Below are 53,241 nucleotides of genomic sequence, written 5' to 3' on the forward strand. Positions count from 1 at the left end.
TTTCCAATTTATATTGAAAAGTAAATGTTATATTAATAAAAAGTAGCATTACTCACCATTCACAAGTAATAAAGCCCCCCAAAAGAAAGTATTTGTCCTCATATTGATCCCCCTTCTGACTGAGTCTAAACTACTACAGCACTGATCAGGGCCGCATTAACGCATGGACTTTAAAGGGCTGAAGCCCAGGGGCCTACACTTGGGAGGGGCCTACTGGCTTCTGGGAAATTATATTTTTTCCAATAATTATTTGTGTATATGGGAGTTGCAGCAGTGACAACATCATTCTGTAAACAAACTTAGACTCTTGTTTTCAGCGGTGCCCTGCTTGTAGAATTTGTAGTGAATGGTTAAGTTTAGGTTTCCCCCACACAGTTTGTATAGTTGGTATGTTCCACCGATATACTGTGATCGGAATGCACAATGCGTAAGTAAAGAAGCCTAGAATGAGCACTAATTCTGTGTCAGTGACTCTACCACACAGTGAAAAAGCACAGAGCCGAGCTGAGTCATACCACGCAGTGGAAACGCGCCATATGTTAACATGCTAGGGTCCTGCATTCCAGCCCGGACCTGACAGGCACCGACTTTTTTACGCCCTTGGGCCGTGCTTTGGGCAAATTTTTACTTTATATTTCAGACGCGGGATGGGCTTTTTTTAAGTTTAAGGCTTCTCATTATTTTTTATATTTTAGACAACCATCAATTAGTGATGAAAAATTGCTCCGCTCGCGAAAAAAAAACACAAGACTATACTGTCGCGACTGTCAAGAGCAGCTTGACGGTGTTTAGTGTCCCGCCAGCAGCAGCATATATGGTCCGTATCGTCATCACAGCTGAAGAGTTCTGCGTTCAGATCCGCACAATTTGCTTAAGCTTGCCGCAAAGCATCAGCAAATGTAATTACTAAATGTGACAGGGGGTAAACAGTATGGAAATATTTGAATTATTTACTAATAAATAGTGTTTTCTGAGTCAGTGTGTAAGGATGAAGTTGCTGATTCTGACTTGCCATTACATCATTAGATGCACCTTTGGAGTGTCTGTGAGGCATGTATTCACTGAGTTTCGGTTAATTTTTGTAAATTGCACTTGTTCAAGATGAGACGGAAGAAAACGCACCATGTTTGTTTTCTTTATTTTTTTTTATAAAAGCATAACGTTTTGTAGATATTGTGAGTACACACAAATAAAAGTAGACCCTTTACATTTGCAAATGATACATTATTCTTACCTTTACGGGCAAAAGTTATGGCGTATCCACTGAAAAAAAAATGCAAGTGATCGCGCTGATGCCTCCATGTCCCGCAAAGAATGCTTTAGCTTGCACTCTATGAATAAACTATTGGATATAGCAAGCCTTTATCTAGGTTTAATGTTTAAACATTGTTATATGGTTGAACTGTTTAATATCTATAGATTTTATTTTAGGAACGATGTGATGATTTTAGGCAGTTAAATTGATCAAATATAGGTTATGATCAGCTCACTGTCTGCTGCTTGCTGCTTGATCATTGTTTAAAAGACAAAAACTTTTATTTAACGAACAAAAATTGCTCCAAACGTTTTTCTAAATTAACCTTATAAAAAAATTAATCACTTTGCAATTACATATAAAATTGAAATATTTTAGTAGCTGAAACAGTAGAAAGAGCTGTTTTTTGGGGGGTTAAGGTTTGGAATGGGCTTGGGTCAGTAATTCTGATGTAGGACACGGGCCAGGCTCTATAACATGCAGCTTAACAAGTAACACATCACTGAAAACTTTCTAGTTTCAAGTTGCAAATAATGGAGACATCTGTAATTTTCATCACAGGTAAAGTACACCTCAGCTGTGACATAATCTAAAAAAAAATCCAGAAAATCACATTGTATGATTTGTAAATAATTAATGTACATTTTATTGCATTGATTTTTTTTCAATTTTATTTGATAAAATAGAAAAATAGAATTTAATATTTGGTACAGAAACCTTTGTTTTCTATTACAGAGGTCTTTAAATGATGTGACATAGAGCCAAGTATGGTGACCCATGCTCAAACCCATGCTCAGTTTGAAAACCACAGCTCTAACCATTAGGTCACGACTTGACCAGGTTTGCACATACTGCAGCAGGGATTTTGAGGTCATTGTCATGTTGGAAGACCCAGCCATGACCCATCTTCAATGCTTTTACTGAAGGAACAGGAGCAATTAATACAGGTAATGAGTGAAGGATAGGGGGGTTTCTAAGGGTGCTTTCACACTAGCACTCTTGGTGCATACCCAGATTTGATTGAGTTCCTCATAAAAATGGTGGTCTGGGGTATGGTTCATGTGGGTCAATAATTCCCTCTGACTATTCTCGATAACCACACTCATGTCTGGTAGATGGCGGTAAATGCACCTTAAGTTGGTCTGCCAACCGCCAGTTAAACTCTAAAAGAAGAAGAAGAAGATGGTTCATGTGGACTCTGGTATGGTTCACTGCTGATGTGAATGCAATCATACCAAATCACAGAAGTGAGCTGCTATTAATGACGTATTATTTGATAAAAATGTGTGTTTGTGTGTGTGTGTGTTTCACTCATTTTCCTGACAATCGTGAATGATGCAATGCAAGCAGAGAGCTTCAGTATTCTTTAAAGCATTTGCTGTACATTCGTAAGACAAACGCAAGTGCCGTTATGTACCAAAGATTTGTAAATAAAACAAGTGATTCAAAAACATTAATAGATAAAAGTTGAGAGAGTAATGTTATGTGCATTTGCACTTCTCCTGTGTTGTCGTTGTCCTCCTGAGTTCCCCGATCTGCCATGGACCCCTCCACGGACATCCCTGTACCCCACTTTGGACCTAGGGGGACGTTCATACTTGAGCTTAGAGTGTATTATAGGCTTACTCATACTACTCCCTGCTGTTGCCTCTGCTTGCTTTTAGATGGAAAAGCTTCCCAAAACCTCTGTTGTCTTCGTAATACTAGCATAACGAAATAGATTTAGTGGATCTTCTTTGGAATGCGTCAAATTATTTTACAATGGATTTTCACAGAGGTGAGCAATGTAGCCAATCACAGACATGTTTGTCAATTTCTAAAATGCAATTGCCAATTAGAGGTGTTTAGGTTGGATTCCACAGACTTATTGTCAGTAACTCTCCATCACAGCCATCCCGATCATCACCCGCACCTGACTCCCATTAAGCACGATCCAAATCACCGGATTACTGATCACCGGCACCTGCACCCAGTAATCACTCACCAGGATAAAAACACCTCCAACTCAGTACTCCGGTGTCCGGTCAACCATTCACTACCATGAACTGGTGCCCGACCGCTCTGTCCTAACTTGTGTTTCATATGTCCTCAGATATCCCCGCAAAGATCTCCTGTGATCGTTGTGGGGAAACTAACTACCTAAGCTGACTCTCCTTGTGTTTATCTCCGGAGCTCTGGAAGTTTTCTCTCAAGTCAAGTCAAGTCACCTTTATTTGTATAGCGCTTTAAACAAAATACATTGCGTCAAAGCAACTGAACAACATTCATTCGAAAAACAGTGTGTCAATAATGCAAAATGATAGTTAAAGGCAGTTCATCATTGAATTCAGTGATGTCATCTCTGTTCAGTTAAATAGTGTCTGTGCATTTATTTGCAATCAAGTCAACGATATCGCTGTAGATGAAGTGACCCCAACTAAGCAAGCCAGAGGCGACAGTGGCAAGGAACAGAAACTCCATCCGTGACGGAATGAAGAAAAAAAACCTTGGGAGAAACCAGGCTCAGTTGGGGGGCCAGTTCTGACCAGACGAAACCAGTAGTTCAATTCCAGGCTGCAGCAATGCCAGATTGTGCAAAAGAATCATCGGTTTCCTGTGGTCTTGTCCTAGTGGTCCTCTGACACAAGGTCTTTACAGGGGATCTGTATCTGGGGCTCTAGTTGTCCTGGTCTCTGCTGTCTTTTAGGGATGTAGAGGTCCTTTCTAGGTGCTGATCCACCATCTGGTCTGGATACGTACTGGATCTGGGTGACTGCAGTGACCCTCTGATCTGGATACAGACTGGATCTGGTGGCTGCGGTGACCTCGGAATAAGAGAGAAACAGACAAATATTAGCATGGATGCCATTCTTCGTATGATGTAGCAAGTACAAAGGGTGTTATGTGAAGCGCTCCCAGTTCCGGTTTACCTAATTAATGCAGCCTAAAAATCCTTTAACGGATTTGGATATTAAAAACATATTAGTATGTTATGTGTAAGCCAGGTTAAAGAGATGGGTCTTTAATCTAGATTTAAACTGCAAGAGTGTGTCTGCCTTCCGAACAATGTTAGGTTGGTTATTCCAGAGTTTAGGCACCAAATAGGAAAAGGATCTGTAATCCCGAGAACACTGATTGCCTTGTTCAGGTGTGTTTAATTAGAGTTGGAGCTAGGAACTCTGCAGGATATTGGCCCTCCAGGACCGGAGTTGTCTATCCCCTGTGCTAAACCAATCAGGACTTTATAAGTAATAAGCAAAGCAATATTTTAAAATCTATACGATGTTTGATAGGGAGCCAGTGCAGTGTTGACAGGACCAGGCTAATATGGTCATACTTCCTGGTTCTAGTAAACTCTTCATGATGTAGTTTGTTTACTAAGCATGCAGAACAACCACCCAATAAAGCATTATAATAATCTAACCTCGAGTTCATAAATGCATGGATTAACATTTCTGCATTTGACATTGAAAGCATAGGCCGTAATTTAGATATATTTTTGAGATGGAAAATTGCAGTTTTACATATGCTAGAAATGTAGCTTTCTAAGGAAAGATTGCGATCAAATAGCACACCTAGGTTCATAACTGATGATGAAGAATTGACAGAGCAACCATCAAGTCTTAGACAGTGTTCTAGGTTATTACAAGCAGAATTTTTAGGTTATATAATTAACACCTCTGTTTTTCAGAATTTAGCACTAAGAAATTACTCGTCATCCAGTTTTTTTATATCGACTATGCATTCCATTCGTTTTTCAAATTGGTGTGTTTCACCGGGCCGCGAAGAAATATAGAGCTGAGTATCATCAGCATAACAGTGAAAGCTAACACTATGTTTCCTGATGATATCTCCCAAGTACGAATTAAACCATGCTAATGCATTTCCATTAATGCCAAAGTGTTCAAGTCTATGCAATAGAATGTTGTGGTCAATTGTGTCAAACGCAGCACTAAGATCCAATAAAACTAATAGAGAGATACACCAACGATCAGATGATAATAGCAGATCATTTGTAACTCTAAGGAGAGCAGTCTCAGTACTATGATACGGTCTAAATCCTGACTGGAAATCCTCACATATACCATTTTTTCTCTAAGAAGGAATATAATTGTGAGGATACCACCTTTTCTAGTATCTTGGAGAGAAAAGGGAGATTCGAGATTGGTCTATAATTAACTATTTCTTTGGGGTCAAGTTGTGTTTTTGTTTTGACGAGAGGCTTAATAACAGCCAATTTGAAGGTTTTGGGGACATATCCTAATGACAATGAGGAATTTATAATAGTCAGAAGAGGATCTCTGACTTCTGGAAGCACCTCTTTAGGGTCTAACATACATGTTGTTGGTTTATATGATTTAACAAGTTTATACAACTATTCCTCTCCTATAGTAGAGAATGAGTGTAATTGTTCCTCAGTGGGTCTATAGTGCACTGTCTGATGCAATACTGTAGCTGACGGCTGAATGGTTACAATTTTATCGCTAATAGTATCGATTTTAGAAGTAGTTCATAAAGTCATTACTGCTGTGATGTTGGGAAATGTCAACACTGTTGAGGCTTTATTTTTCGTTAATTTAGCCACTGTATTGAATAAATACCTGGGGTTATGTTTGTTTTCTTCTAAAAGAGAAGAAAAGTAATCGGATCTAGCTAGTTTTTAATGCTTTTCTGTATGATAGGTTACTTTCCCACCAAGCAATACGAAATACCTCTAGTTTTGTTTTCCTCTGGCTGCGCTCGATATTTCAGGCTGTTCTCTTTAGGGTGCGAGTATGCTCATTATACCATGGTGTCAGACTGGTTTCCTTAACCTTCCTTAAGCATAAAGGAGCAACTGTATTTAAGATTCTATAAAAGAGAGTCCAGAGTTTTAGTTACATCATCGAGTTGTTCTGAGGTTTTGGATATTCTAAGGAATTCGGATACATCGGGAAGATAACTTGCAAAGCAGTCTTTTATGGTAGAAGTGATGGTTCTACCATACTTGTAACAAGAAGTAGAATTTACAATTTTGGCTATATGAAGTTTGCACAAAACTAAATAATGATCTGAGATATCATCACTTGACTGCATAATTTCAACACTATCAATATAAATTCCATGTGACAGTATTAAAACTTTAACTGCAGCCAGAACTAACTCGGATGTAAAAATGACCAAACTCTTTAATAAAGTCTGTATGGTGCCCTGGTGGCCTGTATACAGTAGCCACCTCCTGTCTCAGATCTCCTGTGATCGTTGTGGGGAAAAGAACTACCTAAGCTGACTCTCCTTGTGTTTATCTCCAGAGCTCTGGAAGTTTCCTCTCAACAACTTAATAACACCTTGTCACATTACGACTTGTAAATAAACTGCCTGTGTCATATCTGCGTAAAACCATCACATCCTTCGGTGAGTACTATCCTTCAGAACCCTGTAATTTATAAACTTACCACTACGCCAGTCCAACTAGTCAACCCAGAATGCAATGTTTCTGTTTTGGCACTGGTGTACTCGGGCTCCTCAGGCTACTTCATCTCACAAAGCCTCCTAAGCCATCTCCAGTTGCTGCTCTGATAGCATGCCCAGGAGCTCTGAGTCGAAACAATACAAAGAAAGCCGTTAGGATGTGGGCAGATTAAGTTTAAGGCACCCCTGTTAATTCTCAAGATTGGCCTCTTCCATGAAGAGGAAATGCACTTCTTGGTACTGGAGGGACCCACGGTTGATATCATCCTGGGATGCTCATGCATTATTTTACAAACAAATCAAAATGGACATATATTAATATAATAACGAGCACAGCTATAATGTTATTTAAATATTATCCTCCGATCACAGGGCAGTCTCAGACTGAAATGCATGTTCAAACTGTCTTAACTGAAAATATCTTGTACTGACACATCTTAAAATATATTGTTCACAAAAAAAAATAATGTCATGTTAGTTTGTTAAACTATTTTTTTCATGTTTAAGGGGAAATGTTTTCAGATAAAAAAAAAAATTGTTGTCTTTTTAAATTAACATTACAAATTCAATAAGAAAGTAGAAAATAGAAAATTGCATAAATGTTCCTTTATTGCTCTTGGAAATTACCATGTAAAAAATGCATTCATCCAATTAAAAATAAATCAGGGTAATAATTCACATACATTACATACATTTAAACTATTAATTATTTATTTTATGCCAAAAAATTTACTGTCTTAAGTGCACTCATTTATCCTATAGCCTAAATTAAAATAATAATAAAAATAACTATTATGATTATTGTTATTATATTACTATACAGGTTATGCATAAGAAGCTTTTATCCAAAACGACTTACAAAAGAGGAACACATTACTCCAGAGCCACCCCAAACAAGTGCATTACACTCAATTTGAGCATAGTTGCATTCTGCCTTGCTCAGAGTTTGTCACCTGGCCTAAATACTCAACAACAGGGCAAAAAATTGTACTTTCTGACTTTTAGTCCAAAACTCTGCAGTCTCTGCAAGGTGACTTCCAGATTACTCAAATGATCTTGCTTATACTTTCCAGTGATCAGCAAATCATCAAGGTAACACTACCACCTCAGATAGCCCACTGAGGATATGGTCCATTGTTCTTAGGAACAGTGCTGGCGCAGAAGTAATGCCAAATGGAAGTCTCTGATATTGATACATTCCTTTATGTGTCACGATGGTAGGGAGATCTTGAGAGCTTTGGTCCACATGCATCTGCAAGTATGCCTGGCACAAATCTATTTTACTAAACTGTTGACCCCCAGCAAGACCGGAAAAGAGATCCTCTATAAGTGGCAGTGGATACTGCTCTGGGGTCAGAATCAGATTGACCTTCACATCTCCACATAACCAAAGGGACCCATCCTTATCTATGACTGGCACGATTTGTATGATCATTCGAGTTTACTGGTTACAGAACTCCAGCCTTTACCAGTCTCTCAAGTTCAGCTTCAACCTTGGGTTTAAGTGCGTACGTAATGGGTCTGGCTTTCAAAAACTTTTGTTGACTTCACCGTCAACTTCCCTACATTGTCTTTCATACTTCCGGGTCCATCACTGCACAAATCCGGGTACTTGTCTAGTATTCCTTGGAGTTTTGCGTTTTCGCTGACCAGATGGACTTCTTGCCAATTCAGTGTAATATTTTCTAGCCATGTCCTTCCAAGCAAGGTTGGATGACTGCCCTTACTTACGTACAGTAGTAATTTCATTTTTTTAATATTGAGTTTAACTGTCACTTCGATTACCCCTTTAACAGGAACCATCTCACCAGTCTAGGTCTTCAGCATGATGTTGGATGGTTGAGGTGGTGATATGGCAGCATTTCTTTGAACTTCGTCTCTGACACCAATGAAACCACATCTCCTGTGTTCACCTGCATACATACTGGTTTCCCGTCCAAAAGAGGAGTCACCCAGTAACCTCATTCATCTCCTGAAACAGATAAAACACATAAAGGATTGTTGTCCTCGCTTTCTGAATAAATCTGCGTTTGTTGGTAATTTCCATTTGATTCACATGCTTTTTTTTAGAATTTCTGATGATGTTTTTTTTAGGTCCTGTGTTTATACTATACCACAGTTTCTGCATTTCATGTCTTTGCACCAACAATCTCCAGGATGTTGCCTAACTTCTCCGCATCGGTAACATTCCTTTTCTGAGTTTGACTTGTTCCTAGTGTCTGCATAAACCTTGTGCACCTGGGTTGATGCACTTAGTTGTTGTGCGTCTTTTACAGCCATTTCCATAGACCTGTTTATCTCTATGGCCTTCTGTAATGTTAAGTTACTTTCACTTAGGAGTCACTTTTGCGTAGCCTCACTTCAAAGACCACAGACAAGCCTGTCATGTATAGTGTCACTCAGTGACTGGCCAAACTCAAAGTGTTTGGATAATTGTTTCAACACCACCACAAATTGAGAAATAGATTCACATCTTGCTGATTTCTTTTGTCGAAGTTGAATCTCTCAGCAATAATAAGTGGTTTAGGTGAATAGTTTACTTTGAGCAAACTCACTATTTCCTGATAGGATTTGTAACCTGGTTTTTCTGGCTCTGTTGAACTTCACAGCAGACATCTTCACACCTATGACACTCGAAAAAGTTGGCACTAAAGCTTCAAATTTGATTTTGTTTGTGTTATATATGTTATATATGTTATATGATATATGTGTTCCCAGATCAAACCCATGCCCACTTGGCCCATAAATATGGCATGCAGGACCCATATATGTCTTCTCAGCTCGAACCCATGCCCAATTGGCCCATGCCTGTCCCTTATGGGGACCATGTAATCAGCTCATATAGCCTTCCAAAAAATAATTATGGATTAAGCCAGAGCAGAAGATCCTTTATTAAATCAAATGTGAAAATAACCAAGACTGATTAAATAATCAACATTCAAATTAAATAAACTAATTTAAACATAAAAACCACAACTTTAAACGTTCAAATTTAAAGATATTCAGCATTGCGCTAGTTAATTCAGGCCACGTTAGTCACGCTTGCATCAGCCAATAGTCAGTCGTCCCTGACGTGTACCTATCCAGTGTTGACACCTATCAACCTAGCGGTCTATTTAAATTCCCTTTATTCAGTGTCTCTCCATCGCATTGCTGCTTGCAATTAACTCCCTCCTCCAACCCCAACTCCACCAACTGAACCTGTAATCCGATCTGACCTTGTTCTTTCTTTTCAGTCTCTCCATTGGAATCAGTTTCTATCACATTTCTTTTACAACTCATATAATTATGAATTGTAATTATGTATGCATATAATGGTTCGGTTCTGTACCCCAGGGGGGGTTGTCTTGCTGCTCTCCCCGCTCTGTCCAAGCATGGCTTCATGGACAGGCGTGTGGAGTGTTGCCCAGAACATAACCATACCGCCAACACTAACTGTATGCAATATAATTGTCATAAATACACTTGACGGAAGTGGTCCTGATTGAAATCATATTTTGTCTCTGATCACTTCCAATTGTAATGTTTTGAGACCCATTTCAAAAGATTCTGTAAACTGTTTAGCAAAAAATAGTAAAACTTTCACCTTTGAGTTTGTGGCATCTGTTTGGCAAGTTAATAACTGTTCACATTATTTCAGTTTGCAAATTGTAAGCTATTATTCAAATACCTATTTGATTGTATTTGATTAATGTCTACACCAACCCAAAACCAAAACCCACCCCTAACAATAATCTACATATAATAATTATTGTGTTTTGTAGTGAGACAAAAATGACACAATATTGATGTGCAAATGCCAAGTGGCCGTAGCTGTATTCCCTTCTTAACTGTACACAGAAAAAAACACTGCAAAACACAGTCGATAGTCGCGATCTTATGGAGAAATTACATACACTGCAGAAATAATATCATCCCCTTGGAATTATAAGGTTCATTTGTCAAAATTGAGTTATTCCCATATTGTTGTTCTGTGACAACTTATTTACATTGTGATAGATTTTTTTTTTTTTTTATGTTGTATACATTATGGGATTTTTATTTAAAAACCATAATGTTCTATCTAGACAGTGAGTGGGATCCAAAAACTTTGAAGCTCATTATCTCAAAACTACTCGGAATGCAGACAGAACCTTATAATTCAAAGGGGACGATATTATAAATAACAATATTATTATATATAATAATAATAATAATAATAATAATAAACTTGCAAACCAGCATCCAATCTGACATCTGAAGATAAAGAGAGATAGTCACTAGTCTGTTTGTAAATCTCACATAATCTTCTTTATATAAAAGTGTCACTTTCTCTCTGACAGAATTTTCTCCATCCTATCAAAACTAAAATCATCAGAAAAACAAACAGGAACAGTTAAGGAAAATATTGGATTATGCACACACAAGGAATGTTTCTAGTAATAGAGCTTCCAGTGCATATATAAATAATACTGTATAAAGACACAGGTTGCGTCAAAAAGCTGTCACTGAGGTGGTAGCCTTTCAAAAGGTACATCTGTGTACCTTATTTACCCCTAAATTTGAATATTTGTACCTAAATGATACATATTTGTACCTTTTGTAACCTACAGTGACAGCTTTTGTACAGTTTATCTCAGAGTGCACAGTATTATTAATAATATGAATAATCAGGACTGAATTTACAAATATAATGCTCTAAAACTGAGGGTATTGCACTAAAAGAGACCTTAAGGCTGTTAAGAGAGAGATGGCCTGTGGGAACAAGTTGTTCCTCTGCCTAAATGTTCTAGTTCAAACAGGTTAAGGGTGACTGGACTCTGTGATGATTCTCAAAAAAATACCAGGAGAATATTCCCCCGAAAAATAAGCTTTGTTATAAAAAAGTAATAATATTTTGCGTTTTATCAGTGGAGTGCAATTCTATTAATTGTGCGTTTCAAGCTTTCAATACCACTGATCACAACATGAAGTGATTTGCACTTTGGCACCGCGTTCTTCCTTCAGAGGGCACATGGAGGCTCAGAAATTATTTTGGGCCACATTCAAATATGAAGACTAGAGTGGGTAAAACCTTTATTTTTTATTTTTTTTACAGAAATCTGAATGACTGTTAAAAAAGTGAATGAAAAGTAGCATAGCTGCTTCCTTTATAGGCCTCCGGAGTAATGGCTGCATTCATGCTTGCATCTGCTTTCAGAGAGTGAATGTGCACTTTCATTCAGTTCGTCTCCTTTTACTTGTTCCACCATGTGCTTCTCAGAAGAGTTTGTCGCCGTGCCAAAAGCGAGCGTGCTAGTGCATGCCAGGGCCAGTAGCGTTTCAACTGTCACTTCCGAGGTTTTTTTTTTTTTTTTTTTAGTCCAGCGAATACCTTGGGCCAAAGCACAGGGGCGTAAATTTTGTCCAACAATATGGAGCAGAATCAACATAAAATTTCTCAAGAGCAATTTTTGAAAGGGACACAAATAAAACAGCTAAAATTGTACTTGTGAGGAAAAGTTTACACAAAAGAAAGCCTTACTACTATTAGTGTAAAAGGGAAACCAAAATAGACAACTTCAAGCTGTTTTGGTCAAGCCGTGACAGCGCTCATGTCCATGGTACATTACTATCTGTCAAGCAGGTAAAGTTATTATTGCTAACATAGCGGACTCATTGAAAATACATCGGCATCATCTGTATTAAAGAGAAAATAATCAATTCATCCGATGTTTAAGTGAGTAAAATAACCTTGACAGCTTCTGATTTCCACAACTGTTGACTTTGTTCTTGCTCACTTGTGTGTATGTGCGTGTAGGTAATGCAGGGTTGCAAGGTTTTCGCAACAGAAAGCCGCCCAGTCACTACTCAAAGCTAGCCCAATCGCTTTTCGGGGGGGTTCCTTGGTAAAAAAAAAAAAAAAAAAATCAGTTCCAGGAGGTAAATTTCCATGTTTTTCGGCGGGATTCCTCTGGTAAAATTTGCATGCATCATTGAGGTTGCCTCATTCCATGTGGACATGAAAACAACTGAGTCAACAGTGTTAAAGTAGCCTGATTCCACAGGAAAACCACAGACTTGGCAACAATGAGGTGACGTAAAAGAGGAAGGCAGGCATTTGGAACAAAGCACTGTGAGGCAAGGGAAGAGGAGATTCTAAATGTTTCTAAACTTAAAACCCATTTTTGCCCCTTTTGCGTTTGTGTTGTTTTACTAATTACAAAGTTATTTAAAACAACCCTCAGATAGGGAGGGTCTGGTTCCCCCTGACAAACATTTATTAAAGGTAAGTAAAAGAGCAAATGAGCCATGTTAAGACATGTTATCACCTTGTCTGATCTTTCTTTATGCCTTGGGCGATTTCATTGACTTACAATCCATCCACACTATTCACTTTGGCACCATGAAATAGTCTCAGTTTTATCAAGGTTGATTGGCTTTATTGTGTTTTTGTACATAGATCTGTATAAGCACCAGATGAACATAAACTTTCATATGAACGGCATCCCAAAAACACTAAAACACCAATTTCAAGCAGCCAAACCCTGCTGGTTAACAAGTGAAATATTTTGGCACATGTTGATTTATTTTATATTTTTAACTGGAAAAAGTCATGAATGGTTTTGTGATTTGAAAATTTCAGGCTATGGTGTTTACAGTTTCCCCTTTTGTTCTGGTAGGCAAGCATGAGACCAAAAAATCAAGATTTATGTCAAAATATATCCATAAAACAAACAACATGTCAGGCAAAGCCCAAGTTTATCTTTTTACAGTGATTATGAACTGTTGTTTCTCTTCATTTTTCCATGCTGATCCTGAGAGCGATTCACTTTATTTTCACTGAAACCTGTTATATAATCAAAGAAAGTATCACAGTAAAAACAATATACAGTAAGAAAATAAATAAATAAATAATAGTTTTAATAATAATAATAATGTTCACCTGCACTAATGTTATTCTTCATTACACTTACAATAGGAACATCAATCATCTGTTATGCTTTCAACAGTAATTATACTTAAATTAAAAACAGAAACTTTCTCAGCTACAGTGTGACTTTCTTAACTCTTACTGTATGAGTTGAATGTAATACTTACACCTTTGATTTTGTTGTCCACAAATCTTTCAGCAAAAAACACAGTTAAAGCCCAAACTACCAGACCAACACCAGCACCATATATCCCTGAAGGAGCACCTGACTGAGGTGAAGCTGTAATGATAAAAAGAGACAGTCATTAATGAGAATGTGTCCGATCTATAACAAACACTAGAAACATCAGCACTATAAAAATATAACAAAAATGCATAGCTTTCGCAGAGTTCAAAGTTAACCAAGCCATTTATTTTTTCATTACAACTTGTTCATAATCAAATATCATATTTTTCAAAAAATCTTAATTTTCTGCAAAAATAAATGTTTGATCTACTCACTCTTGACAAAAACTTTGATGGTCCTCTCTAAGGTATATGCACTGTTGCTCATGTGTAGATGATAATCTCCAGAGTCTGAGGTTCTGGAGTCACAAATAGTGAGATCTCCAGTTTCTTGTTTAAGATGTAGTCTGCCACTAGGATTGGTACTTTTATTGACTTCAGCCACAATATTACCTCCAGTCTTCCACTGTATCAGATCATATCCCTGTATCTCAAGAACACCAGTAATTAGATTGACAGGATCTCTCTCCATCACTGATACTGTCTTCACACCACCTGTCACAGAAACACATTTGGAGAACATGTAATTAAAAATATGAATAGTTTTTTTTTAAATAATTTTATCATTTGACCAAATTACATAAAAAAAAAAAAAAAAAAAAAAATATATATATATATATATATATATATATATATATATATATATATATATATATATATATATATATATATATATATATATTATGAATGGTTTATATTTGATTATTGCTATTGGCTGTAATATAATCTAAACCTCAGGCTGCATGCCCATGGATTAACCATCAAATGCACATTAAACACAATTTTCTTGATTGGATATGATTGGCTGGTTTTAGTTGACTGGAAACAAAGTTGTGTTTACAAGGCAACATGTGATGTTGAGAAGAAAATTATCACAGAATATGAAAGTTTAATGTCATTGTGATGAGTGGGTGGGGACCGGTTCCAGCCTCCTTCTTCCCGACTTTTTACAGTCATCACATATTCTAAATAGTTTCGTTTAAAATGGCTTTTCAATCAAATCCACTTATGTGTGGTAATACATCCTGATTACGTTCTCTGGAAGTATGATGCAATATCAAACAGATCTACCCTGTTAAGACATGTTCACAACACAAATGTTCTCTGACAATCTCAAGGTTTTTTAAACAGGACATCTTTATCATCTGCTATCTCTAAGACATTAGACCTCATCCTGTCAGATGATATATAGACATTTAAAACATATATTTATCTATATATATAAACAATGTGCAAATAATTAAACCAAAAAGTACACGATTTATAAAGTTATTGGCTTCTAAAGTAAGGAGTCGACTCTGAATCGCTGAAACGAGTCGTTATAGATTTCAAATCGTTTGCCCATCTCTATGTACGTCACTAGGAACACTTTGCATAATAATCTCCGCCTACCATGTTGGGAGAAATGAACTCTGACCTTTATTTTACTGTTTGCTTCGCGATGAGAGGAATAAGACATAATTCACCCCAAACAGATGCTAACGCATAGTTTACCGTGGAGGTGTGTGCGGAACAACCAATCCAAACTGGTTGTGTTAGTTGACCAATCAGAACACAGTATGCTACCGAAAGGTGGGGTTTAAGGAAACTGAATCTTTTGAACAGCTTCGCGCTAACCGTTTGGGGATCTCTGAGAATTGAGGTAATTTTAAAATGATATTTTGACAAAATGACAATGTTTTTTAACCTTGGATGGATTTAAACCTAATGTACAGGACTTATAAACAGTGATAGGAAGCTTATAATTTTCATCTTACTGGCTCTTTAAAACTTCAAAGTATGATAGAATTTAGAGAATCTAGTCACCATCAGAAATATAGTATTTTCTGTGCAAGACCTTGTTGATGGTGTTGATCTCCACTTTATAAACCCCAGTGTGATCGTTCAGATGAATGTTTCTCCATATTGCATCATCAAGGCCATTTAATCCGTTAACTTGCTGGAGACCATGGCCGGTTCCGATGTTTGTTAGTTTATTTTACTACATGATTTTACCATCAAAATTGTAATTCATGTTAACAAATAATACATCAATTTAAAGGTTAAAGATTTGTGTAATTATTTATAATTGTAATATCATAGACACATCATTTTAATTCATAGCAATAGTTCTCAGCAGTGCATGTGACATCGAAACAAGGAGTTCTGAGCAGTTTCTGTCCAGTAAAGATGACAGATAATTTAAATTAAACAAACATCCGCACAGTTTTAACCATAATAATGCAGAGAATAAAATTAATTTGGTGATTTAAGAGGAACATCAAATAATTATGTTTAGTTTACATAAGACCCCTTAAGACAGAATTATGATCTTTGTAAATTTTCTAGTAAATTTTGCACTTTAACCCTTTCGCAGTTTAAAATATTCTAGCTGAGACCCCGGCGTGAGTAGTCAACAGCCAGAACATCCAGAGCATTTGCCAGAGCATTTTTAACAAAGTGTTTAATGTTCTTCTCACTTCAGCCACAAACATTCCCCATGGAGGAATCAAGAGTGACATTCGTGTAGACACTGCTGTCAGGGAGGGCCGCTCTGTGGAAAACACAACATAGCTAGGAGATTAGTTGATATCAGGCAAGGAGACAGAACTGTTTCAGACTATTCTATCGAGTTTTGGACTCTGGCAGCGGAGTCTAATTGGAACGAGGAGGCACAGTGGGATATGTTCCTACATGGGCTGGCTGATCGCATTCAAAAATAAATATTTGTGTTGGAGTTACCAGGAAAGTTGGACAGCCTGGATTCACGCCTGCAACAAAGAGACCAGCGTAATCAGAGTCCGCTGTGTTAGAGTTTTCCTGGTTGTTCTCCAACAGAACCTGGGGTTGCGATTAGCCATGGGGAGAGCTAAGATTCCCTGGGAAGAGAAAGAGTGTCAGAGAAGTCAAGGGCTTTGTCTGTACTGTGAGGCTGTGGGACATCTCTTAGCGAATGCCCAGTAAAAAACCAAGCATTAAAACAGGTTTGAGGCTACTGTCGGGTGGAGCCTCACATAAGAAACCCTAATCCAGTACTCTCCTCCTGGTAAAACTGCAATGGGCAACTGGAAACCACGAGTGCAGAGCTTTATTTGATTCAGGATCGGAAGGTAATTTTTTGTACTTTGCACTCGCTAGACACCTTCTCATTCGGATGGTTCCCTTAGTAAGATGATTTTTGTCAAGGTGTTCAATACACAGTTGTTGCCTGGTGTTTCTCACTCCACTCCCACACTGACGCTTTTCACTTCTGGCAATAAATCAGAGCGTATCAAGTTTTTTCTCACTGACTCTCCACTGGTGCCTGTCGTGTTGGGCCACCCGTGGCTTACTCCACATAACCCTACTGTGGATTGGAATCAGAGTTCCATATCAGCATGGAGTAAAGACTGCTATGCACCAAGTCTTGTGTCTGCATGTTCCGCTGCCTCTTGTGTTTCACTGCAGGATGAGATGGTGAACCTGTCAAACGTGCCCAGGGAGTACCACAACCTGAAGGAGGTGTTCAGTAAGTCCAGGGCTGCTTCTCTTCCTCTACACCTTCCCTATGACTGTGCCATAGATCTAGTGCCAGGTACTTCTCCGCCTTAGGGCAAGGTATACTCACTTTCAGTTCCTGAGAGGGAGGCCATGTAGAAATATTTTTCTGTTTCTCTGGCATCCAGGCTAATTAATCCTTCTTTTTCTAAAGCAGGGGCAGGGTTTTTTTTTTTTTTTTTGTGGCAAAGAAAGATGGTTCCCTGCGACCTTGCATTGATTACATTGATTAGTTTAGGCTCCCTTTCTTATGGCCCCTGATTTCACATGTCAGTTAGTGGTGGAGGTCAACACCTCAGAGGTGGGGTTAGGTGCACTTCTTTCTCTGTGTACTTTGGACATTAAGATCCATCTATGCACATTTTTTTCTTATCGATTGTCTCCAGCTGACCGCAATTACGACATTGGTAACAGACAGTTGCTGGCTGTCAAATTAGCATTGGAGGAGTGGCATCATTGGTTAGAGGGTTTGGGGGTCCCCTTCATAGTATGGGTCATTCACAAGAACATTGGGTATATCAGGTCTGCCAAATGCCTTAACTCCAGACAGGCTCGCTGGACATTGTTTTTCAGTCGTTTTGATTTGTCCCTCGACCGGGCTCCAAGAATATCAAGCCTGCCATCTCCCAAGTGCATTGGTCTCTGTGCTCACTTGGGAGATTGAGTTGAAGGTTCGCACAGCCTTAGAAGGGGTAGAGTCTCCACCTACCCCTATTCCATTTGTAATAAGCTGGCTCCCAAATTCATTGGCCTGTTTCCTGTCACTAAAATTATCAGTTCAGTGGCAGTCCACCTCAAACTTCCTCCTGCATACACGAGAATTCACCCCATGTTGCATGTCTTAAAAATTAAGCCATTTTCCATTCTCCCCTTAATCCGCATTCTCCGGTGCCTCCACCGCCACGTCTCGTGGATGGGGAACCCACTTATTTGGTAAACTACATTCTGGAATTGAGGCAGGAGATGCATATTCCAACACTTGGTGGACTGGGAAGGTTACAGTCCAGAGGAGAGGAGTTGGGTCCCTGCCAGAGACATATTGGATCACTTATTGGATCACTTTATTGATGATTACAGTCACTGGGTAATGTTGGCAGGGGTAGACGGGGTACTGTCACAGTTGTTGGGTTCACTTACTCATCCGTGCATATTATTTGTGCGTTAGTGGGTGTGTCTCTGTGCGGCTGTGGTGAGCTGGTCAGTTTTAACTTCAGGTCGTTATCAGGCTCTTTTAAAGCGAGCTTACCCTGTTTTGTTTTTAAGTTCCTAAGTGTCAGTTGTCCTGTCTGGCTGATGCTTCTCATGGTTCCTGATCTCTCATCTCCGGATTGGAATTCCTACTCACTGAATTCCTATTCAGTGAGGCTGCCCATTGTGTCCCTGCGCTACCTTGCCACCGTGCCTGGCATGATCATCCATGCCCTACTATTTGTCTGTTGATCCTCTCAATAAAGCATTGATTGTACCGCAATTGAATCCTATCTCTTTTGTGTCTTGACAACATTAATAATCAAATGAACCTTTATAACTCTGACCAAATTGTGTTTGAGCAATCAGCTCTTTATCTAATTTTCACTTTTCAACCTTCTCTTTCAGTGGTATTTTAATAAAAACAATCTCATCTAAAAACAGCAGTTTTCTTATTCTATTTTAGTAAAGCAAGTTCTTCATTGCAGAAAAACAGCAGGCAGTTTTTTTCTTGGCAAAATGTATTAGGCAGCTACCTTTATTATCTAAGCATGCTTCAATAAAACACAATTTTTGTTTTATTCATATACATGACATGCATATGGTAAAATAAAATGATTCAGAATAATCTCGTAATGGCTTTTCCAACCAACATAAAAAATTTCATTTTATTTTATTTTAGTGATATATTTGCACATTGCATCAACAAGTTCCAGTGCTATAGTTAAATGCTGATACTGTAGCTCATGAATCAAAATTAAATAATGAATGTATATCTTAGTTCCTTTAATCTATTATTATTTCAACACTCTGCAAGTATTCTTGCATATCTTGGCACACTTTATTTTCTAAAACAACATTCAAACAAGTCCCTTTATTGCTTAGGGCTCACACACTCATCCTTTGTCCTTTTTTAGATAGGGCTCATACACCCATTCACTTTTCTCCAGTGTAACACCAGCCACAAACGTCTTCGGGACCTAATCACGCCTAAGTGATGGTCCAGGAGGGGTGAGTACGTCCTGCTCCACCAGATATAGAGTTAATTTTCTCATACAACCACAGTCATTAACACAGACACACAAACTTACATTAAAAATAAATATAAACAGACTACAATACACTCCTCCTGGGTGACCTTTCCGTTCTGCCCTTTCACTGATACACTTCCTCCATACAGTAAAAAAGCAATACCCTGCTGGAATTTCTGCCTTTCCAATCAGACTCCTTACATCTTCTACAGAGCGGTATCCAAAGGACTTTGTGCGCTTTCTTATACTTTATCTGCTTACGTCTACTAATTTCCATCAGGGCACACTAATCAGTAAACTGTCACGGCGTGGTAGGACACGCAGAGGAAGAAACAGGGTCTGGGTCCAAATGCAGGGAAATTAATTGTTTAATTATAAACAAGAACAAAAAGGCCAAAAACAAAACAGAAACAAATCACGGGAACTGAGCAGACGCAGCCAAAATGCAAGACACGAAGCATACGTAATGACACTAAACATTAGACATATAATACATCCAGACAGAGTGGTGTGTGAGACGAGAATATATAGTCCATGACAATGAGAAACAGCTGTGTGTGTGATTGAGAGACAGGTGTGCAGTGTGAAGGTAAATGAGTCCGGGAGCAAGGGAGAAACACAGGTGTAGCAACTAAAACAATGATGAGGTAACAAGATAGGCGGGGTAAGAAAAAGACAGGAGAGAGCACATGGCACCAAACAAACACAACACTCACAGAAGAAAGTGACAGAAAGACAGAAAACTGTGACATAAACACAGATCCTTGCATGCACAACCTGCCCTCATTTACTATTACAGTAAAACGTGCAATTATTTCTTCTGGAATCAAAACTTTTCTTTTTGTTCTTTATAATTAGAGGAGCATTTTCGAGTGCACATATCACCACTGGCCAACTCTGGCAAACATTATATAAGCAAAAAACTGGCTAACTTATTGTTTAGTGGCCACTTATTAATGTTGTTCGTCAAGCCAGCCCGAAATGGTCCTCCACCCTCCGCTCCTTTCCAGTCCCTTTATAGACGCCTAATGTGATGGTTTCTACAATGTCTATGAAGAATCACTTTCGAAGTCTTGGGGTTTTGATGCCAGAAAAATAGACTTTTATTCTCAGAGAGATAGAGATAAACTGTTAAATGGTGTATAGATGACCTGCAGATGATCTGTCGAATCTTTGTCTGTACTCTCTCTCATACAGTGTTTGCTGAAGGAAAGCCCATGTTCAATACATTTCATACATATGGTTCTTGTTTATCAGCTCTTTTACCACTTTTGCCTGTGTCTCCAGCCAGCCACCCAGAAGCAGACAGGAAACCTTAATTTTATGTTTCGTGAAAGCAAGGGTCCCATCATATATTTTGTCTTATGCCAAAACAGGACATGCAGCCCCACCGTATGTCTGCACATTCCATTCTCACGAAGGCCTCTACACACAGGCAAATACATGATTATAATATTAGAATAACCTGATTCACCTGATGTTTATTATCAGAATTTTTATTTATTACATTTTTTATTATTATAATTTAATGTTTTGGCGTTGAGAAAGTTGAAACAGAGTCAGCGAAAAACACATTTATTTTTTAAAGTTCGTAAAAGAGCAAATGAGACATGTTAAAACATATGAACACTTGTCTGATCTTTCTTTATGCCATGGGCAATTTCAGAAACTTGCATTCCATCCACACTGTTCACGCTGGCACCATAAAACACAGTCTCAGTTTTATCAAGTTTAATTGGTTTTATTGTATTTTTGTCTGTATAAGCACCAGATGAACATAAACTTTTATATGAATGGCATCCCCAAAACAATATAGTCAAGCATGACAAAAAGCAAGATTTATGTAAAAATATATCCATAAAACAAGCAAATTAAAACTGAATAACATGTCAGGCAAAGCCCACGTTTATCTTGTTACAGTGATTATGAACTGTTGTTTCTCTTCATTTTTCCATGCTGATCCTGAGAGTGATTCACTTTATTTTCACTGAAACCTGTTATATAATCAAAGAAAGTATCACAGTAAAAACAATAAACGATGAGTAAATTTCAATAAATAAATAAATAATAGTTGATAATAATAAGTTCCCTTGCACTAATGTTAATCTTCATTACATTTACAATAGGAAAAGCAATCATCTGTTATCTTTTCAACAGTAGTTATACTTAAATTAAAAACAGAAACTTTCTCATCTACAGTGTGTAGAAACAAACAAATGAAGAAAAAAACTGAACTTTACTTTTTCATTTCTTTTAAATACTGAATAACATTATTAGCTTGTACTTTATGAGTTGACTGTAATACTTACACCTTTGATTTCGTTGTCTACAAATCTTTCAGCAAAAAACACAATTACAGCCCAAACTACCAGACCAACACCAGCACCATATATCCCTGTAGGAGCACCTGACTGAGGTGGAGCTGTGATGGTAAAGAGAGACAGTCATTAATGAGAATGTGTCTGATCTATAACCAACACTAGAAACATCAGCACTATATATATATATATATATATATATATATATATATATATATATATATATATATATATACATACAGGTGCTGGTAATATAATAAGAATATCATCAAAAAGTTGATTTATTTCAACTTTCAATTTCTTGTATAATATATTTATTCATTACACACAGACTGATATATTTCAGCTCATCTGCATTCTTGGGTATGACATATCGCATCTTCCTCTTCACAATACCCCATAGATTTTTTATGGAGTTAAGGTCAGGTGAGTTTGCTGGCCGATTAAGAATATAGATAACATGGTCCTTAAACCAGGTACTGGTAGCTTTGGCACTGTGTGCAGGTGTCAAGTCCTTTTCGAAAATGAAATCTGCATCTCCATAAAGTTGGTCAGCAGCAGGAAGCATGAAGTGCTCTAAAACTTCCTGGTATACGGCTGTGTTGACCTTGGACCTCAGAAAACACAGTGGACCAACACCAGCAGATGACATGGCACCGCAAACAATCACTGACTGTGGAAGCTTTACACTGGACCTCAAGCAACATGGATTGTGTGCCTCTCCTCTATTCCTCCAGACTCTGGGACCCTGATTTCCACAGGAAATGCAAAATTTACTTTCATCAGAGAACATATCTTTGGATCAATCAGCAGCAGTCCAGTCCTTTTTAAAGCGAGATGCTTCTGACGGTGTCTGTTATTCAAGAGTGGTTTGACACAAGGAATGCGACAGCTGAAACCCATGTCTTGCATACGTCTGTGCATAGTGGTTCTTGAAGTGCAGTTATTCCTATTGCTTGTACACTTTTTTCTACCACATCTTTTCCTTCCCTTCACCTCTCTATTAATGTGCTTGGACACAGAGCTCTTTTAACAGCCAGCCTCTTTTACAGTGACCTTTTGTGTCTTGCCCTCCTTGTGTCAATGGTTGTCTTTTGGACAACTGTCAAGTCAGCAGTCTTCCCCATTATTGTGCCTTTAAAGGTGTTTTGAGTTAATTAGATGATCAGAGTGTGGCACCGGGGTGTCTTAAATATTGAACCTTTTCAGAATATTCAAATTTTCTGAAATACTGAATTTGGGATTTTCCCTAGTAGTCAATTATAAACATCAAAATTAAAAGAAATAAACATTTGAAATATATCAGTCTGTGTGTAATGAATGAATATAATCTACAAGTTTCACTTTTCGAATGGAATTGGTGAAATAAATCAACTCTTTGATGATATTCTAATTACATGACCAGCACCTGTATGTATGTATGTATGTATGTATATTGTGGCGGGGGGGGGGGGGGGGGTAGGGTTTAGTGAAGTCGGCAGCGGGAGAGAGAATCAGGAGACGAACGGTAAGTGAGTGGTTTGGGCGGAAGCGATCAACACCTGTTTCTTGTTTCAGTAATTGCCGTGGAGAGAGTATAAAACGCCAGGGGAGACAGAAGCAGGAGAGAGAGAGATGGACTGCTGACTGGAACTGGAAGGAGTTACCCGGAAGCGTTTGCCGATAGTGTGTGCGCTAGTGTCATAATAAAAGTCACCATTTGTGTTTGTAAAGATTACTTTTTGTTTTATTATTAAAAACTTGTCAGCAGTCCATCCAACCCCTTGTACTCTTCCTTTCCTCCTACAAACTTACTACACTGGTGCCGAAACCCGGGAAAGGAAGAAGGAGTGCCACTGCCATGCAGAGCCCGTCCTCCACGACCTGAAGAGGGCCATCATTCAGCGGGTCAGCCGGACCCCAGAGCAACATCACCAGCGGTTCCATTCACTGGACCTGTGGGAATCCAGTCGGCCCTTCGTGATGGCCCAGCAGCTCCGGGACTCCTGCCGCAAGTGGCTACTGGCCGAATGAAGTGATGTGGAACACATCATCGACCTTGCGGTGCTGGAGCAGTTCATCGCTTGGCTTCCGAAGAGAACAGCCGAGTGGGTCCAGTGTCACCGTCCCACGTCGCTGGACTCGGCCATCCATCTAGCGGAGGACCACATGGTGGTGTGCCCAGGGGTCGGCGAACCCACAAACTCAGTCTCTCTCTCCCCCTCTCTCCCCTCTCCTTCTCTCTCTCGACCTGTCCCTCTCCCTAGGTCCCGTCCACCCGGCCCTCCTCGTGTCCTCGTTCGACCAAGGGCATCACGTGAGTCCAAGGGCCCCGCCCACGGCAGCTTCTGTTCCTCCGCTCTCTCCGCGCCAACTCTCCAATCCACTCCCTGCCATTGGGCGGCGGGAAGGTCTGGGCTGGCCTGTTGGCATTGCGGGGAACGATGATCCGGGTCCCGGATGTCCCAAAGGCCACCCCCGGTCAAGCAGGAGAGTACCAAATACCCGTGTGGATTCAGGATGTAACCAAACCTCACTCCATCAAAGCCTGATTCAACCGGGGGCATTGGATTCAAGCAGCGTGGTTAAGGTGCGGTGCGTACACTGGGATGTGGTGGAGTATCCGGTTGTCCTCATTATTATTCAGTTCAGGGGTCAAAAGCATAGTGTGGAGGTAGCGGTTAGTCCCCACCTCCGGCATCCGATAATTTTGGGAACAAATTGGCCCGTGTTTACTGTTTTATTGGGGTCTTTATGTGTGGATGTCTCTTGGGGAAATACAGCACGGAAGGGGGCCGCGCGGGTGCAGGTGGGGGAAACTGAGCCAGGACCGCTGGGTTCTGCTTCAGGGGAACCGAGCGAAATCGGGAGACTTATTCTCTCGGAGTGTGATGACTTTCCTCTGGAGCAGTCTCAGGACGAGACATTAAAACATGCTTTTCAGCAGTTCTGCTCCATCAATGGCCAGCCTCTCCAACCTGCCCACCCGCTCACCTATCCGTATTTTGCCATTTTAAGAGATCGCTTGTATCGAGTGACCCAAGACGCTCGGACAAAAGTAAATAAAACCCAGTTGTTGATTCCGAAGAGCCGCGGGGAAATGCATTCCCATGCAGCTCATTCTAATCCCATGGCCGGCTGTTTGGGACAGGCAGCAACACTGAATCACCTCATGTCCCATTTCTTTTGGCCAGGCATTCACAACAACATCAACAGCACGTCTTGTCTGGGAATGTCAGTTGGTGAATTCACCGGCCGCCCCAAAAGCACCTTTGCACCCCCTTCCCTTTATGCAGGTCCCCTTTGAGAGAATTGGTTTGGACCTCATCGGGCCATTAGAGCGATCCGCACAGGGACATCGCTTTGCATTAGTCATAGTTGACTACGCAACACGATATCCTGAAGCAGTGGCCCTCCTCAACGTTTTCGCTAAAAGTGTTGCGGACGCCTTGTTTCGTCTAATCTCACGGGTGGGGGTTCCAAAAGAGATCCTCACCGATCAGGGCACGGCGTTTATGTCACGTACGCTACGGGAACTGTATGGATTATTGGGCATTAAATCGATTCGAACTAGCGTCTAGCACCCACAGACTGACGGCCTGGTCGAAAGATTTAATCGCACGCTTAAATCTATGATCTGAAAATTCGTTCAAGAAGATGCCAAGGATTGGGATAAGTGGCTAGAGCCCTTGTTATTCGCTGTGCGAGAGGTCCCACAAGCCTCCACGGGGTTTTTTTCCCCCTTTGAGCTTCTTTACGGACGCCAGCCTCGAGGGGTGCTGGATGTACTGAGAGAAACTTGGGAGGAGGGGCCATCTCAGGGCAAAAATGAAATTCAGTATGTGCTGGACTTGATCGGCTAGGCATGGCTCGTTTTTATTCGACATTGGACTTAATGAAGGGTTATTGGCAGATCCCCTTGTCTCCATTATCCAAAGAAACGACCGCTTTCATGACGCCGTTCGGATTACACCAGTTTGTTACCCTCCCATTTGGGTTGTTCGGGGCACCAGCTACCTTTCAGCGCCTCATGGATAAGATTCTGCCCCATGCTGCATATGCGGCTGCCTACATAGATGATATCATTATATTTAGTAATGATTAGCAGCGGAATATGCAGCATCTGAGGGCTGTCCTGTGATCGCTGAGGGGGATCGCTGGACTCACGGCCAACCCAAAGAAGTGTGCGACTGGGCGTATGGAAGTAAGGTATCTGGGCTTCCACTTGGGGCATGGACAGGTGCGTCCCCAAATTGACAAGACAGCCGCTATTGTGACCTGTCCACGTCCCAAGACCAAAAAGGAGGTAAGGCAGTTCTTGGGGCTGGCGGGATATTATAGACAGTTTATTCCTAATTATTCGGACCTCACCAGCCCTTTGACTGACCTTACTAAAAAGGAGGTGCCAGATACGGTCCAGTGGATGGAGCCGTGTCAGCAGGCCTTTACCCAGGTAAAGGGCTGCCCTGTGTGGCGGGCCGTTGTTACACTCTCCTGATTTTTCTCTCCCTTTTCTGTTGCAGACGAACGCATCAGACAGGGGGCTGGGGGGTATGTGGCAGGGGGGGCGTGGTTTAGCGAAGTCCGCAGCGGGAGAGAGAATCAGGAGACGAACGGTAAGTGAGTGGTTTGGGCCGAAACGATCAACACCTGTTTCTTGTTTCAGTAATTGGCGTGGAGAGAGTATAAAATGCCAGGAGAGACAGAAGCAGTCGAAAGAGAGACGGACTGCTGACTGGAACCGGAAGGAGTTACCCCGGAAGCGTTTGGCGATAGTGTGTGGCTAGTGTCATAATAAAAGTCACCATTGGTGTTTGTAAAGATTACTTTTTGTTTTATTATTAAAAATTTGTCAGCAGTCCATCCGACCCCTTGTCCTCTTCCTTTCCTCCTACGAATTTACTACATATATATATGTATAGGGCCAGCACCAGATGACCTGGCCTCCACAGTTACCGGACCTGAACCCAGTCGAGATGGTTTAGGGGTGAGCTGGACCGCGGACAGAAGGCAAAAGGCCCTAAGCATCTCTCGGGGAACTCCTTCAAGACTGTTGGAAGACCATTCCAGGTTACTAACTCTTGAAGCTCATCAAGAGAATGCCAAGAGTGTGCAAAGCAGTAATCAAAGCAAAAGGTGGCTACTTTGAAGAATCTATAATATGACATATTTTAAGTTGTTTCACACTTTTTAGTTATGTATATAATTCTATATATAATTCCACATGTGTTAATTCATAGATTTGATGCCTTCAGTGTGAATCTACAATTTTCATAATCATGATAATAAAGAAAACTCTTTGAATGAGAAGATGTGTCCAAACTTTTGGTCTGTACTGTATATATAAATCTTTGATCTACTTACTCTTGACAATAACGCTGATGGTCCTCTGTAAGGTATGTGTGCTGTTGCTCATGTGTAGATGATAATCTCCAGAGTCTTCGGTTTTGGAGTCACTGATATTGAGATCTCCAGTCTCACGAGAAAGATGTAGTCTGCCACCGAATCTCATATCATCTACATCTCGAGGTCCAAATATATTCGCATCTTTATTGATTTCAGCCACAGTATTACCTCCAGTCTTCCACAGTATCAGATCATATCCCTGAATTTCATTAACACCAGTAATTAGATTGACAGGATCTCTCTCCATCACTGATACTGTCTTCACACCACCTGTCACAGAAACAAATATGGAGAACATATAATTACAAATATAAACAGTTATTTTTTTAGAGATAAGAAAAACATCTCTCTGGGAAGAAATAACCTTGAAACTCTTTTTTCAGACTCTAAGAATTGATGTGTGGTTGAGGTTAAATGAATTTTGTTATGGGTGATGGCACACAATTTTATAATTAGACCAAATTACATAAATAATAATTATAATAATAATAATAATAAAATTACTATTTGAAATGAATACACTCTTTTAAATTTTATTATTGCCATCAGCTGTAATATAGTCTCAACCTCTTGCTGCACGTCCATGGATTAACCATTTGATGCACATTACACACAATTTTGAAAGCACTTTCTTGATTGAGAAAGCTCTTATATGATTGGCTGGTTTTATTTGCCTGGAAACAAAGTTTTGTTTACAATGCAACGCGTGCTGATGAGAAAGAATAATCACAGGATTTGGACACCTGTAACATCTGCTATCTCTATGACATCAGAGTTTATCCTGTCAGATGATATATAGATTTTTTTTTTAAAAATATCTCTAAGTTGTTTGTGATTTCAAAATATGATAGGATTTAGAGAATCTACTCACCACCAACAGCAATTTGGTATTTTCTGTGCAAGACCTTGTTGATGGTGTTGATCTCCACTTTATAAACTCCAGTCTGATCCCTTCGGATGCTGCTGATGACGAGGTCTGGGGTCTGATCCTTCAGATGAATGTTTCTCCATTTTGCATTATCTGGGCCGTTTAATCCGTTAACTTGCTTGGGACCATAGCCGGTTCCAATGTTTGATAGTTTACATTTACTACATGATTTTACCATCAAAATTTTAAATAATATTCACAAATAATACATAAATTTAAAGCTTAAAGTCTTGAGCACCATTCTTTATAATTGTAATGTCATATACATGACATCGTTTTAATTCATAGCAAGAGTTCTCAGCAGATCATGTGACATCGAAACAAGGAGTTCTGAACAGTTTCTGTCCAGTAAAGATGACAGATAATTTAAATTATACAAACATCTGCACAGTTTAACTTTAATATTGCAGAGAATAAAATAAACTAGGAATTTTTAGGAAAGAAAAGGGCTGGATTAAGAGAAATGCTTCTTTGTTAATGAAAAACAGCTTGACACAGGATTATAATCCTTGTAAATTTGTTGGTAAATTTAGCACTTTAACGTTATGTCAGTAGTACAACGCTAAATCATGTTTTCTTTAATCTCACATAAAATATCCTTGCCTCCAGCGTTTTTGTCGCAGCTCTGATTGGACAATCATTCAGAACATCCTAAGAGCTGACTGTTGTGGCATCCAGATCTGCACAAACTACAGCTAATCGTCACAGTATAGCTGAAAAAGCTACACATGTGTGCTCTACCATCACGACATACAACTACATGTCTAATATGACCATTCTGAATTCAGATTTCTACCGCAGTCATATGGTTATGCACATATAGAAGACCTACATCCTACTTTCAAACATAACTTTTATAAACAGCCAAGGATATGAGGAAAAGTTTGCTGGCAGATGCACAATGCTTAATGAAAAGGTGTAAATGTGTACCATCGCTGTTTGTGCCAACAAATTGCGAATCAACAAAGGTGTTCAGTTGTAAATAGTGATGTATCGTGTTTCATCCTCACATGTATGGTTTACTTAATTTAAGGAGGAATCTAATTTTTATTGGTACCCCTTCAAAAGTGAATTATATCTTCTGCAGGCGTGTGGCTTTAACGTCACTGCTTTTGTAAACTGCTCTGTCACAATTGCATATATTTATTGCTAAATATCTCTTATTCTAAATTAATAGAGCAATCCTTTACAAAATAGTTAAGCCTCTCTTATCGTTTTTCTAAAGTAAGGAATTTAATTTTGATTCTTGAACATGAAACTGAAAAAAAGCATCTTTCTAAAGAGCCCATAGTTCTGTCTGTAGTCCAGAGGGTTCATGAAGTGTGACTGTTTTAGTTTGTGTAGGTCAGGTTTGTGTTTGAGCTCAACCAGTGGGGGCGACAGTTAAAAGGTTAAGTTAGTGATGATGGTGCCTTGATCTCCACACTTCCACACAATCTGATCAGATCCCTGTATTTGAGTAACACCAGTGTGTAGTGTGACAGAATCTCCCTCCATCAGTGGCACTGACTCCACAACATCTGTCTCAACAACAAACAGTTTAAATGTTTGTTTAAAACAAAGATTGAGCTTATAATGCTGAAATTTCCACACAGTCACACTTTGAATCATGACCCTAAATTCTGAGACTGAAAAGTTTAATAGACTTTACTCCCATGAAGTTATGTTTCTGATTTGAAAATATATTGAAACGGCAAATGCCTTTCAGATTCATCTCTTCAGATATACACTCAATTTTCTAAACAACTGAAGTTGCTTTGTTTTATTTATTTTTTGTATTAAGTTATAAAATAAATCTTACATATCTTATGTTGAATGTATTTCTAGTGTCACACTTAAACCTAACACACCAATCTACCTTACAAACAGATTTCAATATAGCCTCACATAGGATTGTTAATTTGCAACAAAAAACGTCTTTAGATTCTTTTAGAGAATGAACAAATCTCCCTAAAAGTATAGCCTCTTTAGGTTAAAGAAAAAGATGAAATAAATACAGAAAGAAAGAAATTAAACAATTGAACAAACTGTAATTCCACACAAAGTTGGAAAAAACTCACCATGAACAGTAACTTGAAATGTGTTCAGTTTTGCATTTATGCCCCTGATGTCTACACTATAATTTCCATTGTGTTCAGGTCTGATGTTTGTGATGGTCAGAGATCCAGTCTTTCCGTCCAGCTTCAGTCTGTCTTTGAATATTGCGCCGGGGCCATCTAACGTAGGGGGAGTTACATCTGCTTCATTCATTTTAGCTATGATTTCATCACCAAACTTCCATATTATCTTACTATCCTTCGGTACTTCAGTAACATTAGTGTGTAGAGTGACTGAATCTCCCACCATCACTGATACTGACTTCACTTCATCTGCTTCAACACCAAACACACCTGAAGAACAAACAGAAACAGTTTTGTTACATAACAGTGTAGTACTGTAAACTTGCATAAAAATATGTGTGCTATACTGACACCATATTAATGAAAGCGTACAGTTATATCCCTGTATTGGTACTGGGAAATTACAATATTATTATATTTGACACTATAGTTCCATGTGTTTGGGCAGCTCTCTAAAGTGATCTGTTTCATTCACAATGATGTACAGTACATAGTGTCATAGTTTCCAAATACTATTTGCAAATACCTATTTTCCATAAAACCAGTCATTTATACTGAGTCCCTTCATACACTAACATTTTGGCAGCAGTCTAGTATTGATACAAAATGCAGTAGCTTTGTAAGTGTTTTTTTATTATTATAAAAAAAAATGTTTACAATGAAAGTAATGCAACTAAACAGATTTGTTGCATTTTGTCTCTTGAAAATGAAGGCAAAGTTTCTTCAAAGCATGCAAATTATGTCTATTCTGTTTATTTGGATTAATGTTCTTGGATGTTAAATGAATCGACACAACTCAGCAAACAAACACTGATGCTTCACAAAGACTGAACAAATGGCACAATGCATACATTTTATTTGCTGTTTAATTTAAAATATTTCCTATTTATTAACTTTTTTTTTATAATTTTTATTAGACATAGCTGCACCCTGAATGTGACCAACAGTAATGTGACTAAAGATCAACAGAGAGACTCACTGAATGAATAAAAGAGTGACTTATTGCTGGGGTTTTGCTTTGTTTTGTTCTGATCTGTTTAAACAGTAGGACATGCGTTCGCGTTGTAGACAGTTTTCTATGTAAAATAGTAACACTCAGAATATAACACACTGTCTGGGCCCTCTAGTGTTCACTATTAAACACACACGCGCGCAAACAACTAACCCTCAAAACCTTTACAGTGTTAGTGTTGTCTATTATTATTAGAAGTGTGATTTATCAGTATTTCTATTTATAGAAAAAATATTCATGTTTGTTTAAAGAAAACTCTAGATTTAAAAATAACACGACATGTTTCCGATTTATAGGCTACTGAAAAGGGTGTTAAATTAATTAAAATAATAATAATAATAATAAGTGTTACTCACAGTTCACGAGTAATAAAACCCCCAAAAGGAAGATATTATTCATCATACTGATGTCGCTTCTGATCGCGCCTGAACTACAACAGCATTGATTCAGTGCACTGATGATGGACTTATCAAACCTCTCAAGTCACGTGGTTTCTCCAGAAAGCGGGTGTGTCGCGTCATTATAGACTAGACTACTATTTCGAAATGTTATAGTCGAGCTCGGCGAGATCAAAATTATGAAATGCTTCTCCATTCGAGGCTTGTCATATTCTGCATATTCTTAGTAGGCTAAAATAAACGTTGAAGAATTTCTTTTTAGATTGAACTTTGATTGAAAATTGATTTTGATTAATTAGATAGTTAGATTAATTATGGTAATTCATTTTTATTGCAAAAGGTATTATCCCTTGCAATAAAAGTAACACAATAATCCAGTACAAACATTCAGCAAAATTAATTTAATTTGCACTGAATGATTTTGAGACACTAGCAGCTCCTTCTCTGAGTCAAAGTGAAACCTGCTGTGGTTTTGAGTTTAATTCACATCCGTTTAGTGGCAGGATGACTCAAATTAATGAGGTTTCTCTTGAGTGGACAAATGTCTCGCTCATGTGTGCAGTTGATTTATAGGCTAGGACAGATCATTTTCCATCAAGACAGATTTACACTCTACACAGACATATAAAACAGTTAATCCCTAAACAGTCAGATTTGATTTTTTATCAAAACAAATTCATGCGCTTACTTCTAGCTGTGTGTCAGGGATCGTGATTCGGTAAAATCAATCAATATCATGATTTTTCTGTGGAAGCAAGCTATAAACACAGACTTCCATTTTATGGTTTTAAGGCTAGATACAGGGATATAAAGCGAGCTGCGCATTTACACAATCTTTAAACACTTGACGGAGGCGCGCGGACTGAAAGAGTTGTTATTTTTTTTCTTCTGTCACTGATTGGCTGAAGAGTTTTTATCTGCTTGACGCAGCTCAAGTTATCAATAAACAGTGTTTATGACACTGAAACATTGTTAAACGCCATTCTGTCGTGTTTTTTTGAAGTCAACCCTCATTTTTTTCAGACATTATAACGGACCAGCCACTGAACGGATCTCAAACGGTTGAAGAAAATGATTGACGGGCTTGTTTTGTTCTGTTTATTTTTTTCTCCTCTGATCGGTGAGTAATAAATGTATTTATGGCCTCGGTGTTAGCAGGCTAGCCTACAGATTAGCGTTTAAAACATTTAAGGATTAAGGGTTTCAATTATCTGAATATTTAATATGACAATTTACAATTACTTTTGATTAAATAACTTTAGGCGCTGAGACGCATGAGATCGTGTCAGCGATGGAGGGAGAGTCGTTCACTCTCCGAACTGGTTTCACTGAAAGACAGGGCGATCAAGACATCGAGTGGAGGTTTGGATCGAGCAGGACTTTGTTAACCAGAATAAAGTCAGGAAACATCATTACATTCAGTCACACGGTATTCAGAGACAGACTGCAGCTCGACAGACAGACTGGAGATCTCACCATCACAAACATCAATAATGAACACACTGGAGTTTATGAACTAAGTATCGATCTCGGACAGACAGAGTTGCAAAAAAAATTCATTGTCACTGTTTATGGTGAGTAGCCTATTCTACAGATGCAAACTGAACTTAATTTTATATTTACGTAACACCCATTACCTACTGTCAGTTGTGCTTATTCTTGGATTTATTTATTTATTTACTCTCCAGCTCCTGTGCCTGTTCCTGTCATCACCAGATACTCTCCTCAGTGTTCATCATCATCATCATCATCACCATCATCATCAGAGTTGAAAAGTGTGCTGTTGTGTTCAGTGGTGAATGTGAGTCACGTGACTCTCTCCTGGTACAAAGGAAACAGTTTATTGTCCAGCATCAGTGAGTCTGATTTCAGGATCAGTCTCTCTCTTCCTCTGGAGGTGGAATATCAGGATATAAACACCTACAGCTGTGTGATTAACAATCCTGTCAGCACCCAGACCACACATCTGGACATCACTCAACTCTGTCAGACATGTTCAGGTAACAGTGATATCAGCGTTTCTTCACAGATACCTTGAAACACTAAGAGCTAGATATGTCAAAGTCTATTTGAAAGAGTTTGTTTAATGCAGTTTTTTACAGACTTTGTTTAATGAAGTGCCTTCCTCTTTCTACAGACTGTGACAAATGGAGTCAAAAGGAGCTGTGATCTGATTGGTCGTCTCTGCTGTGGTGGACGTGACATTTTATGATGCAGTGTTTCTTAATCTTTTTTCTGCCATGGCATAGTTTAGATAAGTATCTCACAGCATACCACTTAGCACAAAAAAAAATATATATATAAAGTATTTTGGCTTTATATATGATCAGACACTTGCACCTTGCCCAAATAGAGTTAACAAGGTTTTTGAAGAGTGAATGATGTAGGTATTTTGCTTGTATGATCAAGAAAGTTGTTAATAAAGTGCTTCTTATGGAAGATGTGTTTTTGTAAATCGCATATTTGGTATATTTTGTTTTTGTTTTTCCATTAACTGGCAAATTCTGGATGCTTGGAGAGCAAGGTGCTCCCATAAAGGTCAGTCAAAGCTCACTATTTAATAGTGCTGAAGGGAGATTCATAGAGCTGGATCAGACTTACACTTACCATCATAAACACTAGACTCAGAACTTTATAAACTAATCACAATTATTGGTAATAAGAAGACAAACCAGACATTCAATGTTAATGTTTCTGTTGTGTTACTACTCACTGGTCATTAAACAGAAATACTGGTGTCCATACACTTTATTGATATGGAACACTGTAAATGCTAAAAATAAACTAAAACAAAGAAAACATATTTGTACTCACAACATCATAAATGACATCTAAGACAAATAAAGGAATATACAAAACATTAACACTTTTACCGTTTTTGCCCGGTAACCAGCAGTAGAATGGTCAGGAGCACTAACATGTATCTGAATTCACGGCTTGTCAATCAGTTTGTGCTAACACTTCCAGGTTAAGTTAATCAGGAGGGGTCACATGACATTCAGTTTAGTCAAACTGGGAGTACAATGAAAATAAAACACAATACCAACAACATTCTGAAGTTAGCACACATACAAAGTTATACGCTTTTAAATTATGAAGTCATGAAAGTATAAAAAATAAACACTGACCCCTGAAATCACAAATATGTCATACATAACTGACCTTACAGCGTCACCTACAGGTGAGTATTACAGTGTTTTTATTTTTATTTTTCAGTGTTGCTCATATTTATGTAATAAATGTCTAAATGCCTTCCATTGTTCAATTACACCAATCACAAATAAGCAGGCACTAATCTATTACAGCGTTAACATCCAGCAGCGCAGTCTGAGACATTCCCTCCTCCTCTCCAGCTCCACATGTCTAGACCTGCTTATGAGGAGGTACTTTCACAGATTTGTGAGAGACGCAGGTTGAGCAGTGGTGGTGTTTCGAAAGGACTGTTCTACAGAACCAGAGGCTTGCCGCATGACTATATCAGAGAGATAAGAAGTCTCGCTGCCAGCATCAAACTCAGAATACAGGGAGGGCAGGAACAAACATAATACTCAGAATGAACAAGACAAGACGACAAGGAAAGCCGCAGGGGGGGGAAATGAAACGAGGCAAAACCTATTAAAAATGAATACAAGTTCTGATTAAAATAAGCATGTGAATGCTTGCTTATGGATGTTTGGTCAGGATCCATTGGTGTCATATTTTGAGAAACTGGGAATACTATCTTGTTTCACAAGCACTGTTAGGTTTATTAAGTAATTTGTATAATGGTCTCTCTGAGGGCTAAGCCCCCCTCAGGATGAGATCTTAGAACCGCCCCTGAATGTGACAAGCAAGACTGCAACACCTTCAAATGCATGCAAAATCTGTCAAATGTGAAAAGGTCAATTCGGCTTATTTATTATTTATTTATTTTTTGACATTTTCTCTTATTAATGATTGTCTTTCTTTATCATGTAGCACACGGCTCATAGACTCGGCTCTGAGCGTGCTGATGTCTGCTGCTGCTGGACCTTTGTTGCTTATGGCATAATGTAAATCTGTGTGGAAATGAGGTGTCTAAATTTCTTGTGAAGACTGAGAGAGTTGTGCTGTTTTAACATGCCTGACATGTTTATTCAAACAGTTCAAACAGTTGGCACTTCACTCAAATTTATCCGTTAAACTAAACATGCCTAGACCTGCTGCTAAAGCTTTTCATAAGAGTCAAGCTGAAGATAGTTATGCAAATTTGAACGTGGGAAACAATTCTCCAGTTAGCATTCAAAAATTTGCCTTTAAAATTCACTTAAGGTAATGTAAAACTTAATAATTACATTACTGATTAATTTCAGTTTGCTAATTATATTTATTACAGCTTGCCATCAAAAACTATGCATGAAGAGAGTTTTTTAAGCGAGTGAAATTAAATGAAGCTTTACATTTATCTGTTTATTTTTCATTTGAAGAAATCATTAATTTTATTTACATTTATTTTGAAACATAAACAACAGTTTAAAATGACAAATTTCCTTAAAAAAATATTTATTTGTTATTTTATTGCAAAAGTAATAAATGGTTATGAAATGCAATAAACTGAATAAGCCGAAAAAAAACTGAAAAAAGTGGCCCTTTGAACATTTTCATCTGTTGTGTGCATGTGTGTCAATTACAAAAACTTTTTATTGGAGTTTTGAGCCTCTTATTTTTTTTATAGCTCATTTAAGAGTTAATAATCAATATAAGCTATTTATATTTCACAATTATATATTTTTTACCTTATTACCTACCCCTTTCTTTGCCATAATAACCAGTCAGCAAAAAACAATCTGTGATATCTATGATTCACTATAAAGAATCGACTCATCAAGCCATTCGTTCGGGAGTCAGACTACACGGCCATAGACTGTGGTTTACCTGTTAGTTTTCGATTCACCAAAACGAACCGACTCATAAAACCATTCTTCGGGAATCAGACTACACTGGTGATTCAGTTTCAAGGCAAAACACAGTCACTTGTCGCCATCTCCTGGAGTAGTGTAGCTAACCTGCAGAAACAGACACTAAACAAAATAATTACAGTGTTTTGCAATCGCTAATACACATTTGTCAAAGCGTATGTCAGGCTTCTGCTTTGTATGAACATTCAAGTGGACTTTCAAATATGCGCATTATTATTATTATTATTATTGATATTATTATTATTATTATTTTTGCCACACCTGCACTGTAAAAAGTGATACTCTATATTTACTCAATTAAATTGTGGCAACAGATTACAAGCAATATTGTTAATTACCTTTAACACATTAGAATTAATTAGAATTAATCAAATGAGATGCTTAAAATCAATTATTCAAAATGAGTAAAATAACATTAAAAAAATAATTAAAATGTATTCAAAAATATCGGTTTTGTTGGATAAAACGAGAAGCACCCAGCTGCAGCCTGCATATAGAGGCGGGGTTACACATGTTAACCCGCCCCATACCTACTGTGATTGGTTTGACCATCTTTCATAGGCATACATGATAGGAAATGTGTGTGTAGTTGGTGTACACTGTTAAAAATAATACATTATATTTAATTAATAAAATTGTGGCAACAGATTACAAGCAATATTATTAATTAAATTTAACACATAAGAATTAATTAGAATTAATCAAATGAGATACTTAGAAATTAACCATTCAAAATGAGTTAAATAGCACAAAAATAAGCTAAGTTTAAACAAATACAAACCAAAAAAAAAAAAAAACATTTCTTTGAGAAAGAAAAACAAAACACTATGCTAATGAACACTATGTTATGCATACCAGGCCAGTAGTTGGCGACTAAGAAACACAGCGCAAAAATGTAATCCACAAATTCATGTTTTAGTTGATTACATGGAGATGATACAGGCATCGTTTTCAAAAGCTCATGTTGTCAAGCTACCAAAACAGAGTTACTGAAGACACCTGATGTTAACAAACAGAATCACTGCAGGAGAATAATCTACATTTTGGTTACCACTACGGTGGTCAGTGTTTGCTGTAGTTGGGATCTTGACCCTTAACCTTTTAAACAAAACTTTTTTTGGTTGCTGTGATTGTGAGATTGCCACTAGATAAGCCAACAAAGAGTAAGATCAGGTGGTGTTGTTTGTTTTGACAGCATTTGGTCTGGATTTCTGAGTTGGTTTTGTCTTACAGGCAACAGTTGTCCTATGTTTGAACAGCATAAGGTCTGGACATTTAAAAGAATATATATATATATGTATTATGCAAACAGACATCAAGAATCAGCCTGAGAACCTCAACAATAGTGACCATCAAAAACTTGTTGCACTGCATTCTGGGTGCCACCAATCAAAACTCATTTATGGATCCCATCATGCTGTCTGTCACCATTCTTGAGAATCATATGCTGGTTCTTGATGTCACTTAGTGCCAAAGAGAAAGTTTCCCTTCTCCCTCACAATTTTTTTTCTTAATCATTATTCCTAAACTCTGGATTTCACATAAAAATCCAGGTCTTCTATTGTAGAATTACAGGTGTTGCTTTAATGAATGTCAATTTGTCTCCGAGAACAGGCTCAATTTATAACACTCAGGCCAAACAAAGATTATGCTAAATTATAACCAGGACCACCACAATACTCTTAGCAAATAGCTGTTATAATTTAGTTACAACAGCCATACAAAATGTAACACTAAAAAGTCAAGGGTCAAGAGCCCAACTAAAGCAAACACTGACCACTATAATGGTAACCCTATAAATGTACCCTTTTTTTCCTTCAGTGATTCTGTTTGTGAACTTTGTGTGTTGTTAAATAACTTTGTTTTGGGGGACTGAAGACACACACTTCTGAACATGATGCCTGTATCATATCTATGTAAGCAACAAAAATGTGAACATGTATAGTGTTTCATGATCGCCAACTACTGGCCTGGCATGTATACCATAGTATTCTTTAGCATAGTGTTTTTTGTTTGTTTGTTTTCAATAAAATCAATATTTTTGTGAATATTTTACTTAATTTTTTCATGTTATTCTACTCATTTTGAATGGTTGCTTGTAACCATCTAATTTGATTATTTATAATTAATTATAAAGTGTTAAATGTAATTAATAATATTGAATGTAACATTTTAAACAATTTTATTGAGCAAATAAAGTGAATCATTTTTTACAGTGTGTCACAGTTAATTTTTTTTTTCCTCCATAATGAGAACGCAGGTGGCTTTTAAAAGTGGTTTCATATGAAAAACTCGTCCCGCACTGATCACACGTGTAAGGATTTCTCACCAGTGTGGATTATCTCTCGTGTAAAACATTTCACATTGATCACACGTATATGGCTTCTCTTAACGATGATCTCTCCACTATGAGACCGGATACCGAGGATTATTGAGGGTCAGTAGTGGTTGGTCATGCTAGACCTCTCAAACTTTGATAGCCACATTAGTCTACTATAAATAAAACTGATTTGAACGTGTACCTCACAATCACTGATGAGTGAGTTAATGTCAAATACAAAGAGTTCTATTGTTACAACCTACTGGGGTTAGTTGTAACACTAGCTGGGGATAGATGTACGTAACAATAAAAGGTAATTTGGTGAAACAACATCCACACTTTCCAAATGCAGTAACTTTATTGAAGAACAAAAAAGAACAATGTTAACAAACATATCCTGGAACTTAAAAACTCAAGACTATACAAAATTGCTGTGTGTGTTGTAGTTTGATAAAACTTTCATCCCAAAACTATATCAAATTTGAGTGTGTTTGTAGTGTTTTTTCATTTGGAACTTTAAACTTAAAACCATAAAACATTTCTGTGTGCACTGTAAAAAATGATTCACTTTATTTACTCAATAAAATTGTTTAAAATGTTACATTCAATATTATTAATTACATTTAACACTTTATAATTAATTATGAATAATCAAATTAGATGGTTACAAGCAACCATTCAAAATGAGTAGAATAACATGAAAAAATTAAGTAAAATATTCACAAAAATATAGATTTTATTGAAAACAAACAAACAAAAACACTATGCTAAAGAATACTATGTTATACATGCCAGGCCAGTAGTTGGCGATCATGAAACACTATACATGTTCACATTTTTGTTGCTTACATAGATATGATACAGGCATCATGTTCAGAAGTGTGTGTCTTTAGTCCCCCAAAACAAAGTTATTTAACAACACACAAAGTTCACAAACAGAATCACTGAAGGAAAAAAAGGGTACATTTATAGGGTTACCATTATAGTGGTCAGTGTTTGCTTTAGTTGGGCTCTTGACCCTTGACTTTTTACTGTTACATTTTGTATGGCTGTTGTGACTGAATTATAACAGCTACTTGCTAAGAGTATTGTGGTGGTCCTGGTTATAATTTAGCATAATCTTTGTTTGGCCTGAGTGTTATAAATTGAACCTGTTCTCGGAGACAAATTGACATTCATTAAAGCAACACCTGTAATTCTACAATAGAAGACCTGGATTTTAATGTGAAATCCAGAGTTTAAGAATTCTGATTAAGAAAAAAAATTGTGACGGAGAAGGGAAACTTTCTCTTTGGTACTAAGTGACATCAAGAACCAGCATATGATTCTCAAGAATGGTGACAGACAGCATGATGGGATCCATAAATTAGTTTTGATTGGTGGCACCCAGAATGCAGTGCAACAAGTTTTTGATGGTCACCATTGTTGAGGTTCTCAGGCTGATTCTTGATGTCTGTTTGGCTAAATAATATATATATATATTCTTTTAAATGTCCAGACCTTATGCTGTTCAAACATAGGACAACTGTTACCTGTAAGACAAAACCAACTCAGAAATTCAGACCAAATGCTGTCAAAACAAACAACACCACCTGATCTTACTCTTTGTTGGCTTATCTAGCGGCAATCTCACAATCACAGCAACCAAAAAAAGTTTAGTTTAAAAGGTTAAGGGTCAAGATCCCAACTACAGCAAACACTGACCACCGTAGTGGTAACCAAAATGTAGATTATTCTCCTGCAGTGATTCTGTTTGTTAACATCAGGTGTCTTCAGTAACTCTGTTTTGGTAGCTTGACAACATGAGCTTTTGAAAACGATGCCTGTATCATCTCCATGTAATCAACTAAAACATGAATTTGTGGATTACATTTTTGCGCTGTGTTTCTTAGTCGCCAACTACTGGCCTGGTATGCATAACATAGTGTTCATTAGCATAGTGTTTTGTTTTTCTTTCTCAAAGAAATGTTTTTTTTTTTTTTTTGGTTTGTATTTGTTTAAACTTAGCTTATTTTTGTGCTATTTAACTCATTTTGAATGGTTAATTTCTAAGTATCTCATTTGATTAATTCTAATGAATTCTTATGTGTTAAATTTAATTAATAATATTGCTTGTAATCTGTTGCCACGATTTTATTAATTAAATATAATGTATTATTTTTAACAGTGTACACCAACTACACACACATTTCCTATCATGTATGCCTATGAAAGATGGTCAAACCAATCACAGTAGGTATGGGGCGGGTTAACATGTGTAACCCCGCCTCTATCTGCAGGCTGCAGCTGGGTGCTTCTCGTTTTATCCAACAAAACCGATATGTTTGAATACATTTTAATTATTTTTTTTCATGTTATTTTACTCCTTTTGAATTATTGCTTTTAAGCATCTCATTTGATTAATTGTAATTAATTCTAATGTGTTAAAGGTAATTAACAATATTGCTTGTAATCTGTTGCCACAATTTAATTGAGTAAATATAGAGTATCACTTTTTACAGTGTGTGTATGTCAGTGTGTGTGTGTGTGTGTGTGTGTGTCTGTATAGTATAGTATATTTGTTTTGGAACTTTAAAGTTAACACTAACATTTCTGTGTGTGTGTGTGTTGGAACTTTAAATGTAACACTATAACAAATTGCTTTGTGTTAGTGTGAGTGATTGTATAGTGTGTATCTCATAAGGGTTCAGTCTGTCTCACAGTTGTGACAAATGTAGATGGCTACCGCCGGGGTGCAGGCTTCGTGGACCCACAACTGACAAGAAACACACTTGATCCACACATCTTTTGATCAAGAGTTTCCAAAATGTTCCATGCACATAATCCAGAAATTCTCATCACCAGATGAATCAGAACACTCTTGGTCTTTGGACTTGGGCTTTTTGCTGGTTTTCTCTGTTTTCTCATTTTGTCCCTTCCCAGACACCAATCTCTTTTTTGCCCTTTTTCCAGTGTTCCTAATTTTTTCTGCCATCTGTGTCTTGTGATGGTGCATAGTCGCACTCTTGGAAAAAGTCTGGATTGAAAGGCCATATGCCTGTACATCTAAAACCATCTTGTATGTTGTCTTGGGTTGCAGCATTAGGGAATGCGGTACTGACCAGGCCTGGGATGTCATATATTGACATGGTTTTTCCAGGATTCATTGTCATCCATCCTTCACTGGCTGTGTTGATCCTCTTCTTGAATGGACCATAGACACTACGATAAAGGGACTGTAGCTTATGGGATCAGTTGGGTGGTAAAGACAGCAGAACTATTCCATTTTCTTTTGCATATGTGATTGCCTTCACTGAAAGATGAGTGCTATGGTTGTCCAACAACAGTAGCGCCTTCCTTTCAATACTGACCTTTGTATGCTTTACAAAGTGTTGCAGGAAGACGAGGAAACCCTCTTCCTCCATCCAACCAGAGCCATTTCCACATCTAACACTCCCTGATGGTCTATTGCACAGGAAGTGGTCTTTGTGTCGTGCACATGGAAAGACAGAGACTGGAGGAATGACATTTCCCAGTGCATTCACAGCACAAGCTACAGACTGTGGGTTAACCCATAGTACAGATCAGCTGCCTCATTCAGATATTCAGTCAAGAGCTCTTCCTGTGCCTCACTGAAGACTTTCTGACTACTTTGGTAGCCTACACGAGGCTCCTCACTTAAACCTTCTTCTTTAAGCTTCTTTAAGGCTTTACAATACCTGTACAGTGTAACATGACAGATGGAATAGTTCTTGGCGACTGATCTCACTGATTTTCCGTGCCTGACTTCAGTTGCAGCCTTTCTCAGAATTTATGTAGGAACACCCCTGTCTGTCTTACGCTTTGACTGCCTAGGCATGCTAGAAAAAAAGAGAAAAGTAAAAAAAAAAAAAAGAAGAAGAAGTTTCTGAATCATTATAAGGGGTTTGAGTGTCACATTTTTGATGAACTGTTACAACTGTCCCCACCCCAAGCAGCCATTACATAACTAACTCTATTAGCATGTGGGTTTAAAGTTAGCATTAATGTCTAGCATCAAAATTAAACTAGAGAAATGGCTACTTAAGACTATGTAAGTAAATTTTGTTAAATCTACAATACAATGAATGCTAAAAATCTCTGTTGATAAAATTCACAATCTTGCTCACAGTCACATTCCACTTCTCCTGTAAGACTAAAATGGAGATTGGAATGTACATTGGGATGACATCACCATAGGTTGTTTCTGATTGGTCGAACTGACAGTGTTACAACTGACCCCATGTTACAACACTCCCTTGTCTCCTACGTTGTTTTAATAATAATAATAATAATAATAATAATAATAATAATAATAATAATAATAATAATAATAATAATAATAATAATAATAGTGTTCAGGTCTGATGTTTGTGAATGTCAGAGATCCAGTCTGTTTTTCCAGCTTCAGTCTGTCTTTAAATATTTCACTGGGATCAGGATATTTACCAGGATCGTTCATTTTAGCTATGACTTCATCATCCATATTATGTACAATGATGTACAGTACAGATGAGATATTAGAAGCTTATATAAAGTTAGTCCCTGAACTTAATTTATTCTCCCTGAATGCTACATGTTCTTGTGCAATGCTGAATTACATTTTGTGTCATAGTTTACCAATATCTATTTACCATAAAACCAGTTGTTTATGAGCTCAATCTGAGTCCTTAGTACACTAACATTTTGGCAGCTAGTATATTTACAAAATGCAGTAGCTTTGTAAGTATTGAATTGAATGTCGGTAATGCAAGTAAACAGATTTGTTGCATTTTGTCTCTTGAATATTAAGTCAAAATTTCTACAAAGCATGCAAATTATGTCTAGTCTGCTTCTTAGGATTTATGTTCATGAATGTTAAATTAATCGACACAACTCAGCAAACAAACATTGATGCTTCACAAAGACTGAACAAATGGCACAATGCATGCATTATATTTGGTGTTTTAATTTAAATTTACTATTTATTAAACTTTTTGGTAGGCATAATGTTAGAAGGACATGCTGAACAACAGCAGTCATCTAATGAGTTTGATGGTAGTTTATGACAAATAGGCCTACTTTTATTAGACATATAGCTGCACCCTGAATGTGAGCAACGGTAACTAAACTGGAGTAAACATCAATAGAGAGCCTGACCGACTGATTAAGAAACTGACTTACTGCAGTTTTTTTTTTTCTTTTCTGTATAAACAGTAGGAAATTCGCAGACAGTTTTCATGTAAAATAGTAACACTCAGAATATTACAGACCATCAGCGCCCTCTAGTGTTCACTACTAAACACGCGCAGAAACAAATAGAAAGTGAAAGTGAAAGTCGTGAAATTTGCCAAGTATGGTAACCAATACTCGGAATTGGTGCTCTGCATTTAACCCATGGGGGATCCGTGCCTTGCTCAAGAGCACTTCAGTCATGAGTATTGAGAGACCTGTTCATTCACAGCAGTCTGATTTATTATCGTTTCTATCTATAGGAAAATTATTCATGTATGTTTAAAAACTGCTACTGATAATGTTAAATTGATATACAAATAAAAAAGTGTTACTGACCCTCCACGAGTAATAAACCCCCCAAAATGAAGGTATTATTCATCAGACTGATTTCACTTCTGATCGCGTCTGAACTACAACAGCATTGATTCTGTGCACTGATGATGGACTTATCAAACCTCCCAAGTCACGTGGTTTCTCCAGAGAGTGGGTGTGTCGCGTCATTACAGTCTACTGTTTCGAAATGTTCCAAAGTCGAACATGGAGAGATCAAAATTATAATGTGCTTCTTTTTTATTCGAGGCTTGTCATATTCTGCATAGTCTTAGTCAGTAAGATAAATGCTGCAAAATTTATTTAAATTGAACTTTAAAAAGTAATTGAGAAAATATGTGATTAATTAGTGAAATTGTTAATGGTGATCCATTTTTAGTGCGAAAAAAAAAATATTATTCCTTGCAATAAAGGTAAAACAATAATCCAGTTCACACATTCAGCATAATTCTAAAATTAATTTAATTTGCACTCTGAGTCAAAGCCACACACAATTCAGGCGCTTATGTCCTTGATAATATTACTTCTACACTGAAAACCCTAATAAGTTGACTGAACTAAATTTATTGAGTAAACTTGTTGCCTCAATTTAATTGAGTAATGGAGTCTCCCAAAACTTACATATTTAAGTTCATTTAACTTGTTGGTTTTGTAGACTACCTAAATCCCTCAGAGGTCACCATTGTGGTGGAAAGTGTTTGGTTTAGTTGGGATCTTGGTCCAGTTACTTCTTGTGTTAATTTGTCTCTTGCTGCTGTTTTTGTGGTGAAAAAAAGACAAATTTAAATGAGCTCAGGTGTTATTTGATGTTTTTTGTTGATGAGAAAGTCATCACATAATACGTAATTGAGATCATAAAATAAGTTTTGTTTGATATTTTTAACAGGCACCAGGAGTAAAATACTTATTTTAAAGATGGATGAAATGAATGTGTTTGACATAATTTGAGTAAAAGAATCAATCAAGTTTTCACACACACAGACTTCTAGATGTAGCATATGCATCACAATAATGGTGACAAACAAAAGAGCTCCATAGCACAAACTCATCCTTATTTTCCAGCCTTTTTTGTTCTGATTGTCACCATTGATGTGATGCATATCCAAAATCTTGATGTCTGTTTGTGACGACATGACCGGTTTTCTAAAAGTAAGTACATTGTTTTATCTACAAAGTTTGTCCATAAAAGTATATCCGTAGTTGCAGCAATACATTTTATTTTACTATAATTAGTCACCATTACAAGCAAGATATGTTAATGTTAGATCTCAACTCTCTTTGCCACAGTAACAGTGTTTTACAACACACAAGTTACAGCAGCAAGAGACAAGCTAACACCAACAAAGAGCTGATAACACCTGAGCTCTTTTAAGCTTCATCTTTCTTTGCCACAAAAACAGCATTTTAAAATATACTGTTATAGCAGCAAGAGACAAGCGAACATAAGAAGTATCTGAAACAAGATCCCAACTAAACCAAACATTTTCCACCACAATGGTGACTTCAAATGAATCAAGTAGGCACATTTAAACCTCTGTTAATTCTCAATAAGAGCTTCTCTAGATGTCTGACAGAAATAAAGTCACAGAACCTTGTAAGGAGGATATGTGAACGTCTATATCGGATGTACAGAAGACATAAAAAACATTAAAAAAATACGTCATAAAAACATTCTCTCCTCAGTGGATGTCTTTTCCATGTCTGCAAAGACATAAAAATACTTTTTTTTTCTTCTTTTTTTTACAGTGCAGTATAGGGTTTACTGTATTTTCATAAATATTGTGACAGTTTGTCAAAAGGTCAAAGTTTAAATATGCTGTTATTTGTTTTACTTCAATGTGCTGTCAAAAATAAGAACATCATTTTCAGTTAAATGTACATGTTGATTTAACTTAAATATATAAGTACACTTGAAATTAGTACCAAGTTAAGTGAACATAATTGTTTAAGTACATTAAATAAGCATCAAGTTTGGTGAACTGAGTAATTTAAGTACAATCTACAAATCCGTCAAGTTAAATAAACTTAAACATGTAAGTTTTGGGAGACTCCATTACTCAATTAAATTGAGGCAACGAGTTTACTCAATCAATTTAGTTCAGTCAACTTATTAGGGTTTTCAGTGTACAGTCTACAAAACCGTCAAGTTAAATAAACTTAAATATGTAAGTTTTGAGGGACTCCATTACTCAATTAAATTGAGGCAATGAGTTTACTCAATCAATTTAGTTCATTCAACTTATTAGGGTTTTCGATCTAACGAGTTAAGCAGTAACTTTAGGTGCCATGTTCTTTCGCTCAAAGGAAAACGATTGGGCCACTTCATCAAATACTTAAGTTGTCATTTCAATAATCATCTCAAAATCACGTACCACAAGGATTTAAATTAACATATTTCACCAGTAGAAATTATGCAAAACAACTTTATATCTACATAATTTTAGTCACCGAACATAGTACACAAAGAAAAACTTCCTCTTGAATTGTAGTTCAGCAACCAAACAGACCAAAAGGACGAATTTTGTAACCCACCAATCAGTGCTTTTGTTCTCTTGTTGCTAGGCAGAATTTCTCCCATGGCCAATCACATTAAAGGAAAAACAGAGTGACGTTGAGTTTTTCGAAAGGATTACTCATGATTTTGAGCTCACAACACTTGAAATCTTAAGTTTGTGCATTTTTAAGGTAAATTAGTTAAATTAACTCATATTTTTAAGTGACAGGGCCAAAATGCAAAATTTTAAGTAATGTTTAGTCAACATTACTTGATTTTTTAAGTCAAGGCAACATTAGGGTTTACAGTGTAGCTGTGTGTGTCAGGGATCGTTATTCAGTAAAATCAATATCATGATTTATGTGTAAGCAAGCTATAAACACGGATTTTTATTGTTTGGTTTTATATAAGGCTAGATATAAAGCGAGACGCGAAACTGATTCTTCTGTCACTGATTGGCTGAAGAGTTTTTATCTGCTTGACTCAGCACAAGTGATACACAAAGTGTTTATGACACTGAAACCTTGGTAAACGCCATTCTGTCGTGTTTCTTGAAGTCAAGCTCATTTTTTTTTCAGACATTATAACGGAACAGCCACTGAACGGATCTCAAACGGTTGAAGAAAATGATTGACGGGCTTGTTTTGTTCTGTTTATTTTTTTCTCCTTTGATCGGTGAGTTATAAATGTATTTATTGCCTCAGTGTTAGCAGGCTAGCCTACAGATTAGCTAAACTAATATCTTTTAAAACATTTAAGGATTAAGGGTTTCAATTATCTGAATATTTAATATGACAATTTACAATTACTTTTGATTAAATAACTTTAGGCGCTGAGACGCATGAGATCGTGTCAGCGATGGAGGGAGAGTCGTTCACTCTCCGAACTGGTTTCACTGAAAGACAGGGCGATCAAGACATCGAGTGGAGGTTTGGATCGAGCAGGACTTTGTTAACCAGAATAAAGTCAGGAAACATCATTACATTCAGTCACACGGTATTCAGAGACAGACTGCAGCTCGACAGACAGACTGGAGATCTCACCATCACAAACATCAATAATGAACACACTGGAGTTTATGAACTAAGTATTGATCTCGGACAGACAGAGTTGCAAAAAATATTCATTGTCACTGTTTATGGTGAGTAGCCTATTCTACAGATGCAAAATGAACTTTATTTTATATTTACGTAACACCCAATACCTACTGTCAGTTGTGCTTATTCTTGGATTTATTTATTTATTTACTCTCCAGCTCCTGTGCCTGTTCCTGTCATCACCAGATACTCTCCTCAGTGTTCATCATCATCATCATCATCATCAGAGTTGAAAAGTGTGCTGTTGTGTTCAGTGGTGAATGTGAGTCACGTGACTCTCTCCTGGTACAAAGGAAACAGTTTATTGTCCAGCATCAGTGAGTCTGATTTCAGGATCAGTCTCTCTCTTCCTCTGGAGGTGGAGTATCAGGATATAAACACCTATAGTTGTGTGATTAACAATCCTGTCAGCACCCAGACCACACATCTGGACATCACTCAACTCTGTCAGACATGTTCAGGTAACAGTGATATCAGCGTTTCTTCACATATACCTTGAAACACTAAGAGCTAGATATGTCAAAGTCTATTTGAAAGAGTTTGTTTAATGCAGTTTCTACAGACTTTGTTTAATGAAGTGCCCTCTTTCTACAGACTGTGACAAATGGAGTCAAAAGGAGCTGTGATCCGATTGGTCGTCTCTGCTGTGGTGGATGTGACATTTTATGATGCAGTGTTTCCTAATCTTTTTTCTGCCATGGTATAGTTTAGATAAGTGTCTCACAGCATACCACTAAGCACAAAAAAAAAAAAAAAGTTAGAAAGGGGGGAGGTTTTTTTATTATTAAACAATGCATCATCAGAGTTGGTGTTTTGGCTTTATATATGATCAGACACTTGCACCTTGTCCAAATAGAGTTAACAGAGTGAATGGTTTAGCTATTTTGCTTGTATGATCAAGAAAGTTGTTAATAAAGTGCTTCTTATGGAAGATGTGTTTTTGTAAATCGCATATTTGGTATATTTTGTTTTTGTTTTTCCATTAAAGCTCCAGTATGCGATTTTTGTAATTGACCACAAGAGGGCGCATTTCCAACAATAACAAAGGCGAAGCTTGATGACACTATGAAGCAGGTGACGATGGGAGATGTCGTTTTTAATGCGTTTTCAACATAGCAATGTATCTAAATTGGATAAACGAATCATGATCACGGATGAGGTAATTTATTCGTTTTTGTATTACCTGTATATCTGATCGTATTATTTTATGTCATCATAATTAATGAACTGCAAGGAACGTGAAATGTTATACTATATGTAACCCCTCTCTCCCGGGTCCTCTCTGACGCTCCTTGCACTCGCTTCGAGTGGGGCTCGAACACCGGTTTTCGGCATGGGAGGTGGACGCACTAACAAGGAGGCTAAATGTCTACAGCCACTAGCGTCTGTCGCTAGTGCGTGTCTTGAGATTGGGGAGTGAGGTTTACCTGCACAGCACCACTCGCTGGCCTCCGTTACATATATTATCACGTTACAACTTACAGCTATTTGTTAAATGATTTGTTGGGTTAATGTTGTGCAGTGTTATGTGTTTATGGTTAATGCCGTGTTGTTTAACATGCTCAAACCAATCGTTCTAAAAGTAAATTTGAACGAACATTTGTAAGTAATGACTAAATATATTTTTAACAACACATATCCAATTGTATCTAATTGTACTGCCATAATCTCGGTCACCACACATGATAAAAATCCTTACCTTAGTACAAAGAGCAATATAACTTTGTTTATAAGTGCTATTATTGAAACTGAAACAGTCCATTTGCCACGTTATGTTATTTTCTCACAGGTAACGTTATTGATAAAAAATGCTACAGTGACAGAATGTACAGGCATGTGGTGTAATTCATATCTATTAAAATCATCTTTACTGTAACTATTACGTTACTTGTACAATAACAAAATAAATAATTGATTTGCTTACCTGTCTATCAATACACTGGCGAGAGCAGAGTCTCTGTCAAGTCCAAGATTTTCGCGCAGCTCTCTCCATCTCGTAAACGCCTGGCCGATATTTATCCTGGTTTTATTCCTCCGTTTGTCACACAGTCTGCGTGTATCCGCATATGGATGCTTACGTTTTACTGGCACTTCAATACTCGCCAAAGAGTAATCGTGATCCATAACAACGTCAACCAAACCACACGCGTGGCTATAACATAACCACAACTTCCGCATTTGACCATGTGATATTAGGTGGAACATCACATGGTCTACACCGGAAAAAAAGTATAGAGCGGACATTGCGTCACTGAGAGGCGACATTTCTTTTCCGGGACGGCCAGTTATCTAAAATCGGAATTTCTCTGAAATAAAAAATCTTTGGAGACTTTTGAGATATTGTAAGTACAAAACTGGAGGAAATATATCACACTGTGCAAGTTATTTTCGGAAATTGTATTACAAAATTCCTACATATTGGAGCTTTAACTGGCAAATTCTGGATGATCGAAGATCAAGCTGCTCCCATAGCTGTCATAAAGGCCAGTCAAAGCTCACTATTTAATAGTGCTGAAGGGAGGTACATAGAGCTGGATTAGACTTACACTTACCAACATAAACACCAGACTCAGAACTTTATAAACTAATCACAATTATTGGAAATAAGAAGACAAACCAGACATTCAATGTTAATGTTTCTGTTGTGTTACTACTCACTGGTCATTAAACAGAAATATTAGTGTCCATACACTTTATATATATATATATATATATATATATATATATATATATATATATATATATATATATATATATATATATATATATACTTTATATATATATATATATATATATATATATATATATATATATATGGAACACTGTAAATACTAAACAAACTGAAACAAAGAAAACATATTTGTACTCACAACATTATAAATTAAATCTAAGACAAATAAAGGAATATACGAAATATTAACACTTTTACCATTTTTGCCCGGTAACCGACAGTAGAATGGTCAGGAGCACTAACATGTATCTGAATTCACGGCTTGTCAATCAGTTTGTGCTAACACTTCCAGGTTAAGTTAATCAGAAGGGGTCACATAAAATTCAGTTTAGTCAAACTGGGAGTACAATGAAAATAAAATACAATACCAACAACATTCTGACACACAAAGAAATACACATTGTGAAGCCATACAAAAAAATAAATATTAACCCCTGAAATCACAAATATGTCATATATAACCCATAACTGAACTAACAGCGTCACCTAGAGGTGAGTATTACAGTGTTTTTGTTTTTTTGTTTTTTTTTCAGTGTTGGTCATATTTATGCAATAAATGTCTAAATGTCTTCCATTGGTCAATTACACCAATCACAAATAAGCAGGCACTAATCTATTACAGCGATAACATCCAGCAGCACATTATGAGACATTCCCTCCTCCTCCCCAGCTCCACATGTCTAGACCTGCTTATGAGGAGGTACTTTCACAGATTTGTGAGAGACGCAGACTTAGCAGTGGTGGTGTTTCGAAAGAACTGTTCTACAGAACCAGAGGCTTGGCGCAAGAGTATATCAGAGAGATAAGAAGTCTCGCTGCCAGCATCAAACTCAGAATACAGGGAGGGCAGGAACAAACATAATCCTCACAATGAACAAGACAAGATGACAAGGAAAGCCGCAGGGGGGGGGGGGGGGGATGTAACGAGGCAAAACCTATTGGGAATCCTTTTTTTTATTTTATTTATTTTTTGACATTTTCTCTTATTAATGATTGTCTTTCTTTATCATATAGCACACAGCTCACAGACTCGGCTCTGTGTGTGCTGATCTCTGCTGCTGCTGGACCTTTGTTGCTTGTGGGATATGTCAATTTCTGTGGAAATTATGTGTCTTAATTTATAGCGAAGACTCAGAGAGTTGTGCTGTTTTAACATGCCTGACATGATTATTCTAACAGTTGGCACTTCACTCAAATTAACTGTTTGAATAAATGTGCCTAGACCTGCTGCTTAAGATAGTTATGCAAATTTGAACGTGGGAAACAGTTCTCCAGTTAGCATTCAAAAATTTGCCTTTAAAATAAAATAATTTTTACCTCATTCAACTACAATGACAAAAAGTTGTTGTCCCCATAAATGTAGTTTTTTTTTATATATCACTGAGTCAAAGCTGAGTTTCTACTACTTGCTAAAGTTTTTTGTCTCACACTGATGAATCAGTTGCTGATGAAGGACAAACCATTTGGCAAATGCTTTTTTTAAATGCTATTTTGGATAAAATTATGTATTATTTTACTATTTTATGGTTTGTTTTTAGGCTAATGAAGTTAAATGAAGCTTTGCATTTATTTTCCATTTATTTTTATTTATTTTGAAACACAACTGTTTAAAATGATTAATTTAGTTAAAAATAGATGTATTTGTTTGGTTGTTTATTTATTGTAACATTGAAATATTGTTATGAAATGATCTGTTATGCGGTAAACTGAAAAAGCCTCGGTTTGAAACCATTTGGGAAATAAATCACGTGCTTCAGTTTCACACATTATAGTTCAGTAGTGGTTGGACCTCAATCTGACAGTCAACAATTGTCAATTATGATGCAAGTAAACTTTTAATATTTGACAAGGGTTTACTTTAGAAATTTAAAATGACTGGCTTGTCACATTTCACTGTTTTTAATTTAAAATTAATATAGGCTATAATCACTGAATCACAAAAAAAAAGGGCCTAGCTCCCAACAACAAAAAACACAGTAAAACTCAGTCACTTGTCGCCATCTTCTGGAGTATTTATGTAGCCTGTAAAAACGGACACTGAACAAAATAATTACAGTGTTTTGCAATCACTGAAACACATTTGTCAAAAACCTTTTTCAAAATGTTTCAAACAATGAGCACAACAACAGTTTATGTGGGCTAAACTGTGGTTCATTTAATTGCTTTTGCACAAATGGCTTGAATTCAGTGGCTACAGTACATCTTTCAGTTCACATGAATTATTTTCCCACTCATACATAAAAAATGGCAAAACTCTATGTACCTACATGCCAATTTCAAAATGAACAAGACATCAATTTTCTACAATTATACAAAAGAGTAGAGGTGTAGGTGAGACCTCGGCATCCTGGCTAAATTTGCTC

General features: G+C 37.4%; 1 protein-coding gene and 1 long non-coding RNA gene across 2 annotated transcripts; one reads left to right on the top strand and one right to left on the bottom strand.

The window, feature by feature from the left end:
- Window positions 1-21,222: 21,222 nt before the first annotated feature.
- Window positions 21,223-27,346, bottom strand: LOC113099139 (uncharacterized). Its single transcript, XR_003289303.1, has 3 exons — window positions 27,259-27,346; window positions 21,907-22,019; window positions 21,223-21,591 (listed from the first exon to the last, which is right to left on the bottom strand). It is a non-coding gene; the product is annotated as an uncharacterized LOC113099139 (long non-coding RNA).
- A 5,358-nt stretch (window positions 27,347-32,704) lies between these two features.
- On the top strand, window positions 32,705-34,051 carry LOC113099126 (CD48 antigen-like). Its single transcript, XM_026264212.1, has 4 exons — window positions 32,705-32,878; window positions 33,021-33,332; window positions 33,447-33,758; window positions 33,896-34,051. Exons 1-4 carry the CDS (start codon window positions 32,830-32,832, stop codon window positions 33,925-33,927), a joined length of 705 nt encoding a protein of 234 aa, XP_026119997.1. The 5' UTR covers window positions 32,705-32,829; the 3' UTR covers window positions 33,928-34,051.
- Window positions 34,052-53,241: the final 19,190 nt, after the last annotated feature.

The sequence above is a fragment of the Carassius auratus genome, unplaced genomic scaffold (assembly GCF_003368295.1).
Source record: "Carassius auratus strain Wakin unplaced genomic scaffold, ASM336829v1 scaf_tig00216865, whole genome shotgun sequence".
Lineage (NCBI taxonomy): Eukaryota > Metazoa > Chordata > Actinopteri > Cypriniformes > Cyprinidae > Carassius > Carassius auratus.

What these genes read in the sequence shown, in the direction of transcription:
- LOC113099126 (XM_026264212.1), top strand. Translation starts at nt 32,830, where the DNA reads ATGATTGACGGGCTTGTTTTGTTCTGTTTATTTTTTTCTCCTCTGATC. An exon ending in ATTCATTGTCACTGTTTATG is followed by an intron (nt 33,333 to 33,446) that starts GTGAGTAGCCTA and finishes TTTACTCTCCAG; the next exon opens with CTCCTGTGCCTGTTCCTGTC. An exon ending in ACTCTGTCAGACATGTTCAG is followed by an intron (nt 33,759 to 33,895) that starts GTAACAGTGATA and finishes CTCTTTCTACAG; the next exon opens with ACTGTGACAAATGGAGTCAA.